This window comes from Nyctereutes procyonoides, unplaced genomic scaffold (assembly GCF_905146905.1).
Source record: "Nyctereutes procyonoides isolate TBG_1078 unplaced genomic scaffold, NYPRO_anot_genome, whole genome shotgun sequence".
Lineage (NCBI taxonomy): Eukaryota > Metazoa > Chordata > Mammalia > Carnivora > Canidae > Nyctereutes > Nyctereutes procyonoides.
The window spans coordinates 6,336,739-6,408,480 of record NW_026575117.1 but is presented as its reverse complement, the minus strand read 5'-3'; the positions used below and the strand labels follow the sequence as shown (position 1 = coordinate 6,408,480).

The window sequence follows — 71,742 nt, the reverse complement described above, 5'->3', positions numbered from 1 at the left end:
AAGTTCTTAGTGATCACCGATTACCTCCTGTAATACTCAGATTAAAACAGGCTATAGGTATGTTGCTGAAAAATTATGTAGACTGAAATAGAAAATGTTCAACAAAATAGTTTGCTGTTGACTTTGGATTGTTACATAGGAACTGCTTTTAAAAAGCTCTGTTTCTGTTGCTTGGATATTAAAAGGGGTTCTTAGCTCTGTCTTTAAATTTTTGTAGTATCTATGTTGTTAATGAAATGTATACATTGAACCACCTGAGATAGCGAGGATTTTGGCTTTATTTGGTCAAAACAGTCCAAATTCGGGATCCCTGGATGGCTCAGTGGTTTGGCGCGTGCATTCGGCCCAGGGCGTGATCCCGGAGACCCGGGATCGAGTCCCACGTCGGGCTCCCTGCATGGAGCCTGCTTCTCCCTCTGCCTGTGTCTCTGCCCCTCTGTGTCTCTCATGAATAAATAAATAAATAATATATTTTTAAAAAGTCCAAATTTGACAATTCTGTGTGATTCAGTCTCGTGTCTGAATAGGAAAAAATTTACTTAAAAATAATTTGAACTTTATCTTTTTTTGATATAAGTGATTACCTCCTAATATATTGATTTTTGTAAGTTAAGATTTTCTATGTTGGGTTTACTTACAGAAGGATCCATTTAAAACTTACCAGACTTTTCTGTTTTGCACACGTGTGGTATGATATCCTGAGTAGAAATTCAGGAATTTAAGGGCAACTAGAAACCTTTCAGCACATGTCTTTCGCAGCATTAACCACAATCCTCCCTGACAAGTTGGAGGTTACTGACTTTGAAACATAGCCAGTTGCTGAGAACCCCGCGTATATTCTTTCCATGACCCTTAACAACTGGCCTGTTTCCTATTAATGATTTTTTTTTGTTGTTTTGTTTGAGGCATGTGATGGTCCAGTTTCCTGGTTAATTTCCAGATCTTCTGCCATTTTCCTTGTACAACTCATTTTCTTTGTGGTGGGTCTTACCAAAAGATACCGAGTTATGGAAAAGGGGCTTCTGGAAATTATCATGTGTCAGCAACAGAATTGTTTAAACATCTGACTATCATTTACAACCAACATCTCTGGTCTCATCCATGGAAAATATCACACATAGCAGAGAAAATTGAGAAGAGCTGGCAGGAGATATCTGTTGAGCTTGCATTGTGCATGTTCAAATGGGCGCCTAGGAGACCTCAGACCAAGGTTATTTTTTTGCTTCAATTTAACTTGTTGGGTGTATTCCTTTCTGTGCAGAGTGGAGGATCAGAGTCTGGTTTTGAAGGTGAACTTGAGAAGTCAATTCGTCTGGCCTCCTCCTGTCTAGAAACTCAGCATCCCTATGGACATAGAGTCTGGATCCAAGGCCAGAGGAGCCTTGTCAAAATTCCTGGGCAGGCAGGGGGCATTCCTGTTGGCCTTCACCCTTGTTGATGCATTCTAGTCCAAAGTCACCGCTGTGCTGAAGCCCTGTGGTGGAGGTAACTCCTAGTGGTTTGGACCAGTGGTTTGTCACCCTGGGGAGACATTGGCTAAACCAGTCCTATAAATCCCTGCTTAGGAGCTTTGAATATATCTTATTTCTAGGACTTCATTGGCTTCTAGACTTCTCCAAGGCCATTTTTCCAGAGTTGTGTTTGATGAGATAAGAAAAACCTGCCAAGAAACCCCGGTTAGCCCGGAAGGAGCCATGGAAGCTGAATTGCTTTGATCTTAGGTAATGACGGTTTTGCTCAAGATATTTCCCTCTACTTTAAAGGTGTTGAACTCAATAAGGATGAGATGCAGAATGCCTGGGTAGCTCAGTAGTTGAGAGTCTGCCTTTGGCTCAGGGCGTGATCCCGGGGTCCTGGGATGGAGTCCACATCAAGCTCCCTGCAGGGAGCCCACTTCTCCCTCTGCCTATGTCTCTGGCTCTCTCTGTGTCTCTCATGAATAAATAAAATATTAAAAAAAATAAGGATGAGAAGCTTCCATTGCTTTAGGAACACAGCTCTGAGTGCAGCAATAATAGACTTTACTTTCCTTAATGTGAGAAATGTGAAGTTCTTTGTGGGGCCTGATGGGCCACATGCTTCTAGCATATAAATTACAGTATTATTAATGTAATCTGCAGGATGAAAACTTTGGGATAATTAGTGAACAAGTCAGTCATCCATAAGACACAATCAGAAAAAAAAAATCAGACTTCATTAGTTTCTTCACAATGTGAAACTCCTGGTTAATAATTATAGCTGTCTTAATTGAACATCAGGTGGCAATTTTCTATCTATCAGCCGAGGAAGAAACAGATTTTGGTTTCATGCCCTTATCTTGTACTAATTAATGTATGAAATGTCTTTTATTGGAGGGGGGGATGTCTTTATTTACAAAAGCGTGTTTGCCTGTCTTTAAATGGGTTCTAGCCAAGGGAAACATAGGGCTTTCCACATACGTAACTTAAAATTTTCTAGTAGTCTCATCAAAAAGTAAAATACAAAAAACCAGGTGAAATTAATTTTAGCAATAACTAACCTAATCTATCAAAAATATTTTCGTGTTACCATGCAATCAATATAAAGATCAGTGAGGTATTTTATGTTTTTATTTTTGTACGAAGTCTTAGAAATCCAGTATGTATTTTACATCTACAATACAAATCAATTTGGACCAGCCACATTTCAAATGCCCAGTTGCCACATGTACCTAGTGGCTATTGTACTGGACAGCACAGCTTTAAACTGTTATTGTAGGGGCACCGGGATGACTCAGTGGTTGAGCATCTACCTTTGGCTCAGGTCGTGATCCCAGAGTCCTGGGATTGAGTTCCACCTCAGGCTCCCCACAGGGAATCTGCTTTTCCCTCTATCTGTGTCTTTGCCTCTCCGTGTCTCTCATGAATAAATAAACAAAATCTTAAAAAAAAAAATCTTGTTATTGTACCCATAGTTAGGTGGAGAGGGGATTTCACAGGGAAGAGAGAAATGAGACAGGAAAGGGTGGGGGGAAGCCCCTCTAGATACAGAGAATCCAGGGCACCAGATTTCCCAGAGTGTGCGTTCCTCTGCTAGACATTTAACCTTTAAACTGAAAACATTGACTTTATTTAACACCCCAGCAGGAGACTGTGATTAAAACAAGAAAACACTCTTGTAGACTCAGTGTCTGCCCTAAACAATTTGGAAGTGAGAACAGGCGGTTTTGGTCTGATGCAATCAGAAGGGACTCTGGGAACCGAACAGATAGAACTGAGTTCAAGCCGGCCCTGCTCCGTCTGCCCTGTGAGCTTATGCAAATCCGTAGCTGCTTTGGCCCTTACCTGCTTTAATAACAGGCACAAAAATGCTCATACTGCAGAATTGGGGATTAAGTTAGGTTCCTCATGTGAATGTCCTTCACTCAGGGTGTGGTGTGTGGAAGCCTAGGTGTTGTGTGCTTCTTTCTCCATCTATTTTTCTCCTCAGGGCATTTGTCAGACCTTTCTCCCCTTTCACTCCCTCTTTTAAAGTCTGAACTGATTTCCTGTTCAACATTCCCAGAACCTCAATTTCTGCTGCAGCTCTGACTCCTAGGCCTGCTGTGATTGTGATCATGTTATAAATATCAGAAACTTGTTGAAGCACCAGTAATAATGGTAATAACAATGCAGCTACTGCCCATTCCACATGAAATGTCCCATTAAATCACTCCAAACCCCGCGAAAAGACCAGCAGTACTTTTATTTTTTGGCCGATGGGTGGCAGCATTGTCTAAGTCACTGATATTTGAGCGGCTGGTTCTTCAGGGGTTTCCTTTTCTGTGATTCATTCTCTCAACCTGGAAGAGAACTTTTCATCCAGAAGCCTAGGACTCTGGAGCACACTGTCAGCCTCCCCATGGACCATAACTCAGAGGAAGCCCAGCATACAGAGGGGCTGTCCATTCAGACATTGGGGGAGACTTTTGGGGAGGGTCCAGGGCAGGAACTCTGGAAGGTGAGTGATGGCAGGATTAAAATGCTTTCCAGCAGGTGATTCCAGGAGGTCAAGGCATGGGCAGGGTAGAGAGGCTGACCCCAGGAGGCTGCAGAAAAACAGCAAGAGCCTCTACAGACACTGCTGATGGGCATCCACTACTGATCTTATAGGTTCAATGTGATTACTGGGAAGTGACTTTCTTATTTTCATCCCCTTGTTAGTAGGACCTATTGTCTTTGACTTAGGAGAATGTGCCTTAAAAATACTGAGTTTTTTTTCTTTTAATATCTTGTCACCTGAAATTTATTATATATACCCCCCACCACACCCAGTACAATGGCAATTTGGAATTCTGAATGCTAATCTTTAGGCACCACATTACTCAACTATTTGAATTAAGGGGAGTCTAATCATATTTGCAGACTTGAACTTGTTTCAGGCTTTCCTTTAAACTTCCTAATTTTTGTCAGGTGTCTGATGTGGTATAGATCAAGAGATCGACAATATTTGGAAAATGTGGAAAATCACCAAGAAGAAAATAAAAACCATCCGCTAGCTTTGAAAGATATGCATCTTGGATAAGAGGACAGAAAACTATTGGTTGTTGTTACAGAGGCATGGACTCAACCAGAAAAACTTGTGAATTGAAGGCAAGCCACATGAACTTTATGATTAATCATGCGGACAAAGAGAGGGGGAACTGTGAAGCATCTTGGATTACCTTGTTTTGCCAGATGATTTTGTGATTCACTTATATATGAAATCATTTAAGGACCTTCTATGTGCTAAGGGCCTCCTACTGTGCTAGGTCAGGGAGGAGGAAGTTGAACAATGAGTAAGACACAGTTTTTGCCGGTAAGCTCCTTGCAATTTATTAGAGAAGGCAGACAAGCAAGTCAAAATCCCAATGTGGTCAGTACCACAATAGGGGTGCACGCTTCGTTATAGAAGCAGAGAGAAAGGCATCGTATTAGGAAGCCAGGGAAGGCTTCACAGGGAGGTGACACGAGCTAAGTCTTTTTTGTTTTGTTTTTAAAAACATTTTGTTTTTAAATGTTACAGAAAAGTTTAAAAATAGTACGAAAGATCCTGTGTACTTGTCACTTAGCTTCTCCTAATGTTAACATCCTTAGTTTTTTTTAAATGTATTTAAATTCAATTAATTACCATTAATTATTAGCTTCAGAGGTAGAGGTCAGGGATTCATCAGTTGCATATAACACCCAGCGCGCATCCCATCATGTGCCCTCCTTCATGCCCATTCCCCAGTGGCCCGATCCCGACACCCCACCTCCCCTCCAGCGACCCTCAGTTTGTTTCCTAGAGTTAAGAGTCTCTTATGATTTCAAGCTGAGTTTTTAAAGGCAAATAGGAATTACCCAGATTGGGACAGGAGTTTGGAAGGACGTTCCAGGCAGAGGAAGGAAATGTGTAAAGACGTGAATATTAGGTTACCTGATGTTTGTGACCAATGGCAAGTACCTTTGTAAGAAGCTGCAGCAGAACCTGTGAGTGTAACTGGGCAGAAGAGGGAGTGGTGGGAAGTGAGCGTTGACAGGGAAGTGGGGGTGAGATAAGTGGATGTTTTATGCCTTGTTGAATCACTTGGAATTTTATAGGATAAGCAATGACTGTGGGGGGTAGAGGAATGGGAGCAGTATGGGATGAGTCCTATTAGGCTCCTAATCTGAATGATTGGATGAATGTTTGGGTTCATCCCCCATAACAAAGGGTTTTGTGGGGGGTGAGAAAATGATGAATTCGCTTTGGGACTTTAGGGAATCCTGCCCAGGTAACAACTGACTATACGGACCTGGCCATCAGGAGAGAGACTAGATTTCCGGTAATAAATTTTGGTTAATAATAATTACCATTTACTGAGGACTTACCTAAATAATAAATGTGCCAGATTCCGTGTTAATCCTCTTCCCAACCCTCACATTTTACATGTGAGGAAGATCAAGATATGTGACTTGTCCAACATGACGTGTCCAGCAAGGGGGTAGAGCTGGGCTCTGAGCCCAGACTGATTTCAGAGCTTGTAGCCCCAACCACTGCCTTCCACAGGAGCCATCTGCGTGGAGGTGAAGTTAAGCAACAGACAGACCTTTCAGGGACAGGATGTAGAGTAAGAAAAGGACTAAGGCTGGAACTCTGTGGAAGATGGTTGTGGGACAAGTAGCCACAGAAGAGCTCGTGGAGCTTGGTTGGATTTGCCATAGAGGAAGGAAGAAAACAAGGAAGGACTATTACCCAGAAACCCAAGGGGAGAATTTCAAGGGGAGAGGCAAATATCATAGGACGAAGTAATAGGACAGCATGAGACCTTTAGTTTTTCCCCTTTGTGTCTTCTTGGCACCAGCCCCACTTGGCCAGGAGGCAGCCAGACATAAGCATTTAGGGCTTCCACAGGCTTTGTCACCCCTAAGCTCTGTTTCTGTTGATCGTACCACTGTCTTAGACACCCAGAATGCATGCTTCGGGATGATCTTCGATGTCCTTAACCATCAGTGACCAAACCCCATGGACCATAACTCAGCAATATTTATCTACCCCTTCCTCTTCATTCTGTCTCTGTAACCCTGGATCTTTTTTTTTTTTTTTTTAACCTATGCCGTCCTATTTCTGTCCTCACTTGTCCTCTTGCCTCTGGTTGCATTTCTTCTAATCCAACTTCTGAAGTCTCACCATGCCACTCCTGAGCTCAGAAACCTTCGGTGGCTTTTCATTATTTACAACATAAATTCCAAATTCTTATTGAAGGCCATCTATGAAATGGTGATAGCTTATTTTTCCAACTTTTCCCCCTCTGAGTTATATGCCTTGCAGCCTATTTTCCAGCCAGACTGAAAAATGTCTTGTTTTCTGGGTTTGCTTCCTCAGTTCCACTGGTTAGGCCAATCTTTCCAGCTGGATGACTTTTCTTTCATCTTTCAGGTTGAAATCTTACCCATCCTTCAAAGGTCACCCGAAATGCTCTTTTCTCTGTGAAGCTTTTCTTGACCCCTTACACCAGGAATAATTTCAGGTTTCTTTTGAACTCACATGAGTATGGCACTTTATATGTACTCCTCACAGAGCAGTTGATGTTTTCTACTTTATATTATGGTTTCTTGGTTTTGATTTTGTTTTTGTTCTTATGTATGTGTCTTGACTTTTTTAAAGATTTTATTTCTGGGAGAGCAAGAGAGTGCATGAGCAGGGGTGGGGAGGGGCAGAGGGAGAGAGATAAACAGCCTTCCCTCTGAGCAGGGAGCCCCCCAGAGGGCTCTATCCCAGGACCCCGGGATTATGACCTGAGCCAAAGGCAGACACTTAACCAACTAAGCCCCCCAGGGGCCCCTTGACTTAGTTTTTTTTTTTTTAAAGATTTTATTTATTTATTCATGAGAGACAGACAGAGAGAGAGAGAGAGACAGACAGAGAGAGAGGCAGAGACACAGGCAGAGGGAGAAGCAGGCTCCATGCAGGGAGCCCGACATGGGACTTGATTCCGGGTCTCCAGGATCATGCCCTGGGCCGAAGGCAGGTGCTAAACCACTGAGCCACCTGGGCTGCCCTTGACTTAGTTTTTGAACGCAAAGTCTATAAACTACTTTTCTTTCCTCATTTTGCTTGTCACGTGAGTGTTTTATATGTAGATGTTTGGTTTAGTTGAATTTTTACTGAATGGATGGATGGGATAGCTGACATTACTGTCAAGATAAAATATACAATCTCTGTATATTTTATTTCTTAATGTCAATGTCTGCAGTAAAAAGCTTAAGTAAATGTATGATTCTTGAGATATGCTCTAAAGAACTGAGTTTCCCGAACTAGGGGTGGTGGAAGGGGAGGAGGGCAGGAGGTGGGGGTGAATGGGTGACGGGCACTGAGGGGGACACTTGACGGGATGAGCACTGGGTGTTATTCTGTATGTTGGTAAATTGAACACCAATAAAAATTAATTTATTAAAGAAAAAAGAGTTTCCCAATTTGGGGAAAAAATCTACTGGACTTTTCTCTGGAGCATCATAACATGCTGTCAGCTTCTCCTTGAGATATTAAATGTGATCACTCTTTGAAAGTGGGTAGATATTAAGGGAAAAGGGAAGGGTACTTGTTTGGGGATGGTATCTTGAGTCTCTTGGAAATACCTTCATGTTTGGTGACTGTATAACATTTCCAAGTTTTCCCTTGACTCATAGATGGAACCAGATTAGAGAAGTAGAAGCCATAGCCATGACGCTGGACCCAGTTTGGTGGTGCCTGTCTGTCCTGCTTGTGAAATTCAATCTGGAGTGTGGAGTTTCCATGGCTGAGCCTATTATCTCGTGGACAGGTCTCTTTAGCTTTCTCTGCCTTTGAGGGTATTTTTTTTTTCTAGCCACACATAGATGAGCTTCATGTTAAACAAAATGCATTGGAACTCGAAGGATCCATGGAAAATGTCTTATGGTGTTATGTTTATTTGGGTGTCATTGTCAAGTATAAGTCTTATAATTTGAGCCCAGGATTATTTGGAGCTCTTAGTTTCTTACCAGCTTAGGAAGAACTGAATACCTCTTTGGGAATGAAATTCAGGTTTTAAAATTTCCTTTTTAGCTCCCGTTGTTGATAATAGTGTGGATAACCTAAGGAAAAACTCTCACATAAGGAAATCCTGGGGTTATCCAGAATTTGTGAACTCTCTACACAATCCACCTATGTATATCTTCACTAGAGAAGACTGAGGGAAATTACATTTATTGCTGGTTATCTGCCTGGTATGGAATCCGGCAAAGAGAGCAATTCAATAGTCCTATTAAAAATCTCTTCCCAGCTGCTTCTGCTCATCTTTCTCATCCATTATCTTCTCTCAGTCCAGCGATGAGCTAGCCAATAGGCAGTTGCGAACCAAGGTAAATGCCACATCTCCGTTAAAAGGCAATGCTCATCCAATCCAGGGGTCGGGGGGTGGGAAAAGATGCCCACTGCCAGCTGCCTTTCTTGAGCAGCTGCTACGGAGCTGTCTGGTTCTTCTTCCGCCTGGACCATAGGTACCAAATCCCAAATGGGAAGCTCAAAAATAAAGGAGATCCTAGGTGCTGCCCTCTGTCAGCTTGCGTGTCCCGTTGTGACCATACCCTTCCTTTCTTTAGGTCCCCTGTTACCTAATCTCTGACTTATTCACATTGTAGAATCTGAAGGGATTACTCTGGAATCTCTTTCACTGGAGGGCATTGGATCCACATATGCTCACAATTTTTTTCACCTATTTTAGAAGGAATAGATTTGATATTTTTGTTTAAGAACTCTAGTGACTTGTTCCTTTGGTCCTGGGATCTTATACTCTTGTCCCTTCTAATTTAGCCTTCTTTTTTTTTAATAAATTAATTTTTATTGGTGTTCAGTTTACCAACATACAGAATAACACCCAGTGCTCATCCCGTCAAGTGTCCCCCTCAGTGCCCGTCACCCATTCACCCCACAATGAGATACCACCTCACACCAGTGAGAATGGGGAAAATTAACAAGGCAGGAAACAACAAATGTTGGAGAGGATGCAGAGAAAGGGGAACCCTCTTACACTGTTGGTGGGAATGTGAACTGGTGCAGCCACTCTGGAAAACTGTGTGGAGGTTCCTCAAAGAATTAAAAATAGACCTGCCCTATGACCCAGCAATTGCACTGTTAGGGATTTACCCCAAAGATTCAGATGCAATGAAACGCCAGGACACCTGCACCCCGATGTTTCTAGCAGCCATGTCCACAATAGCCAAACTATGGAAGGAGCCTCGGTGCCCATCGAAAGATGAATGGATAAAGAAGATGTGGTCTATGTATACAATGGAATATTACTCAGCCATTAGAAACGACAAATACCCACCATTTGCTTCGACGTGGATGGAACTGGAGGGTATAATTTAGCCTTCTTATAGTCTGTGCCTGATGCCTTTGCCTGCTGTTCATTAGAAACCTGGGGATATGGGAATTTTTATTTCTACCATTCAAAATGAATGGGAATCTCTTTTTAAAGGGGGATCAGACCAGAAATACCTTTCATGCTATGGATCGCTAAGGTCTGGAAATTTTATGTGGAGCTTGAGTCTGAGAATTGGAAATTCAGATTTAGAATTAATGGTCTGAAGATTCTGGATTCCACTCTATGGAGTTCGCCAGAACAGATTGGTAGAGTCAGGTGACTCATTACACAGGCAAAGGTGACCAATCTTTAATATTCTAGCCGACATTGTCAAGAGTGGTCAACTTGGCAGATGGTGACTACATATATTGTGGTGAGCACTGAAGTAATGTATAGAATTGTCAAATCACTGTATTATACACCTGAGACTAATATAACATTGTATGCCAACTGATCTTCAATAATAAAAATCAAATAACCAAAAAAAATCTATGTCAAACAAAGTGAACAATTTAGAAAACAGACCATTTTGTATCTAAGTATCTTCTTAAACCTTCTATAACGATTGAGAATGATGCATATATAATATCCAAACCAATGTAAAGATTTAAAGCCAGCAGGGCTGAGAATCATTTTCTTGGAGTAGTTCATAGTTTGGTTGTCATTTCTTATGACGAAGCATATTTTCTCATGTAATCATCACCATGTCCTTATAATGAAGGCATTACTATTACCTTATTTTATAGATAGGCTAGAAAGTTTAGGTAAATTGTCTCACAGTCACACACAGTAACTAAGACAATCCAGGTCACCTGACTTTAGATATCAGCCTCCTTCCATACATTTCAGTCTATATTTTGGTGAGCAAAATGAGATAAAGACCAAAAAAAAAAAAAGTCAACATATTCACATTCAGAAGCTTTCCTTTCATCCCGCCTTCTAAAAAGAAGGCTTCTTGGATGGGTGGCTGCTTTTTGTTTTCATGATGTATAGAATCATATCCTGAGAAGGGAGAGGAACTGAGTGATGAACTCTCTGGGAAGGGCAGAGAAATCCTGGAGGGGAAGGAGGAAGAGAAGGAGGAAGGCGGATGACAGCCAATGCAGGCTGAGGTTTGAGAGAGCGTGTTTGGGCAGGTGGGGAGTGGGGGCCACGACCTGGGTAGCGTGTCTGTGTTCTAAGAGAGAGTAGACAGGGGATGGGGAATGGCAGGCTGGAGGAACTGTATTATTATTATGAATGGAATGCTCTCTGGGTGCCCTTTAAAGAAATTCCAGCAAAGATTTTAATTGCTTTTCAGATTTCTTCGAAGGCCAGCTTGTTATTTCTTTGGATTCAGGGCCTCTCTACAGCTTTATGTGTGTTATTTGAGCTAAAAGCCCAAGGTGTTAATCTGTGTGTTCACTCTCATGTGCAGGGGAAGAGGGGTCAACGAGGTGTTTAGTCCAACCTCAACCAGAACTCTTTGAGAAATGGCAGAGGGAAAATTTCCTCTCATCACCTCAACTTGGTTGGTGGAGGTCACAGATTGGCTTGAGGCAAAGACCCTCAGATTTGAATTCTGAGGATCTTTACTTGGGAAGTCCCTATTTTCTTCTTCTTCTTTGTCTTCTTCGTCTTCCTCTTCATCTTCTAAAGATTTTATTTGTTTAGATTTTAAAGATTTTATTTGTAAAGAGATTAGATTTATTTATTTGTTTAGGGGGAGGAGCAGAGAGAGAGAGAGAATCCCAATCAGACTCCATGCTGAGTGCAGAGCCTAACGTGGGGCTCGATCCCATGACCCTGAAATCATGACCTGAGATGGTATCAAGAGTCAGATGCTTAACCCACTGAGTCACCCAGATGCCCCATTTTCTTCTTAAACCCAGGTAGTTCTTCTCCTTGATGCTAATGTGATCCTTCCATGGTTACATAATGATCACAAATATCATTTTGTTCACAGGAGGAGAAATAGCAAAGCTCTAAAGGGAGATTTTTTTTTTTTTTTTTTTGCAATTTCCTCCCATTTCATAGCCTGTGGTGAGTAAGCGTGGTCTTATGACTCACTTCCACTGGTGTAATAGTCTGGGCGGCAGTGCTGGCCACGGGTCGGGAACTGGGTATGGAAAAGTGCTGCCTTAGCTGAAGTGCTGACCTCGTCCCAGGAGAGGGTCTAGTGCGTCTCAGCTTGGTCACAGCTGGGAATAGGAAAATCTGAGGCCAGAAGCAGACTCTGGCATATGACTTGTCTGGGGACTTGGGGCCTAATTTTGCTGAGAATTGGTATTTTATCTGCTGGTTTCAAGGCTGTTTGTTCCCGGGTAGGAAGTTGATCACTCGCTAAGACCCAGAATGGGCTGCCCACGTGCACACAGAGAGCAGGAGCCTTAGTGTGAATGGCAATAGGAGCAAATACTTTTCTTTCCTGTCCCTTGAGCTACTTCCTTCTGCACCATGAAGCAACCGTGCTTGCAGAATGACGTACGTTGCTCGTTCCAAAATACTGTCCAGCTCTTGATTAATACTGTAATTATAAATCTTTGTAATTTGAAAATACGTAAATCTCCTCCTCTTTGGTTGCTGGCAGCTTCCTTTCCCCTGAGATGACTCTTTTGAAAGGAATTGTTCTTGTTGGGATGAATAAACTTTGGTATGTGAGTTTTTAAAAAGCCAACCACGTTACTTTATGGACTCCCCTGTGCTATTTGTTTTTGTATCAGATGGACTGTTTGAGTTGCAGACGGCAATCAAAAAGATAAGTCAAACTAACTAAAGCAAAAATAAAAGTTTGACGCCTCCCGGAACTGAAAAGATCACAGATACATTAGTGAGGCTTGACTATATCTCAAAGGCCCGTGTCCAGCCACCTCTCCTCTCAGCTCTGCACTCCTCCTGGCTGGTCACAGTTTTGTGCCTGTTGGCAACACAGCTGCCAGCACAGAGCTGAGGGGACTAAGCCACTGGAGTGGCTTAAATAATTTGGAATTCATCCACTGGCACCTTGGTTTCCTCATCTGTAAAATGGAATAATATCTCATCCACAGGGTAGTATATGAATATTTAATGAGCTCGTTTTGGAGCATGGGGTTTGGAATCACATCTGGCTCTATCACTTATTAAGTTACTTGTGTACTTATAGTGCCTGGATCATAGTGTTGTTGGGATTTAAAGTGATAACGTGTCCATAAAACCTCTAATAGGTTGCTTGGCATATAGATCCACTCAGAAAATGGTAGCTATTATTCAAGTAGAATTTTGAAACTGACTACTAATTGTTTGAATGGAAGAGGTAAGCTCAGGCATAGGAGATGGGAGGGAAAGGTCATGGACAGTGATTTATAAGGGGGGCAATTTGGATTTGGACAGCAAGGTACGCTTGAGTAGTGCCCAGGTACAGGAATGTGGCTCTTCCTCCTTGTATCAGAACTATGATAAAAAAAAAAAAGGCAGACACCAAGAGGTGGTCTGGGGAAGGGCCTGTCAGCCATCCAGGCAGTCAGCACCTTCCATCTATGATTTTGGAAGTATTCTTTTTGTAGAATTACAAGTTACAGTGTTTATCCTTGATTGGTGTGTGTTGCATTGATTTGAATTGCCTTCAGAGTCAGAGACAGTCTTGTTAATATTTTTGATGGTGGAAAAATCTTCCTTTTCTCAGAGCAGACTCTATAACTCAGAGTCAGATCTAATGAATAAGGTAGGGGGATCAAGCAGAGTAATTGTGATTCAGACTTCTTTTAAACCCCAACAAACTAGTGTGATTAGTTGTTTCTCTGACTTGAACTGGCTTTTGAAAACAATGGTATGAGTGGTAAGTTGTAACACTTTAAAAATACGTTTCATATTTTGATATGGAATATATTAACTCAACAAATTAGGGAGTGCTTATACATAGTAGGTATGATATTAAGTGCTGGGGTTACAGAGATCAGTATTTCTCCTTGGGGAATCCATCATCAGGTGCAGAGAGACAACAGATCGTCATCACGATGGGGTGAGATCAGACCTATGGAGCTCATTCAGGTTCAGGGTCTGTGAGCAGTCATAGGTGGTCGGGACGGTTGAGGTGGGGCAGGGGTGCGGGGTCCGGGAGAATTTTAAAGTAGAGGCAATGCTTGAGCAGGATGTTGGAGGATGCATATGAGCCTACAAGAATAAAGAGGATGTAGAGGTGTGTGTGCGTGTATGTGTATGTGTGTGTGTGTGGGGGGGGTGTGTGTATTTCTGATAGAAATGCATCTGATAGAAATGCATGTGGGAAGGCTTGGAGGACATGGTGTCCGGAGAATGTTCTGAGGAACGAGTAAGATCAAACAGATGAAATGCTTAAGGGCATTGCATTTTTGATGTCTAACTAGGGTTAGAACTCAAAGAATCCTTCTAAGGTGTCCAGTCTTCAAAGTCAGCAAATGAAAGGCAGCTGTGAGGCACAAGTGAGTCCTGTCTGATGATCAGGGTCAACAGTCTCTTGAGGATTTTACAGATGAGACACCTGACGCTTAGTGGGTTTAAGTAATTTGCCTAAAATATCGTGGTTGGGAAGATGTGGAAGTGGGAGCTGAGTTGGGATCTGCCTCACTCCGGAGACTCTGCTTTCCTGTAAATGTAATTTCATCTTTACCTGAAGGCTCAAGACTTCACCTATGGCCCATCAATCTGAACATGAGATTGTTCTGATCAGTGTGTAGCTGGAGATGGAGCAGCAGGTGCAGGGGGCTCACGGTACGGGGTTCACACTTGGGTGACCATCATCCTGGGGGAATGAAATATGTGAAGTTGGGTTTCTCTCTCCCTCCCTTCTTTCTTTTCTTCCATTCTCTCCCTCTCCCTCCTTCCCTCTCCATCCCTCTCCCCTTTTCTTCCTTCCCCCCTCCCTCCCTCTCCCCCTCCCCTTTCCTCCCTCCTTTCCTTGATTGCTTCCTTCCTTTTTCCCCCTTTCTTTGGAGGCTTCTGTTAATTGGGATCCAACAATGTGAGATCACTCACTCTCCCTTTCTACGTGTGTATTCCCTCTCTCTCTAACCATCATTTGTTCCTTGCAGGCAGGGATCCTGCATCCGGTGTGCCTTTCACACACACCTACACGGTGCCCTCCCAGGGCTAAAACATACACGGGACCCCTCATAACAGTGCATCACTTGACAACGAGGCATTTTGAAACACGTAGTTCAGTCAAGGAACAGGCGCTCATCAGTTATTTGCCCTCACTTTTTGAGTGGCCCCTGATCACAGTCCCAGAGGGACTCTGATGAGAAGAGCACGACTCAGGCTTAGTGATTCCCCTCCAGTCCCAGCTCCCAGCATTTCCTGTGGCCTCTGGCAACACCTCACTTCTTGAGAATCTCCAGACCTGTGCTTCCCTAGTGATGTTCACCTCCTCCGGAACTTCTCTTGTCTTGCATTTTGAAAAAAAAAAAAAATCCCATTTGAGTTGGTTTTTGATTCAGCTCTCTGTTGCAGCTGGCTTAAAATCTGAGGTGCCCCCCTTTCTGCTCATGGCACACCAGAGTCACATGGATGGTCTGACCTCGTTCCATTTGGGCAGTTTTCTCCTCTGGGCCCTGGTGACAAGGGCCCAGCATTCCCAGCATAGCAGATTCTGTGCACGGTATCACACAAGTGATGGGTTCCTGTCTGTCTCTCTGCTTTGGCCTGGGTGCCCGGATCCTGGGGTCAGGTTCCAGGGGTTCAAACCTTGGTTGTGGACTGGGAGTGTGGGCACCTTTCAAAACCTCTTCAAGACCCCCATGTCCTCATCTGTAAAATGAGGTGGTTGTGAGGTTTAAGTCCAGTGATGCTTGGGAGCACCTGCTTTATGGTAAGCACTATTGCAATGATTGTTATTGATGATGATTTTTTTAAATTGTCCCTTCATTTCCCCAATTAAAATTCTATCAATCTTGCAAGGCGCAGCTGGAAGTCTATCTCATCCACAAAGCTTTTTTGTGCACTCAGGTCAGCAGGGAACTCTCGTCATCACTCATGTCTAAGATTAATGCTTGATTGCCCTAAATATTTAATATTGTGTTACTGTTGTGCTAGGGCCTGATTGGCTCCCTGGTATAGAGGGAAGTTCTTGAATACTGGTAATGCAGATTATCTTTTTCTTTTAGCCTCTCCACTACCAGTTGTTAGTAACATTAGCTTTTCTTCTGATGTCAGGATTAAGGATGTACAGATCAATACACTTAACATGAACTCATTTGGGATAAACAGATAAATTGGCAGCATCTATACAGCACATGACAACATCCTGGGATCCGTCATCACCTGCCTTTGTGCAGCTGCTTCTCTTGCTAGATAAAGAGAAGGCCCTTGTTCAGGGAGAAGTGCATGTTAAGGCTTGAGCATTAGTGGTGGAAAACCTTGTTTTGACACCATCTCCTTCTAAAACTGGTGGTTCTCAGCCCTGGATGCACAGTAGAATCACTGCAGAACTTAAAAAAAAGCTGATGCTCAGGCCACATTCTGGACCAGTTAAATCCAAATGTGTGTGTGTGTGCATGCATGGGGTGGGGGTGGCAGGAGTGGGTGGTGGTGGTGCCCAGGTATAATATTTTTAAAAAAACTTACCAGGTGACTTTATGATGCTGCCCCAGGTTGAGAAGGGTAGAATCGCTCTAGAATCCGGTCCCCCAGCTCCTCCACCTGGTGAACGGGCTTCAGTTTTAATTACGTGCATTCACCAGTTTTTCAGGGATATTGGCTACAATTAGCTTGTAGGAATTCGCCTTTAGGAGAGCGTGGATGTCTTAAGGGTCCAAACCATGCTACGAAAGAGAGTGTGTGAAAAAAAAAAAAAAAAAAAAGAAAGAGAGCGTGTGTACTCTGAGAATGCCTTGCAACCGGGCTGCTCGGGACATTCAGTGTGCCTAGGAATAGAATTTTCCTTGCCCTAGGTCACTGGTGCCACAGCAGAGAACTGACAGGGCTCCCCAAGGACCTAAAGTATTTATAACTCTTACAGTATTTCCGCAAGGTGAGCTTTGCTGCCAGAGGCCTGAATTGGGGCCATTAAGAGTCACTAAAGGTGGAGGAGTTGGACACAGCTGCTGCAGGCTCCTGGGGAAATAGCTCTTGGCGCTGAGAGAGAGGGGCTCAGGTGTCCTTGCCAGAGAACAGAAAGGGGGGAAGGCTGGGCTAGCAGACCACCCAGGCTTCCTCCTCCACCTTGTCTGAGATCTTTTGCACAGGAATTAAAGACCTCTTAAAAATAGATTTTTTTGGGAAGTATCATTTATTTACCATAAACTTCATCTATTTTCAGTGTACAATCCGATGAGTTTTAGTAAATTTCCAGGGCTGTGCAACCATTACCACAATCCCGTTTTAGAATATTTCCATCACCCCAAGAAGATCTTGTGTGCCTGTGTGCAGTCAGTTCCTGTTCCGGCTCAGATCCAGGCAACCGCAAAGCTGGATTCTAGTTTTGCCTTTTCTGGACATTTCATAGGAATGGAGTCATATAATGTGTGCTCGTTAGTGTCTGGCTTTTTTTCACTTAGCATAACATTTCTGAGGTTCGTCCAACTCGTAGCCGGTGTGGGTATTTTGTTCCTTTTTATCGCTAAATGGTGTTGCACTGTTTGCACATGCTACTTTTTATTTGTCCATATGTCAGTTGACTGACCTTTGGATTGCTTCTACTTTGGGGCTATTATAAATAATGGTGCTGTGAGCACTCATGTACAATCTTTTGTGTGGACATATGTTGTCATTGCTCTTGAGGAAATAGCTTGGAGTGGACTTCTTGGGTTGTATGGTAAATTTATGTTTAGCTTTTTAAGAAAAATGCCAAATCATTTTCCAAAAGGGCCGTACCATTGTACATTTCCATCAGAAATTTATGAAGGTTTTAGTTTATCCACCTTCTCACCATTTGTTATTACCTGTCTTTTTGACTCTAGGGGTGTGATGTGGCTTTAAGTTCACTGTTGATTTTTTTTTCTTTTTTGAATCATGCTTTGGTGTCTTATCTAAGAAATCTTTGCCTGTTTAAGGTCACAAAGATTTTCCTCTAGATTTTAGGATGTTTTAGATTTTCTCCTGATTCCTTTATATTTTGAGCTCTTACATCTAGGCTTTTATTAATTTTGAGTTAATTTTTAGGTGTGGTGTGAGTAGAGATACAAATTAATTTTTTTTTGCATGTGGATATCCAGTTGTTCCAGCATCATATTTTAAAAAGATTATCCTTTCAAAAAAAGATTATCCTTTCCGCTTTGAATTGCCTTGGTGCATTTGTTGAAAACCAATTGACCGATTAACCATAAATATAAGGGATTATTTCTGGACTCTCAATTTTATTGCATTGTTGTATATGTTTATCTTTATGGTCAGTTCCACACTGTCTTGATTACTTATGTAGCTTTATGATAAGTTTTGCAATTAGGAAGTTTAAGTCCTCCAACTGTGTTCCAAATTGTTTTGGCTGCTCTAGGTTCTTGGCATTTCTATGCAAATATTAGGATCAGCTTGTCAATGTCTGCAAAAAAGCCCACAGGGATTTTTTTTTTGTGTTGTTGATCTTATAGATCAATTTGCATGTCAAGGACCACCTCAGTAATAATGAGCTTTCCAATTAATGAATACAGAACATTTCTCCATTTATTTAGATCCCCTTTAATTTCTCTCAGCAATGATTTTGTAGTTTTGGTATACAAGCCTTTCAATCAATACTTTTTCTGAGAGTTTTGTGATCCTGTTAGGAAAATTTGTTTTTTTTTTTTTTTCCTTTCTTTCTTCTTTTTTTTTTGCAGAGGTCTCATTGAAAACCAGGGAGAGAGACACACAGCTTAGCAGTCAGGAGCAGGAGGTGGGACCAACTCTGATTTGCCTCAAGCCACTTCACCTTTCAGTTTGCTGATCTCTATTTTTAATTAATTAATTAATTAATTAGTTTTAAAAAATGTTTTTAGTTTGCTGATCTCTAAAATGAGCATAATGTAATTCATTTTGCTTCAAGATTGTAGAGTACAGGTAACGTGGGAAGGAGCTTAGAAAAATGTAGGGGGTATCCACTGTTTGGTGCCAGATGCTGTTGGTGCCTGTGATAATGATGATGGTGGTGGTGGTGGTGATGATGCAGTGTTGTGTGCGTCATTACAGGGGAGAAGAAGCACTGAGGGAAGGTGCTGCTCTTAGGGCTCTCTTCCTGGCCCCTGAGTCTCTTTGCAGCTTGAGGCAGAGGCCAGTGATCGCGAGTGAAGAAGTGAACATTCCATCTCATTTGATCTCTAGACAACTCATTGAATTAGCTTTTCTCATCCACATTTTGCACCAAGGAAACTGATGTTCAGAGGGATGAAGTCAAGGTTCCAATGTCACTGGGCTAGTAAGAGGCAGAGCAGGATTTAAAGCCAGACTCGTCTAACTCCAAATCTTCTGCTTTTCCGCTATGCATCACCACCTTTACTACCTCCACCAGCTCCCACGGGGGGATCGACAAGGCCATGATACATTCTGGGCAGAGCACAAAACTCCTCAAAGGACAAATGGACACTGATAAGTGATTAATAGATTTTGCTTATATTTTGTATCTAGTTTGTTAAAGGTTTCATTTTGTCTCAAGGTTCAGGAAGGCAGATGTGATTTCCGTCACCAAGGATTAGATGAGAAAACCAAGCTGAATTCATGAGGGTTGATCATAGTGAACTTAAAAAAAAAAGTCATTGGGATTACATGGCTAAAGAGATGGAGATGAAAGGCAACTTTTGTTCCCAATTTTTAGTGTGATCCAACTTGATCACTGAGTTGCACCTTACAGCTTCCATGTTCTGAGCTGCGGTAGCATGGCGGGGAGAGAGGTGGAGCTTGTGGCAGCGCGAGATTCCAGATGCAGGGCTGCAGAGGTCCTCCTGCTGCTTCCCCTGGGCTTACTCAATAGCAGCACAGTGACCCAACCCACCGATGTGAGTAGAGCTGAGCCTTCACTGATGGCTCAGACGCTTTTTCCTTGCTTTCCATGCTTCCTATGCAGGTGATCTGGGTCTGATTTCTCACAAACTCTTTCATGTGGCAATATGAGGAATGCACTGGCTTTTGGAATCAGATGAATTTTTGTTCCATCTCCATGATTTGCTAGTTTTGTGATCGTGGGGAATCTACTTAATTTATCCAAGCCTCAGTTTGTTCATGTAAAATCATGCGAATAATTGTCATGAGGATTAAAATGAGAAAATGTCCATACATTGGTTATTAGTGCCAGGTATGTAATGTGTTCTAGACAAAGAGAGTAGCTTTGCTTCTTTCTACTGGAGTTAGAAATAATTAGATTTAGTTTTAAAGAGTTCTCACTGTGGACAAGTGGGTTAGTTATCTTTTGCTGGGCTCAAAAATAGCCCCCTGACTATTCACACACATTTATTTCTGGCTCATGTTATCGGAGGGCTGAATTACCCGTGCCTTTGTTGGGCTTCATTGGGTTGGGTTCTGCTCTTTGTACTCCCTCATTTCAGGATCCCAATAGAAGAAACATGGTGTTCCCACAGTGGAGGACAGAAACTCAGGAGAGCTGGAGCCAGTTGGTAAGGCATAAAGTTTCTGCTTGGACATGGCATATATCACATCTGCCCACATCCATTGTCACAAGGCCAAGCCCAAAGTCAGGTGGTGGGGAAGTATAGTCTACCTAAAGGGAAGCGTGGTGTGGGTTTTATGAATGGATATACCATCCACCTTACCACGTAAGAATTTGGATGGAGGCGGTTCTTGGCGATCCAAGGAATAGTCATTATGTACATGGAGTATTTGAGCTTCTTCGTTTTTAATGGTTCCCTTGGCAGTGGCAATTTGTTTGCTTTTTCAGGTTTTCATTTTAAAAGCAGAGCTAATGAAAGACAGTTTGTCAGAGTCTGAGAAGAGATTTTCCTGTTTTTCTTCCTCCTTATTCTTCTCAGCCACTTGCTGATTCATCCTTTTTTTTTTTTTTTTGAACTCATTGAAATGTTGGCTTGTGGGGCGCCTGGGTGGCTCAGTCAGTTAAGCGTCTGCCTTCAGCTCAGGTCATGATCCTGGGGTCCTGGGATGGAGCCTCAGCAGGGCCTGCCCTCCCTCCCACTCATGTATTCTTTCTCTCTCTCTCTCAAATAAATAAAAGATCTTTTAAAAAAATAAATGCTGGCTTGCTTAGGCCTCTGTTTTCCTTGTATACTCTTTTCTCCAGGTGATCTTGTACATAACTGTGGCTCCAGCTGACTACCCCCTGAGGAATCCTACCTCAACATTCATGACTCAAGATGCCTTGGAGCTGCACACCCATATCACCAGTGGCCCACCTGGCATCTCTACTATGATGCCATATAAATCCCAATATAATAAAACCCCACTCTGGTCACTCTAAGCATACCCTCTAGGACCAGACCATCAAGCCAGTTGTGTCCATCAAGCCCTAGAAATCATCCTTGCTCCCTCCCTCCCTCCCTCTCTCCCTCTCTTTTCCAGTGCTTTGCAAGTTCCCTTGCCTTTACTTCCTAAGGGCCTCTCTGATCAGCCACTTCTCTCATCCCTGCTGCCACCACCACCAAACCCTGATCCTCCGTCCCCTGGTCTCTTGCAATATCCCCCAGCTGTCTCCCTATATCCTTGTGTTCCCCTTCTTCTTTTTTTTTTTAAAGATTTTATCTATTCATTCATTAAAGATACAGAGAGAGAGAGAGAGAGAGAGGGAGAGGGAGAGAGAGAGAGAGAGAGAGGCAGAGTCACAGGCAGAGGGAGAAGCAGGCTCCATGCAGGGAGCCTGATGTGGGACTGGATCTTGGGTCTCTAGGATCATGCCCCGGGCCAAAGGCAGGCGCCAAACCACTGAGCCACCCAGGGATCCCCCCTTGTGTTCCCCCTTCTAATTTGTTTTTTGCACAGTGGTAGCCAGAGTCTTTTTTTTTTTTTTTTTTTTAGGGAAACAGAGTGTGAGGGGGACGAGGAGAGGTGAGGGGCAGAGGAAGAGGGAGAGAGAGAATCTTAAGCAGGCTCCACACCCAATATGGAGCCCAATGAGCCCAGTGAGTCTCATCACCCTGAGATCGTGACCTGAGCCGAAATCACGAGCTGGATGCTTAACTGACTGAGCCACCCAGGTGCCCCTACTGGAGTCATTTTTTGAAAGATTCATACTTGATCATATTTCCCTTTGGCTTAAAGCCCTTCAGTGACTTTCTCAAATTTATGGGATAAATACAAAAACTCTGTAGCCCTCAGGGTCCTACATGATCTGGCTCCTTTCTGTCTCCAGCATTGCATTTTATTTTCAACACGCTTCTCCTGTCTATACTGTAGCTACAATGGTCACCTCTTGCAAATCCTTCCATGTGTCATGCCCCCACATCTCTTGGGGACTTTGCACATGCTTCCCTCTGTTTGAAACGTTCTTACTGACCTTCATCCTTGAAATCCCCAGCTCAGGTGTTTTTTCATTGCTGAAACACCCCCAAGCATCTCCAGGCTGAGAGATTTGTTTTCTCTTCTCTGAGCTACAGTTTATGTATCTTTATGTGCATAGAACATATCTTGTAATGTTATTATTTGCTTAGGTGACTCTCCACCTGGATTTCAAGGTCTCAGGGCAGAGATCTGTCTCAGTCTCCAAACAGTTTTTTTTTCTTTTGAGCTTAAATAAAACTGTGCAAAAGTCCTTCAGAAGATCTAGAGAAACTAAAACTGACTGCTCATCGGGCTCTTTTGCACTAAGACTCATAATTACAAACAACAAAATCTGGAGATGGAAGGGATAGCTCTTGTCCATGGCCTTTATTTTTATTAACAACAAAACTGAAGCTTAGAGGGATGAAATGACTCATGTAAGGTCAGGCAGCTGGTGGGTATCAGGTACCACTAGTGGTCCGAATCCCGTCTGAATGCTGGAAGGGCTCATTCTTCCCCGAAGTTACCATGTTTCAAAGGCCTGCTTTGTTCCAGGGATTGTATTAGGTTCTAATTTCTAAATTTCAGGACTACACATTGAGTTTCTTTTCTTTTCTTTTTTTTTTTAAAGATTTGATTTATTTATGAGAGACAGAGAGAGAGAGAGAGAGAGAGAGAGAGAGAGAAAGAAGCAGAGACACAGATAGAGGGAGAAGCAGGCTCCATGCAGGGAGCCTGACATGGGACTCGATCCTGGGACCTGGGATCAGGCCCTGGGATGAAGGTGGTGCTAAACCACTGAGCCACCCGGGCTGCCCTACACACTGAGTTTAATCCTGATTTTAACTGGAGGGGAAATGAGAGTGACAGAGATTACAGTGTGTTCAAGGTCCGAGCAGCATCTGTGTAGGTAACGTTAGATGACCATTATGGTGATTTCTTCTTACTTGTTTGTTGAGTCGAGGTGAGGTCCTGAGATGAGATCAGCCTGCGTGGGTGTTCACTGGGAAAGAAGCTTCCTAGTAGGAGACTTGCAAGGTGTCGGGGCTTCCCCATAAAGTTGTTACCATCTAAGCGTTAGCAAGGCTGCGGATCAGAGAGGTTTACGGAGCCCCCACCGTGTGGAGCCCCCACTGGGCCCAGTTCAGTGAGGTGAAGAAGAACTAGAAGCCAGAGACTACTTCTGACGAAGACCAGATCAAAGGATCAGGCCTGTTCTGATCCACTGCGCTGCCTGGGAGTGAGCCCACAGTCATGACCACAGGAACTGCAGCCTGGTCAAGTCCAAGTCCTATACCAGACTGCATCGTTCCTAAGTGTTAATCTCTTGGCCTAAACAATTGGTCTGCTTAAGAACCCAGTCAGCCTGCACCCTTTCCTAATCTGATCCTTGACAAACACCTGGCATTGCCTTCAGATCGCCCCACGGTCCCACTGGGTCCCCCCTCACCCCTCAGCTAGATCAGAACCACAATTGCCAGAGCAGGTTGCCAGTGCGCTGTCTCCACCGTCTGGCTGCTTGCAAAGAACAGATAATCCTTTTAAAGTCTTAATAGTAATAGATGATTTGTTTGGCCTTATTTTCTAACAGTAGCTTTTAGACAGCCTGTATGGAGTCCACAGGTTTTGAATTTGAACCTTAGAGACGAAGAGCAGTTAGCAACAGGAATAGCTGCTGTTTAGCTGACAGCAGAATCATGCAAAATCAAGTCTGGAAAGATTAATTTTCTTGGTTTCCCTACAAAGTTGTGCGCAGTGTTACCCACGCCGTAATCCTTAGCTCTTTTGCCACCTTGAAATCTCAGAGATGGCAGCTGTGTAGACGGGGCGGAGGGTCCTTCCCAGAGCCAGGGCTTTGTTTGGTTATTCAGGGGGGAGGAGGAGCCCCCAACAGATGTGCTGATGGGCAGAGGGGAGGGGGACCAGACACTGCTTTCCTGTCACCTCCCTGTGTTAATCTCAGGTACACAAGCCTCACTGATGCATACTCCTCAATAAATGGCACTTTCTTATCGTTTTCCCGATAAGAAAACAATAATACCTTTTAAAATTTAATACCTTTCACCCTCGTGCTCACTCACTTTTAAAATTTAAAATTTTAAATGCTCGTGCTCACTCACCGTTCAGTGCGGGTGACATTCGTCAACTGTGTTTAAAAGTGCATTTGACATGTGTGTAAGTGGCGTGGTGTTATAATCACTCAATTAGTCAACACATAAATTTATTACGTGCCTCTTTTATGGTCAGCTCTGTTCTAGGTCTTGGGAGGTATCAGTGAACAAAACAGGCAAAAATTCATGCCCACATTCTCCAGGGGAAGGTAGGAGTGGGCAGATGGTACTTACTACTTTTCACTTGTTATGTGTGATTATCATCTAAGGTAGAAATAGAGTGGAGTAAGGGGGGGCTGAGTGTGTGTGCGTTGGGGGTTGGGTAGGGGGATTTTGAGGGCTTGTGATTCCAGGCGGAGGGAGCAACAGCCAGTGCAAAGGTCCTGCTGCAGTGTCACTGCCCTGCATGTATTAGTAACAGTGGGGTAGGGGGGTGGGGGTAGTGGTGAGCCTGGGCCAGAGTGAGGAACTGGGGACAGGGGTAGAAGATGATGTCAGGGAGTAAATGGAGTGTGGGAGGAAAGAGGGAGATCATCTAGGGCCTTGTGGGACACCATAAGGACTTGTGTGCTCTCAGGGTTTTGAGAATTATAGAGGATTCTCCTCTCCTTTTCTTTGCTTTCACTCAGCATCATTTTTAAGATCCATCCGTGTTGCCATATGTACATCCAGTCACTTGCTTGTAACCATTCTGTAGCACTCTATAAATTTTACCTCACTCAACCAGCCTGCTGCGCTGGTTATCCTCATGTGGGTTCCATTATGGACCTGTGTGATCCTTTCTGTGGGAGACACACATGGGCCTGAGCCGACTTGCTAGGTCATAGGGAGGCACACACTTAATTTGACTTAAGTGGTTCCAGATTGCTGTCTAGGCTGGCTGTACCCATGTATGCTCCTTCAGCAGCACACCAGGGTCCCCACAGCCCCACATGCCTGCCAGACATGACATGATCCAGCTTTCCATTTTTTTTTTTTTTGCCAATCTAGTAATAAGGATAAAGTGACATCTATTGTTTTAATTTGCATTTCTTTGATTACTATTGAGCACCTCTTTATATGCTTGTTAGTTATTTGGGGTTTCTTCTTCTTCTGGCTTTATTATTTTTTTTTTTTTTTTGCTTTTTTTTTTTTTTTAAAGATTTTATTTATTCACTCATGAGAGACACAGACATAGGAGGAGGGAGAAGCAGACTCCCTCTGGGGAGCCTGATGTGGGACTTGATCCCAGGTCCCTGGCATCACCACCTGAGCCAAAGGCAGACGCTCAACTTCTGAGTCACTCAGATGTCACATGGGTTTCTTCTTTTATAAATTATCTGTTCATATTCTTGGCTAATTTTTCTACTGGGGTTCTTTTTTGTTTTTTGTTTTTGTTTTTAATGTGCAAGAGTTCTTAGATTCTGGATGTCATCCACAGATCCACAGTTGTTTTCCAGGGGTTGGATTTGAGGTGCCTTTGGTAATCTAGTCTAACCCCATGTTATGGCTGGGGAAACTGAGACCCAAGCAATGACATGACTTTTGAAAATCACACACACAGTGGTAAAGCCGAGACTAGAAGTCAGTACTTTTTACCCTATGTTGTGTGGAATGGAGGTCCCTTTAGGAGACAGCAATGATGGGAGGGGGTGGGCGGGAAGTGCTGGGTGTTGCTGGTTCCCCTCATCATCTGCACTTCTTTGCAAGCAGAGTCGCTTACCCTGACTGTTGGCGGGGCCAGCTCTGGATCCAAGGGACCCTTGCCGTCTACACGGCCCTGCTGACCATTTCTTTCTTTCCATTCATACCATTATGACTTTATCTTATGACATTTATCTCCCTGTGCTTGACGAATGTTTCTCAAATTTTACTGTGTGCAAGATTCACCAGGAGAACATACCATAATGCGGATTGATTCCCCCTCCTGAGGACAGGGAAGTGTTGGGTGATCCTTAGGACCTGATGCAGGTGGCCCAGGGACCTCATCTTGTGAATACCCTGTACCAAACAGTTCCCTTAGCCACCCGATTGGTCTCCTGTCTCCATCCCGGGGTCATGTGTTTGTCTCCTGAGCTGCCAAACAGAGCTATAGTCATTCCGGGACACATATCTCTCTGTCACACCTCCAGGCCTTCACCCTTCCCACCCATCTGAAGCATTCCTTCCTTTGGGAAATCCTGAGACTTTTCAAGAACGAGGCCAAACACAGTCTTCCTTAGAAAGCCCTCTCTGATTTTTCTGGGAATCAAGTTCAGGGGCACAGTATGAATGAGGACATATGGCAGGGATCGGGAACAGCACCCTCCCCCGCATGATGCCCTTCAAAATCCTGGTGGACACCCCTCTGTACAAAGGGGTCAAAGATACCTCTTGAAGGTAGCAACACCCTGCACCAGCCAGTCTTTTCTTTTTAAAGAAACAGTCATTTTTGTCAAATATATATACACATAGTTTATTTAAAGAGTTTTAGTTCTACAAAATTTGTTATGGAAAATGGCAGGCTTCCATCCATCTTCCCTGTGTTTTTTTCCTCCCTAGAGGCAGACACTTGAAACTCTTTTGGCTGATTTTTTTTTTTTTTGATATCACTAAAGAATATGGTTCTGTTGATCCTATTTGATTTTTTTTTGGTTTCAGACTGTCTATTGACTTCCCATTGCAGAGAATAAGGATTTAACCTCCCGTCCTTCCCCTGTGCCTTCCACATATGCCCGACCCCCACGTTCTATTGTTCGCCCACTTTTTACAAAATGCAGTATGCACGTGGCTTGCCCTGCCTTGGTGCTGGGGGGGCTACGGGCCACCAGGTCAGAAATTTGGGCTCCTTCCTTGATTCCTTTCCTCTTTCTCTGTCTACTCTGTCTCTGACAAAACTCTTTTTTTTTTTTTTTTGACAAAACTCTTAAACTCATTCACTTCCTTCTGTTCCCATTGCCACAGTCCCTGCTCTGTCACCCTCATGTCTCTCTCAGAATACTGCAATTATGCTGGTCTCCTGGCTTCCTGTCATCCCTCCCTCTGCTTTCTTCTTTACCTTACAGCCAGACTGAGCCTCCTAAAGCACAGATTAGACCATGTGATTCTCGTGCTTGAAACTTTGAGTGCACTTCAGGGTCCATGGGGGAAATTTCAAATTCCTGAGCATGGGGAGGGCGGTGGGGTGGACCGAGAACTTAGTTGACCATAGCGCAGTGTCTTCCTGGCACACAGACTACAACTGCTTGCCATTCAGGTTGGGGCCACATTGAATTGTGAGGGCAAGGGACCATGTCATGTCCAGGTCCGGGAAGTTAAGAGCTCCATGCCCAGGATACCTCTTGTCTCTTCTGCAGGGGGCTTCTCAGGCCCATGTTCTAGAAGCTGCCATCCCAGGATGGAGGAGAGCTGCCCTATCCATCAGACTTCGCCTGAGTGAGAAATAAGTCTCTGTTGTGCTAAGCCAATGGAGCTTTGGGGCTGTCTGTCACTGTCGCATATGATAGTGCATAGTTCCGTCATGACCTGGAGTAGCACAAGGTACGTATGAGGCCCTTCGGTGTCTGGCCTGCCTTTTCCCTCTGATGTGATTTCTCTTCTCCTTTCCTCGGACTCTGTATTCCAGTGACGACATGCCAGGCTCTTACCTGCTCCAGGCTTTGCACATGCAGTTCTTGTTGCTTAGAATATCTCCCTGTTACACAGCCCCTCTTTGCCACCCATTGCCTGGCTGATCCCGACTCAACCTTCAAGCCTTAGTTTACATGTCTCTTCCTCTGAGGAGCTTGTAAGATTCCCCACTGCCTCCTGGGTGAGGTGCGCCTCTGCTATGTCCCTCAGCACCCCAAGCCTATCCTTCACTTTCCACCCCATCCCAAAGTTGCCAGTTGACTTTTGTCTCTGCCAAACCTGAGCATCCTTGTACACACCCTGCCCATTCTCTGTGGTGTCCTTAGGGCTGGTCAGGGTAGGTGCTGTTTTTTGTTTTGTTTTGTTTTGGTGGGAAGTTCCAGCGGATCTTAGAGGAAAAGTCATTGTGCAAAACTGCAATTCAGATTTCTTTTGCCAAGACTTTCTTGGTAACTTAAATTCCCGAGAGACTGTATTGGGTGGTCATTGGGGGAAATAGTCTATAGTCAAACACAGCGGGTCTGACTCTGGTCTTACTGGCTGTATAATGTTGAGCAAGTTACTTAACCTCTGAAGCCTCAATTTCATTATCTAAGGGGAAGAATAATAATAATAGTACCCACCTCACAGGGTCATTGTGGCAATGAAATGTGTGTGTGTGTGTGTGTGTGTGTGTGTGTGTGTGTATATGCACTTAGGACAATGCTTGCCCAATAAATGTCAAAAATATTAAGAATATCCTAAATAAGGGGCACCTGGCTGGCTCAGTCAGAAGATCATGCAACTCTTGATCTCAGGGTTACAAGTTCAAGCCCCACATGGGGTGTAGAGATTACTTAAATAAGTAGATAAACTTAAAAAAAAAAAGACAAAAAAAAACCCCTGCTCTCAGAAGATGGAAAAAACCTATAAATTGTGGAAAACCAATAAAACTTCAGAAATTACCAGTTGCAAAAACCAGAAGCCCTCTTAAAAAAAAAAAAAAAGAATATCCTAAATGCAAATGTGGGATTACATCCTGCAACAGAAAACGGGGGAAAACTAGTGACACCCACATGAAGTCTGAACTTAAGTAATAATATTTCAGTTTTGGAATTGCTCCCATTTGGGAGCTGAACCACTGTAATGGGATATAACTTTAGGGGAAACTGGGTGGAAGCTCTCTGTGCCATCTTTGTGACTTTTCTGCCGGGATGGAGCAGTATTATGATACTCATTTTATTCCTGCAATATCCCTGTATGAAGTAGGCACTGCGATGATGGCCATTTACAGCTGAAGAAACTGAGGCACAGGGAGGTGAAATAGCTTGCCCATGGTCACCCCTCACAGTCCATGTAATGGATGAGGAATGATTGGTGGGCTGGGGTTTCAGTAGAAGATGATAATGAACAGTCCCTGAGCCCCTACTTTGTGTGAGGCACCCCTGTATGCACCGTATCAACAGAGAGTCCCAGGCGGTCTCTGTCGTCACGCTCATTACAAGCAGGAAGCCCAGGTTCATGCAGGGATAAGGATAGAATCGGGAATAGGAACCTAGACCCAGATTCAGGAGTTCAGACTCCTAACCACTACACTGAACAGATCCAGGAGTCCCGTGGGGTTCCTGTGGGGTTTCGGGACAGCTGGCTTCATGGGCAGGGCCTTTGGTGGGAGACTTGAATGCATCTTTGGGCTTCTGCTCCCTTTCCCTTCCTCTGACCAGTCGGGGTGGGGCTGGGGATCACACTGGTATACATCTCAGGAAAGACAGCAGCTCGTAGTGCACGGGGCGCAGGCTTTGGGGTCAGGCAGCCTGGGGTTCAGCAGTCGTTCGGCTTCTTTTCAACTGTTTGATCCTGAGCTGGTTACTTGGCCTCTCTGAGCTTCAGGGAAACGAGGGTAACAAGGACCATGTGACCCCCCCACGTTGTCGTGGGGGATGACCCAGTTCGTTTTGTCTGTGGCTTGCATGATGAGCCCTGGGCTGTGTCAGGAAACATTTCCTGGGGAGGCTTCATGGGAAGTAGAGCATGTGGACTTTGGGGTGGCGGGCTGTGCTACTGACCAGCTGGGTGACCTCAGTCCCTTGTTTCTCCCGGGCTTCTATGTCCCACTGTAAACTAATGTCGGTATTAGAGAACTGTAGTGACGATCTTGAGATGGGGCGTGAGGCTGGCCGGGGGACGTGTTTGGTCAAGTTCCCTTGATGGCAGTTCTTGTCATTGTGTCTTGTGTTTTTCTCCATTTCATTCATTCATATTAATCTCCACTCATCCCAAGTTGTTTGCTCTTTGAGGACGAGTCCTCTCAATCTTATGCTTCTTGCATCCCTCTGCCAGCACTTCAGTTAGAGGCATAGTAGGTGCTCATTAAACGTGAGTTGGCCTGCTTTTGGGGTGGGCTTCCTGAGCATTTAGATGCATGCACCAGCTTTCTAGGCTTTTCCAAGCCATCCCGCTGAGCTCAGGGAAGTGTCCCTGCTGGTCGAGCAGGAAAGGACCAATTTGTGAAATGGCCACCACATATTTTATTTGTCTTACTAATAGGCTTTGCTGTCTAAGACAGCTGGGGTGGGGGGGAGCGGAAGGAGGAGGGCGGGAGGGAAGGCAGGGAGGGAGCCTGGGGAAGGCCTGTCAATAGCAGTCTCTGGCAGCTAAATCAGCTGAGGGAACCCGTCCTGGCCCGAGTCCGCCCTGTTTTGGAAGATGCGCCCGCTGTCATCCCCCCTCTGGCCGTGCTCGTCCTCGGCCTCGTCCTCGCTCGCCTTGCGCCGGGCGTTCTGGTAAAGCACGGCACACATGCCCGTGAGCCAGGCCGCCACGGTGCCCGCGGAGAAGATGCAGAAGCCGATGAGCAGCAGGAAGATGTAGTCCTGGCGGTCCAGGTGCGTGATGCACATGTACCGGAGCGGGTTCCCCACCTGCGTGATGGGCCACCCCGCCAGCTCGGCGGGCTCCACGCACGTGGCGTTTTGCTCATCTACGAGGAAAAACACAGCAGGCAGAGTGCTGAAAGAGAGCCCCCTCCAGGGTCCTCGGCCCGAAGGGGACTCGGAGAGGCCATTTGGACCCTGGCTACTCGGGGCGCGGTCTGTGGACCCTGCAAGCACCTGGCCCTCGTTGGAAATGCGCAGCATCTCGGGGCGCCTGGGTGGCTCAGTGGGTGAAGCATGTGCCTTCGGCTCAGGTCCTTGGGGTCCTGGGATCCAGCACCACCTGGGGCTGAGCCCTGCTCATTGGGGGGCTGCTATTCCCTCTCCCTCTGCCCCTTCCCTCCCCACCCCCACTTGTGCTCTCCCTCTCTCTTGCTCTGCTCTCCTGAATAAATGAAAACTTTAAAAGATTCAATTTGTAAAAATAAATAAATGAATGCAGGATCTCAAGCCCCCCCGCCCCCCCCAAGCTCCTGAATCTGTGTGTCAACGAGGTGATATGTGGGCACAGGAAGGTGGAGAAGTACTGCACCTGCACCCGCACTGCTTCTCGCCCCCTTGCCCCCCTTCTGACGTAGCTGCATTCAGGTTGCCTCCTGAAAATGGACTTCTCTTGTTTTCTTTTCTTTTCTTTTTTTTAAGATTTATTTATCTGAGTGAGAGGATGGAGAGGGGCAGGGGGGGGGGGAGAGGGAGAGAGAGAGAATCTCCCGCCAACTCCCTGCTGAGCATGGAGCCCGAGCAGAGCTCAGTCTCTTGACCCCATGAGATCATGACGTGAGCGGAGATCAAGAGTTGGGGGCTTACGGACTGAGCCCCCCCGCCCCCCCTCCCCCAGCAGCCCTGTGCTTGGCTCCTTATGGATCCCCAAGGAACAAGAAACCATAGCAGGGGCAGGGGGTTTGGAAACAAGCAAGCGCTCCATGGAGTGTTGACACTCCACAGACCCCCACCCACACCTGGCACCTCCCCCTCCGCTCTCCCTTCTTGGCTCCCACCTCTCCCCTGCACCTTGTCCCTTCCCCTTCACCCGGGCCTCAGTCCAGCCAGGGACCACGAGGGCATCACACCCGGCCCAGCTCTGGGCAGGGACAAGATTCCCTGGAAGTGCCTCCTGTGTGGTCTCCGCTCAAGAAGTCGGGGTGTGGGGAGCTCAGGGGAAGGGATAAGCAGTAGGGGAGGCCGTTCTGCTTCCCAGCGTGGGGAGGTTGGCATCACCGGCTCATCACACGATCTACGTTGAGTCTTCAGTCCTTTTTAGCAGCTGACTCAGCCGCCTGGCTTCTTTGAGCCCCTCCCTCTGTCAAATGCTATGGACTTGAGTGTGTAACAGAAAGCAAAGTGGGCTCCGGAGCCAGACACACCAGGGCTCAAATACAGACTGTCACTAATTGTGTGAATCTCGGCAGGATATCTATTTCCCTCTCTGAATCCCATTTTCTCATCTTACACATGCAAAGAATGTTACCTGCTTGCAGGGTGGTTGAGAGGACTTCATGGGCACAGGCGAGGAGGCAAAGCCACTGTGCCCGCTGCTCCGTGTTGCACACACAACTCAAAACTCTGCCCTCAGCCCTGCGTGTTCCTAGCTCCATATACTCCGCAGCGCTGATGCAGAAATGCCTCTGTGTGTGTGTGTGTGGTGCCAGGGGAAATACATCCAACAGGCATTACATAAATGAGCTCCAATGCAGGGTGGAGACCAGGGCTTGAGATAATCGTGCTTAAAAATTGTGACGGCAGCTAATATTTTCCCAGCCCCGACTACATGCTAAGCTGTATACGAAACGTCTTGTTTCATTCTTCTCACGACTTGGGCGTGCACGATACTGCTGTCCTTGTTTTGCACAGAAGGAAACTGAGCCTCCCAGAGTTTCTAGACGACCTGAAGGAGCTAGGCGGGAGACGAGGTACAGGAAACACAGACGAGCGGAGGCAGGAGACACAAAGAAGCTAGCGTGGACAGCTTCCCCTAAACTTTCGGGGAGATGCTCCAGGCTACGCAAAGGCATTCCTCTCCTCGGTGACCAAGGAGGTTGGGGAAGTCAGGTTTGGACTGGAGCTGGCAGCAGGGGAATTAGCGAAAGGCGTGCAGAAATGAGCGGGGTCGGGGAGGGTGGGGAGGCAGTTGGGCCTCGGTGGCTGGAAGGAGCTGACCAGGCCGAGTGCCGTCCAGGGCCCCTGCAAGCCGGAGAATGTTCCCCGCGCCTCACTTCTGTGCCGGGGCACCTGCAGTGAAGCCGTGGCTCTCAGGAAGACGGCCGAAGGCCACAATGCCTGGGAGACCTGGCTGGTGGCAGAGGATGTAGACACAGGACGGGAAGGCCGTGCACGGTGGTCTCCTCCACTGTGCGCACAGATTACAGAGGGGAGGAGAGGAAGCGGTCCTCTTGGGGGCCCCTGCCCCAGGGGGGAGCTCTCAGGACAGGAAAAGGGGTGGGGGCTCCATTACACTCTGTCAGGGGAGGGGGCAGGCACACGATTGCACCTGCAGTCCTCTCTCTCCACTCAGCCTGGCTAGAGGGCGTCGGGGCTTGGGTCAGCTCCCCAGACTCCAGAGACAGGACATGGGACTATACACAGGTGTGTTGGGGACAGGCAAGTGTGGAATTCTGTGGGCCTAGGGCTTATCTCGTTCTATTTTAAGAAGATTCAGCTTTCAACCCAGGGCTTGAGCGTCAGACTAAACATGAAACACGGCGTCCCGTTTGGGAGCATTACCTTGAAAGGGGCAATTAGCAGTGATTTTAAGGCTTTGTTAGGTTGCTCTTAAGTGTGGGCATGTGGGTGGCTCTGCGGGGAGGGAGGCCTGGGTTTTCCTACCGCTGTCTTCTTTCCCCAGTCACTGCCAAGGTGGGGGACCGCTTGTCTCCTGGCAGGTCCCCCTAACCCCACTCCCCCCGTTTCCCAGCTCCAGACTATTTCACACACACAAGCCAGATTTCCCAAAGCCCAGCTCTCCGCGAGGCCAACTCTGGCTGGAAACCCTCCTCCGCCTCCCCTGTAGGCCTGCGAGTGACATGCGGACGCCCTGGCCTGGCATTCAGAGCTCCCAGCGTCTGCCCCTTTCCACGTCGCCACCACCCTCCCCGCTTCTTAGCGCGTCTGTGACTCACCCTTGGCTGCGCTCAAATTAAACTATTAATTCCTTGATTGCGTCTTGCCTGTCTTGCCCGTTGCTACACTGCTCTTTCTGTGTCGAAAGCCTCTTCCTTCAGTGTTTGCCCGGATCAAGAGCTTCCTGTCCTTCAAAGTCTGGTGTGACTGTGGTGCTCCCAGGAGCACTCCCGCTGGCCTCTCATCCTCAGAGCTCAGACCACCTGTGATCGCCCCTCCCGAGCCCGCCCTGGCACCCTTCCTGTGTCTCTGGCAATCTCCCTTCTCCCTCGCTCGGGGGCTGCTTGCCAGAGGAAGAGCGTATCTTTTCTCCTCAAGCAGACAGACAAAACTCTTGAAGACGTAAATCCGTGTCTGATCATTCTTGTTCCTGTTAATAAGACGTATCCTTCATTGAAGGAATACTTAATTTGAGGGGGATTTTCTGGTAATATTTTTATTGTTGAATTCTATCGTTCTACAATGGCCAGAGACATTCTCTCCATGATTTCAGTCCTTCGAAATGTTTTGAGGGGGCGCCTGGGTGGCTCAGTCGGTTAAGCACCTGCCTTTGGCCCAGGTCATGGTCTTAGGGTCCTGGGATCGAGCCCTGCATCAGGCTCCCTGCCCCATGGGGAGTCTGCTTCTCCCTCTCCCTCTGCCCCTTCCCCCTGCTTGTGTGCTCTCTCTCTCAAATAAATAAAATATTTAAAAAAATTATTGAGAATTTGCTTTATGGTTGAGCATAAAGTCATTTTTAGTAAATTTTGCATGTGCCTCCCCCCACCCCGGCCCGCCGGAAAGTGTGTATTCTGTTTTTGCTGACTCTGTCATTCTGTGGATGCCAATTAGGTTGTGATTTTATACAGGTCTTCTGTATCTTTATTGACTTTTTTTTTAAAGATTTTATTTATTTATTTCAGAGGGAGAGAGACAGAGAGAGCAGGGGGAGGGAGAAGCAGACTCCTCACTGAGCAGGGAGCCCGACATGGGGCTTGATCCCAGGACCCTGAGATCATGACCTGAGCTGAAGGGAGACGCCCAACCAACTGAGCCACCCAGACGCCCCTTGACTTTTTTTATTAATATCTTTACTGGCTTTTCTTTTTAATCTATAAAAACTATTATTTCTTGGTTACTACTAGTCTATTAATTGTCTATTAGCTACTGGGAGAAGGATGTGTAAGTCACCCGTTTTGATTGTGCATTTACCTACTTCATATATTTCTGTCATGTTTTGCTTTACATATATCGAAGATATGTTATTAGACGTGTAGAAAGTTCCTCCTGTTACCTGTTCCTGGTAGATTTGCCCTCTTTTCACTGAGCAGCATCTCATTATTTCCAGTAATGCTTCCTGCCTTAGAGTCTACTGCCTTTGACATTAGTAAGGCTCCATCAAATATCTTTTGGTTAGTATTTGCATTGTTTATCTTTTGCCATCCTTTTACTTTTAATCTTTCTATGTTCCCATATTTAACAGATGTTTTCTATAAGCAGCATGTAGCTGGGTTTTGTTTTCCATCCAATCTAGCAAAGTTTGTATTGTAATTATTCCATTAACATTTAATGTTAGGGATGCCTGGGTGGCTCAGCGGTTGAGTGTCTGCCTTCAGCTCGGGGCATGACCCCGGGGTCCTGGGATCTAGTCCTGCGTCGGGCTCCCTGCATGGAGCCTGCTTCTCCTTCTGCCTGTGTCTCTGCCTTTCTCTGTGTGTCTCTCATAAATGAATAAATAAAATCTTTAAAAAAATTTAACATTAGACTGATATGTTTTCAACCTGTCCCATTTATTTTATGTCTCTTTCCTCTACTTTGTTGCCTTTTATTTTATGATTTCATTTCCTTTTCATTAGTTTATTAATCAAACATTCTTTTCCTATTCTGTCCTGATGACATTAGAGACTATAGACCCATCTACTGATCTCGGAGTGCGTGCTGGACATCAGAGAAGGAGCTTTTCAAAATTAAACTCTACTCTTGATCACCCCACCGGGCAGTTTTAGTTATTACTCCCATGCTACCAAATGAATAAGTGGTTTATCAGTACTCCCTCTCTGGTTTTCTTGATTTCCTTTCCTCCGACAAAAGGCTACCAATTTCTGTTGTACTGCTGTGCACTGCACAACTCCAGGGCCTTCATTCATATTAGGAACAGATGACTGGCCCCCTTGTCTCTCAGCCCCATTCCCTGGGCCCAGGGCACTTGTCCCAGTTCAAACTCCCAGGTACAATTACAGGTGTCATTAATGTTTAAATTCTTCCTGCAAATAGTTCCTAAGGAAACATAGACTCCCCACCTTGTTTATTTCCACACATAGCATGCTACTCACAGGCAGGAAACCTGTTTGCCAGACTCACGTGTCTGGAGGAGCAAGGGTTTCTGCGGCTCAGAATCACATGTTTTGCAGGAGCCCAAGGAGTCTCCCATTCAGAAAACTGGTTTGAACCCAGTAATTATGAAACAAACCACCTGTGGTCTCCTGCAGGTTCCCAAGGAGTCGAGTGCAGGCTCTGAGCCCCCCATGCTGAGTGGATGGTTGAGCCTCCCTGTGGTGACAACGTACAGTGAAGGATGGAGTTTGGAGGCTCCCTTCACCACTAAGCTGTCCCTGCCCTTGAGAGCACAGCACTGGTTTCTAGCAGCTTACCCACCTTGTCCTAAGACTTCCCCCTTGAACCCCAAGAAAGACCTGTTTCCCCCATTTCTCCTTACTAGGCTCTAGCTTGCCTGGATGTCACTAGATATAGACTACTTTGTCTCATTTTTTTTTTCTCCAGCTCAGCTTTGTGCCGTGGCAGTATCGTAGCCAATGAGGTTTATCCGAGGCATGATTATTGCTAATTGAAAACTTTTTTCTCCAGCTCATTGTGTATTTGTCAAGGAAGTGGATTGACCTCCTACTCCTTTGTCTGCTTCTTCCCACTAGATTAAGAGCTCTGTGGAGACACGGGGTTTTGTCTGTGTGGTTCACTGTTGTATCCTCAACACTTAGACTAGCACTTCACCCATACTAGAGCTCAAAGCATGTTTGTTGAATGAGTAAAATGTTGTTGTTAATACCCCTTGGGGTCAATGTCATTGATATGATGCTTGGCTAGAGGCTAGTGAACCTGGAGAGATAGAAGGCCAAAGGCAGGTCAGCTAATCCCTTGTCTCCTTGGACTCGTTTATGCCAGATAAGTACTAACCCCTCATCCCTCATGAGAGTTTGGGGAGGATTCAGTGAACCACGGGGCGTGAAGTCCTGGAGGAGTCAGGAAGAGGTGGTCCCCAGGACCAAATGGAGGAAAGTCAGCCTTGAACTGGAAGGAGAGACTCCTCTATCCTCTGAGGCTGCAGAGAGAGAAGGGAGGGTGAATGCGGATGGGGACAAGTGAGGATGCAGGTGTTGCAGGCATGGCATCAAAGGTCCCCAGTACTAGTCCCCAATTCATACTAGAGAACAGTTGAGAGCAGAGGCCCTCTTTGTTTGGCTTCATATGCCTAGTGCCTGGCACACAGTAGGTGCTCAATAAATGTCTGTTGAATGCATACAGGGGAGAATGGGTAGGTTCATTGATCTGATCTCACACAAGCAGTTCTTAAACCCTTGTGTCTTTGGCCTCGTGGTTTAGGACCAGTTCCCGACTGGAATTTGAAGGGACCACTGTTATGTTCGTCTACACTCTGGGTGGCCCGGTGGAAATGACTCTCTGGGGGGGAAACTAGATTGGACCACACAGCTGCCCAACACCACCAAAGTCAACCAACCAGCAAGGCCTCCTTCTCAGACCCTCATGCGGGGTCCTCTGAGCATTGGCTTCTACCTTTCCTACCTAGAGCTCATCACCTGTCTGTCTCCTCTGGATGGCATGAGCCCAGGTTCCACAAACTCTGTGGGCCAGATCCAGCCTGCAGTCTGTTTTTCCAAATACGTTTTTATTGGAACACAGCCATGCCCATTTACTTACATATTTCATTTTTTAGGTATTTATTTGGGAGAGAGGCACACATGAGAGAGAGAGAGAGAGAGAGAGAGAGAGAGCGAGCAGAAGTAGGGACAGAAGGGTGGAGGAAGCAGCAGACTCCCAGCTGAGCAGGGAGCGTGATGTGACCCCAGGACCTTGAGATCATGCCCTGAGCTGAAGGCAGATGCTTCGCTGACTGAGCCACCCAGGCGCCCCTATTTATGTATTTTCTATGACTCCTTTCAGGTTACAGATGGCAAAATCGAGGAGTTGCAACAGAGATCCACAAAGCCTAAAATATTTGCTATCTGGCTTTTTATAGAAAGCAGTGCTGACTCCTGGTCTAAACCAGCCCTGGCATCATGAAAACTTAAAGATTTGGATGATTTGGGCTTAGGCACTACAATTCTTCTCTAATACATTTTCCCCCCTTGGTCAAAGAGTCTATATTTTGGTAAAGGTTAAAACTGATTCATAGCCTCTTGGAACATTACAGGAAAGCCCTTCAAACCCAGCAACTTCAACTCGATTGTTCCTGTGCTTTAGAGGTGCTCGAGGCTACAGGACTGGCCTTTTGGACAAATGGTTGTATATGGGCATGATGTGCAGGTACAAAGACCCCTTTCCCTCATAATACCTTCTTACGCACTTGTCTTATGTACCCAGAATGCTGCCAGCAGGAGATAGACCTTCCACCCTGCCAACCAAATAAGGCTTAAAGAGTATGGTCTTGTGAAAAAGAAGCCAACAACGGAAGCCCCTTCCCCGGGGGGAACCCATGCTGTCATCTTCCTTGAGGAAGGTTTTGATGGGGCAGGGAGCCAGCTCCATGGCTGGGCTGGGGGATGGAGCCAGGTGGTTCTTGGAAGCTAAAAGCAAATGCTAGTTTCTGCTCGGTTGGGTCTAAAGCTGGGCCTGCTTAGTAACTATCCATCTGGGGTCGCCTGGGGGACTCTGTTGGCTAAGTAGTCACGGTCAAGTCATGGTTCCTGGGGTCCTGGGATCGAGCCTAGCTTTGGGGCTCCTTGCTCAGTGGGGAGTCTGCTTCTCTTCCTCTCTCTGCCTCTCTTCTGGCTTGTGCTCTCTCTAACTAACTCTTTCCTTTTTTTTTTTTTGAAGATTTTATTTATTTATTCATGAGAGACACACAGAGAGAGGCAGAGACACAGGCAGAGGGAGAATCAGGCTTCCTATGAGAAGCCCAGTGCGGAACTGGATCCCAGGACCCCAGGATCATGCCCTGAGCTGAAGGCAGACACTCAATCACTGAGCCACCCAGGGGCCCTAACTCACTCTTAGATACATAGATGATAGATGATAGATAGATAGATAGATAGATAGATAGATAGATAGATAACTACCCATCTACTTGGAAAATCCCAGGTACGGAAGGTAGTGGAACAGTGGTCCTCATGGATAACAGGCAACTTAGAAAAGCTCAGTAGCAGCAGGGCACCACCGATCACCGGTCACCCACATAGACTTTGGGAGCTCTCTTTGCTTCCTCTTTCACATCACAAGCCGTGTCTCAAACCACGAGCCATTCCTGTTAGTCTTACCTTCCAAACACATCCTAATTCTTATATTTTCCCATCATCTGGACCGTTACCCTGGTCCAGGCCACTATCCTCCCTCACCTGAACTGTGACAGCCCTCCTCATCCGTGTCCCTGCTCTGCCCTCAGTCTCTCTCCACCCAGCATTGGGAGCCCTCTGCAGGTCCTAGGTCATGCCCCTTCCCTGCTCAAAACCCTTTTGTGATTTCCTGTCACACTCAGGAACAAAATTGAAAGCCTCTCATTGGCCTAGAGGTCCTAATGACCTGGCCTCTTGCTAATTTTCTGTCTCCTTCCTTCATCTGTCTCCCCTCTGCTCACCCTCTAAGATAGCATGCTCATTCGACCCCGGGGCCTTTGCATTTGCTCTTCCCTCTGTCTAGAAAGTCCCCTTCCCCCACATCTTATTTCCACAGCTTGTCATCTTACCTTACTCAGTTCTCTGCTCAAATGTCACCTCCTCAGCACCACCCAACAGAAACAATCTGCCTTGTCCTCCATCCCAGACACACTCTCTCCCTTCTCTTCCCGTACTTTCCTCTTATTGTCCCTTGACATCAAGTCCTATGCTTAATTGCTTACTTATTCCCTTCCTGCTAGAGTGGAAGCTCCGTGACGGCATGTTTGCTTCTGTTCTCAGCTGTATGCTCGGGCCTTGGCACCTGGTAGATGCTCAGTAACTGTTAGTGGAACAGGAGAACTCAGATGCCAGGCCCAGCTCCTCCCCACCCCGTGCGGATGTCAGATCAGTCAACAAGGCCTGTGCCTCACCTCAGCCACATGCTGTGGCCCAAGAATCGTAGCTGTTGGAAGAAGATATTGAAAATTGCGAGGGTTTGTTAACATGACTCATCCTAGTCCTCACTACATTTTAATCGGATGTATCAGACATAATTAGCTGTTCTTTTATTTGGGTTGAGGGGAAGGACAAATCTATCACTGTTCTGATAAGAAAAAAAAAATCACCGTGTATGGGCTAAGCATTGCATTTCATTTTTAAAAATATAATGCTGTCATTTTGAAGGTTTTAAAACACCCACTCCCACCCCAAAAGATCTAGCTCCCCCTCACCCCCGCCTAAGTTGGACTCCCTGCGGACAGTGCACCCAAGCACACAGAGGGCAGCACCACAGCAGGACTTACCCTGTCTCTCTCGGTCAACCCACATGGCTGTCCCCCTTCTCTGCACCCCGTGTGGCCTTCGCAGTCACCACCAGGAATTGTCACGGCAACGACAGTAGCTAACATTAGCTGAACATTACTACGTGCATTTCTAAAACTTTCATCTGGGTTGTTTCATTTAATCAGCACAACAACCCAAGAAATAGGCACGAACCTATCGCCGTTTTATAGACGAGGAGCGTGGTTCTTGTGCAGATTGCAGCCCAGCTGGTAAGTGATGGAGGCAGGATGGAAAACCAGGTAGTTTGAATCCAGAGCCCATCTTGGTTTTGCCTGTTCAACGGGGAGTATGATCCTCTTGAGAACAAAAGAATATTTTAGGATCACCTACTTGGGCTGGTGCTACCAAAGCATCATAGAGAACAGCTTGTGAAACTTGTGTACTCTTCTAGATATAAAGTCATCCTTTGTCTTTTATCTCACTGAAAGTAGAATAGGGACTCTCGGGCAGGCCCCTCGATTCCTTTGCCCCATGTCCTCACAGTTACGCCATGTGCGCTTGCCCTCGCTTCCTTCTCCACAGCCCCAGAGGAGGGACCTTTTCCTGTTTGAGGCTGACCCTCCATTTCATTCTGGAGTCCACTCACTCCTGCCTCCCCAGAGGCTTGACCCCGTCAGTTACTCTCCCTGTCCTGTGTCTTTGCCCTGCATCGACTCTTCTCAGCAGCAGATAAACACCTCCATGGACCTCTTTGCTCCTAACAAAATAAGTACCCGCTTTGTACAGTTCCCCTCCATCTATCGCCCTAGCTCCTCGGTCCACAGCCAAGCTCCCTAGAAGAGTTTACATTTTTTTCAAGTAATCTCTATGCCCAATGTGGGGCTTGAACCCACGACCCTGAGATCATGAGTTGCATGTTCCACCAACTGAGCCAGCCAGGTGCCCCAAGTTTACATTTTTTTCTGCACCTCTTTTCTTCCTTGCTATTCATTCTGTAGTTCACTGCGCTCTGGTGTCCACTCCCTCCATGCCATGGGAATCATCTGAGACATCAGGGACCTCTTGGTAGCTAAATCTGATGGACACTTTTCAATCCTTACTTGACCTGCTTCCACTCTTTGAAACTCTTTTCTTGGCTTCCGTGAGTCCACCTTTCTCTGATTTCGTTTCTCTTGCCTGGCTGCTTCTGCCCAGGGCACCTTGTGTGTGGCTCTTCTTGGCCCTTCCGTATGTTGGCATTCCCCAAAGCTTCTGTCCTTGCCCTGTTACCCACCCCCCTGCCCCTGTTCTAAACTCCTTTGCTGGCTTATCTCATCCTTCGTTTGGTTTCAATGATCACCAGTGAGCTGATGATTCGGAAATATGTATTCTATTCTTCTGGATTTCAGGACAGAACGTTCAAAGGCCTCCTGGTTCACGGGGCCCCTCCCACTCAACACACTCAAGATGGGACATGTTCTCCCCTAAGCTCCTCACTACCCTTCCTCCAAGAGTGTCCATCTCAGGGAAGCCTCCAAAGCCATTGAAGCCAATTCTTTTCTGTTATTTTCCACATCTCATTTGCTCATTGATTTTTCTCAATAAATATTTATTGAGCCTTTTTCCTGTGTCAGGCCCTGAACTAGTTTCTGAAGCTTCAGACATGTTCTTTGCTCTCATAGACCTTACTATCAGGGAAGATAAATGTTAAATATACATATCTATTAATTACTTAGAACTTGCCAGAAGTCATGAAAGGAGGACTGGGAACTTGGGAGAGTCTGGTTCAGTCCCAGGTCCTATTCCTTCTACCTTTGAAATGGTTCCTTCTGACCTGTCTAGACTTCTTCATCTGCTGCCGTAGACCATCTTCCTCCCTTACCTGGATGCCCACAGGAGCCTCCTAGCCCTGCATCCAGGCTCACCTGCCTCCCAGAACTTTTCAGGATGTACTGCATGTTCCCCAGAAAATCCTTCAAAAGCCCTTCATGGCTGGATCCCTGTTTCTCTTTCTAGCCACATCCACACTCTGCTGGATTATCTCCAGGCTGGAGAGCTCTTCACTTCTAGAGATAAGGAAACTGAAGTTGGCTGCTTTGGCCAGCCTTGCACAGCTGCCTTCCAGAAGCCTGAGTGGTGCTGGGTGACCAGAGAGGCCATGCACAGAGGTCTGGCATTTTTGAACTTGAAGGGACTTTGGGTCACCTACTTTCAGGGATTTCAAGTGGGTTGAGCTCAAGAGTGTGTGAGAATTACTCAGGATCCTTCCTAAGCTGCACGTGCTTGCCACCCCATCCCTCCTTGGCTTTTCTGGGTAGTTTAGGAATCACTGACCCACTTGCACCCCTCTTAGCCCCCTTATTGCCCTCATTAGGCTGCTCCTCTGGCTCTCAGCAGGGTGTTTGTGAGAAGGTGGGAGAGACAAGCTGGCAGAGCAGCTGACGGCCTTGGAAATGTCTGCTGCCCAGCTGTTCCCTTTCTGGGTGTCTGGTCCCTGCAGCAATTTCTCTGATGGAGAAGATGGGTTAGCATTAATAGTGGAAGAGTGTGAGGACCTGAATTCATTCCGGAAATCTAAGTCTTGGCACAGTTGTAGATGACTTTGTACTTGGTGGGTTGAAATGGGGCCATTATCCTATTACAGCAGCCTTGAATACAGGATGAAGTAGCGCTGGAATGAAACGAAGATGTTCTCTGCTCAAAATGCCCTCAAGATGACGTGGACCTGAAACAGCATATGACCCAACCCATCTGCTCCCCGCAGATGTCCCCGAGTGGCTTTGTCCGCTGCCTCTGTAGCACTCCTGCCCAGACTCCTCTTTGATTCGTGGGCACCCCCCATCGGGTCACCCAGGACTGTTTAAGGACTAGAATTTAAGAGCTGACAGAGGGACACTCTGTCCCCAAACTACTCCCGCTTCTACCCCTCGTAGTCTGTCACTTTCTGAACTCTGTTTCTGCAAATGCTCCTTGAGGGAGACATGTCAAAACATTATTAGCCACTAACATCTCAGTGCAAATCAATTTATTCACCAGTGGGAGCAGCCACTATAGATCTAGAACAGAAGCCATTGTCATAGGGTTTCTCAAAATATGGTCTAATGATTTGCACAGTCCAAAACCAGAATCTCTGGATATGGGGCCTGAGGCTCCTGTGCTCATTGGAATTTGAAAACCACTGGTTAGGAGGCCAGGCCTGGGGGGACAGTCTAGGACATTGAGTCTCCTGGGGATGGACGCACTGTTCTAGTCAAGTAGACAGGAGGTAGGACAGTGCAGGGGTTCCAGGCTGCCTACTTCCTAATTATGTGCGTGTCCTAATTATGTGACTGTGGACTGCTTCTCCAGGAGTGCCTCCGCCTCAGCATCGATCCATTGCACTGCCCATTTGGGACCCCGTCTGCTGATCCCTGCTCTTCTCCCACAGTTAGGTGCACCTTGTCTTTCTATTTATGTCCATAGACTACCAGCTAGACGGGCTTTAGAGAGTATCTAATCCTATTACCTTTTTATTTCAAAGACAAGTGAGTCTCAGAGGGAAAGTGACTTGCCCCACATCACACAGTGCATTGCGAGGACCAGGACAGGACCTCTTGGCTGCCTGTTTTTCTTTCTTTTCTTTTCTTTTCTTTTCTTTTCTTTTCTTTTCTTTTCTTTTCTTTTCTTTTCTTTTCTTTTCTTTCTTTTCTTTCTTTTCTTTTCTTTTCTTTTCTTTTCTTTTCTTTCTTTCTTTCTTTCTTTCTTTCTTTCTTTCTTTCTTCTCTCTCTTTCTTTCCTTTCTCTTTCTTTCAATATTCCATTCATCTGCTTGATAGAGCAAGTGAGAGAGAGAGAGCACGAGTGGGAGGAGGGACAGAGGGAGAGGGAGAAGCAGACTCCCTGCTGAGCAGGGAACCCCCCCACCCGCCGATGTGGGGCTTGATCCCAGGACTGCAGGATCATGACCTGAGCCAAAGGCAGATACTTAACTGACTGAGCCACCCATGCACTCCAGGACTTACTGGCTTTCAGTTGCATTTTCTCTCTCTTGTATCCCAAGATTGTCTTATGAAAGATGGGAATTATGATGTCTTTTCTCTGTGATGAAAGCACTCCAGCATTATGCCCACAATGTTGGGCATATAATGATCATACAACAAATATTTCAGAGTCAAATGGATGGGGATGTATCTAGAGTAAGGAGAGTCATGGCATGAAGGGAAAACACTGAATCTGGATGTCAGGAGATCTCCGTGTTGGGCTTGGCTCTATAGCCACTTACTTGTGAGGAGGCGAGATTTTTTTTTAGGAGGCGAGATTTTAAAGTTCCATCTCAAGCATCTTATATTAAAAGGCTACCCAAGGAATACCTGGATGGCTCAGCGGTTGAGCACCTGCCCCTGGCTCAAGGTGTGATCCTCAGTCTCAGGATTGAGTCCCACATTGGGCTCCCTGCATGGAGCCTGCTTCTCCCTCTGCCTGTGTCTCTGCCTTTCTCTCTCTGTGTCTTTCATGAATAAATAAATAAAATCTTAAAAAAAAGGCTACCCTAATACCCTAATATGGTGGCCAATGGCCATTCATGGGGCTACTCACATAATTTAAAACAACATAAAAATTAAAAATTCAGTTCGCAGTTGCTCTAGCCTAATTTCAAGAACTCCATACCCACGTGTGGCTAGTGGCTACCATATTGAACAGCACAGATATAGGCCATTTCTACTGCAGCAGAGACTTTTGTTGGACAGCACTAGACTAGACTGTGGGAGGAGAGAGGATGGAGTCCAGGATCCTTATGTCCAGGAGCTTAGAATTGCGCATTTTTGAGAGCATCTTTGGAGGCGCTCAACCCTGTCCTACTAGGCAGTTCTATCCTGGGAAGAGTTCAATTGCCACTCTCACCTTCAAAGAGCATTAATGCCTGGGAAATTACAGTCCCAGCCAGGAATTAGTCCTCCTATCTGCTGACCAAGCCATAAAGAAAATGGAATCTGTGGGTCTGTTTTTAACTCTGCATTGATTAGAGCATCCTGGTGACCAGCACTTTATTTCTCACCCCTGTTTCTGCTGTGATTTTCATGTTTGCAAAGTGAGTATGTGAACTTTTTGAAGATGGAACAGTTTTCAGTGCATCTGGTGAGTATACCATCAGAGGGTTTTTTTTTATGAAGACCTTTGATAATAGCACCAAATTTCTTGCCAGTGTGGGAAAATTTTGATATTCCTATTCAGTGTAGCTTTATGATGAAAAAAGGTGAATAAAACAGTTTAGCCTTCCCCACAGGCCCTTTATGGGTGTGAACTGAGTCAACATGTGACATGGGGGAGGCACATGTTACTGCCTTCATATCTTTTGTTTTAAGATCTCCCCATTTCTTTCCTGGACCTTGGCTTCCTTCAAGGTTCCCCTCTGTTGCAGAATTAATTTTAGCTAACTGTATTTCTCAAGAATTCACTTCTGCCTCTGATATGAGAGCTGAGAAAGGCTTGGGGACACTGGTATTATTCAGCCCCAGGGTTCATATATTTTGTAGGGTCCTCTTCCAAATTTGAGCACTTTTTGGGATTCAAAGGGACAAACCTCTAATGGCTAATTTTAGCTCAGTGGTAGACAGTGGATAGGGGCAAAGTCCTCTTCAAATAACAAAATCACACCATGTAGGTGACTTCTTATACCACAGTTGGACCTCCTTGCCCTCATCCCTTGAAAGCTGTCTGCATGTCTACGCCTGTTGCTGGAAGTGGGGTTTGTCTTTAGGTAGAACTTCAGTTCCAGATTCAGGTGATTCAGAATCACTTTGCTACTACTACTAGCAAAGCCCTGAGTCTTATGATCCAGGCTGAGACCAAGCCTTGATTTGGCTTTCTAGTTTTGTTCCCCAGTCTGAACTCTTGTGTTCATAACTTGCCTAATACCCAGCTCCCTCTAAGACTCCCTCTGTCCCATTTTCCCAGGATTTAGAGCCCTGGGACCTGATGATCACCTTTCAACATCCTATCTATATCCCTCCCTCCCCCTGCCTCCCCCCACAATGCATCCCTATAGTCATGTTTACCAGACAGGGCACACTGTCCTCTTGTTCCTTGTGTGCTGAAACTTCCTGAAGTCTGCTGCTTTTCCCAGGGATCATGCTATTCCCTTAAGTACCGTGTATCTTTCCCACATCTGCCAACCATTTGTTTATTGAATGCTTTTTGGTGTGCAAGACTCAATACTAATGGCAGTTTGTAAGCGTTCTCATCTCAGCAGCCTAGACAGGTTGGCTCTATTATTATACCTGTCTGAAAGATGAGGAAGCTGAGGTTCAGAGAGGCTAAGTAACTTCTCAGATATCCTATAAATAGCAGGCAGCAGGGCTAGGGTTATAATTCAGGTCTGTTTCACTCCAACCTGAGCTCTTTAACACTGGGCTCCCCTCCCTGCAGGGTGGTTGCCATTCCCCACCTGCAACTGAAGCTCTCCCAAGTGCCTCCTCTACCCAAAAGGCATATGGAGACCTCTTTTGTCCTGCTCTGTCCAGTGGGGTTAGTTCTGCTGTACCTGACTGGACCATGGGACATATATGGTGCAAATGATCATAGTCATGTGAGTCTCCACACACAGTTCAAGGTTCCCTCCATGAGCACTTGTTTGGCACATAATAGAACTCAATAAATATTTAAATGGATTAACAGATGAACTAAGTGGTAGCATGGAAATTCCTTACTTCACTGCCTTGCTATTCAAGGGATCTATATCCTGCCCCTCTATTATCATGCTCACCTTAATACTGGACCACAGGGAAAATCTCCCAATGCTAATGTTCAGTATCTTCCTGGATCTAAAGGGAAAGCCATCTTTAATTTGGATTCTTCTTTATAAATAACCATGTACTCAGCTCATTTCAGAGAGACTCTTCTTATATCTTGCAGTGTGGTACATGGGGAGATATGTACTCTCCATTCTAGAACATGCCAAAGATCACCTTTCTATAGCAGGTGTGGTCTAATAGGTGAGCCTTTGCTTTAGTGTTTGTAGCAAAGATATTTCCACTTATCAGGGGCATGAATCATGTGAGAGTCACACAAAATAAATCTTCCATTATGTTGAGGGCTAAAGGGCAAGAGAAGCACCTAATGAATTCTACTGTGTATGCGTTCAATTTTATGTGTATATGTGTGCCCCTTCATGTACGGGTATGTATCTACACGTTGAATGTGTGTATGTGCATTATGTATGTGTAATATGTGGGTGATTGTGTGTGAGTAGTGTGTATATGTGTACACATGTACAGTATGTGTGTGGGGGCACATCTTTGTGCTTGTATGTATGTGGGAATATGTATGTGTGTTTGCCCTTGTGATTATGCATATGTTTGTGATGTTGTATGTGTATGTATGTGTGGGAACGGACAACCAGACTGACTGAGATGCAAAGGTTGGGCTCCTTCTCTGGGAGTTTGGGTGGGTCGGGGTGAACTTGGACTTATAGGAGGAGTGCAGGCCTGTGATGAGTTTACATTGGCTAGAGCTCATTAGCCAACGGAAATGATCTTGGGTGAGCTCCATGTGTAGTCAGATAGGAAATAAAGCTGTAATTTAGATGCTGTGGCCATATGCTTCTAACATGACTTATATTTATAACTAAGCTGACTTATAGGATCACAGTTATCATGTAATTTGGGGATTTAAGATCTAGTAGTCTCATGAAAAAAGACTTGAATCAGAATCAGAAGATTAAAAATTTTTTTTTTTTTTGCTATTTACTAGCCATGTGATTTTGGGTCAGTCTATTTTCTCATCCACGTGATAGGGTTAAAAATACAATCCTAGCCTCTTCCACAGGCCAGGGAACAAAATTTAAGGGTTGGTATGACACTCAAAGTAAAGAAAATGAGACAGTATGTGTGAGAAAACTCTAGCAGCTGCAAAGCTCTCTACAAAGATAAATTGTTCTATGACTAGCCTTGGGCTCATTAGTGTTTTTAAGAGACAACAATTGTTAGCCAGGGCAATGAGACCATAGTTCTGCATGAAGTGGCCTGGGCGGGTTCCGCTAGGCCACCAAACAACAGAAAGAGATGAGCAGACCAGTTGTTGTGGGTGCGTGTTGAGGGAGGGGGTTCACACTGGCCAGCGACTAAAAGCTTTGTCTATCTCAAAAGACAGACTCTTCATTCATGAGGAACTCATGGGCTTGACAAGATAGATACCCGCTTCTGATGTTTTTTAAAACGCACAGTGAAACAGATCCGGTTTATAATCCTATTCAATCCCAGAATGAAATGAGTCAAGGAGTCCAAAGCAGTCAGCCTGAGCATTCTGAGAAGACACGACTCTGTAAGCAGAATTTTGATTGAGGGAGGTTTAATGGCCGGTAAAGTGGTAGGCTTAGGGACTAGGGGAGAAGCCAAGCTATGTCGCCCTTTTCAGCTAGGGTAGGAGGTCCTTCTGGCTACTTGGTGGGCTCTGCTTGAGGAAAATATATACTTATGGTGGGCAGGGACAAGAGAGGATGAAGCTCTCCATGGGCTAGTTACATGAACATTGACAGGAGAATCACATTGAATGCCTGAGAATGATTAATAGCGACCCTCTTTTAGAGAGCTTTCTTGAAAGCACCATTGCACCAGTCATTGAGAAAAGTAGAAGACATTTCCATCATTTACCATCTCTCTGGAGAGGTAAAGACATTTTACCATCTCTCTGGAGAGTAGAGACATTTACCATCTCTCTGGAGAGGTAAGGCAACCTAGCCAAGATAACTGTTCCTCTGTTCTTTCATGATCAGTATTCTTAAGAAGATACGTCTGATGAAGTTCTTTCCTTTTGATTTATTCTAGCTCAGCTTGAGGGCCAGGTGCCCAGGGCGCCAAATGTGAGAAAGCCACCCGCTCTTACTGTCTCCCTGAATCTTGCATCCCAGGAGGCTCGCTTGCCTTACCATAGTCCAGGCCCTGCCTGGAAGACATGTTAAGACACGTCCATTGGAAGGAGGGCCAGAAGGGCACATTTTCACTTGCTGCCACCATTCAATGCCCTCTCCCCCAGATCCCCTTAAAGCTTATCATTTTTGGCTAGGAATCTTTCTGGGCCTTTGCCAACCTGGGCAAGATATCATGGTGGAAGTTTCAGAAGGTGCCGGTGCATGAAAATATCTTCAAGAACAGACACTCAGGGAAGGGAGAGAAGACATGGTTTGGACAGGCTTTGAGCCCAAAGTCCAATTTTGCCAGATTACATCAGTGGCTCTGGGCTTTCTATGAGGAATGATTCACATTTCCTTGAGGTCCTGAGTGAAGGAGATACTAATAAAGTGGGATAATGGGAGGATAAAGGATGGGACAGTAAAGTCACTGAAAAGAAGAGGGGTTTGAGACACTGGAGTGCCCCAGGGACCACGGCAGAGGGGTGGGGACAGTGGAGAGCCTGGCAGCACTGGCTTGGAAATCTACCGGGTAAGACTTGAGTATCTGCCAGTGAGATTGAAACCTCCTGCTGGACATAGTGGGTGCTGGTGAGCTGTTCACAGATGCATGCTCACCCTTACTGGGGGGCACTCTCACTGTCTAGGGAGCTCCTGTGGCCCTCCCCCTATCTCTATGGAACTTTTTCTTCTGTACATCATACTGTTGGATCCTCTATGGCCTACTCATGACTGAATTTACTTTTGGATCCTGGAAAAATTCAGTCACTGAATCCAACAGATTGAAATAGTCCACCCATGGACTACGGTGACCCTGAATTTCTTACTTTGCAGTTACAGACTCATTGCCTCCTGAGTCAACCCAAGGATGGATCCTGCAGAGCAATAAGAACGCTTTCAATCAGCTTACCCCAGAGTTTTTTCCCATCCTGACCATCTTTTGACTTTACCTTTTCTGGAATTAATTCCTCCTCCTCCGTCACATCCTTGTCCCCACACCCAGTCAAACCCTCACCTGGATGGTTCAGATGGGACACTATTAAGTAGATGGTGAAGTCCAGGAAGGAGCAGTTGCACTTCCACGGGTTTTCACTCAGATACAGGGTCTGTAGAGTTAGGAGGTTTTGGAAGGCAGCATTGTCCAAGGTCTGCAAGCCGGTGTTTCTGAGGTCCAGGTATCTCAGAGAGCTGGTGTTGGCAAAGGTGTACTTGTTCAGGGAGAACAGGTGAGGGTTGTTGGAGATGTTCAGCTGCACCAGGTTGCTGAGCATGGAGAAACTGTATGGGGAGATCAAGGTTAGGTTGTTGGAGCTGAGATCGAGGTAGATGAGTCTGAAGACCCCGATGAAGGTATAATCCATCACCTCGCGAATCAGGTTATTCCGACAGTCCAAGTAAACAAGGTCACTGAGGAGTCCTAGATTCATCGCTGGCAAAAAGGTGATGCGGTTATCATTCAGGTACAGCCTCCGGGTGTTCAGGGGTACATCAGGGGGGTATTCGGCTAACTGGATCCCTGTGCAGATCACTTCCTGGGCTTGACACTGACAATTATTTGGACACTTTGACCCCGATACCAGTCCCATTCCAAAGGAAAAGAGTAACCACCCGGGCCCAGGGCCTGAAGCAAGGGACATAGTAAGAAGCCGCAACTACCCTCCTTCCACCTTCCTGCGGGCGCTGTCCCTCTGTTCAGAAGGCTGCCGAGGGGCGGGGTGGGGGGGAGGGGCGCTGGAAAGAACTGTAACACCCTAGCTTTGTGCAAAGCAATTTTCCATTACAGGAGAACTGAACAGAAGTTGAAACGCGAGGCCCAATGCCCCGCCGCCCGGCTTGGTGGCTCTGCCGACTGCTCACTCCCAGACTGCTGCTGGAAGCTTGCCCGCTTGGCTGCTCTGAAAGGTCTCACCCTTTCCCTGCGTTTGCGAGTGAAGGGGAGCCAGGGGAGAGCCACATGACAATGAGGTTGCCAGTTGACACCTTTGTGATGTCAGCAGCCTCAGGAGACTGCCTGGCTGAGAGAGGGAGAGTCCTGCCTCTCTCTCCTTCTGGGTTGGTGTGGTGTGGGGGTGTGTGTTTCTCCGTAAGTGGGGTGTCCCTGGGGGAATCAGGGCCTACAGTGTGGGGGTGGGGGGCTGTGCACCGGTTCCCGGTGTGTGTGTGTGTGTGTGTGTATACCAGCTCCCCGAGGAGGTGTAGTGGAGAATTAGATGAGCTTGGATCCCCTAATCCACAGTCTATAGGGGGACCTTGGAAGTCTCTAGCCCAACTCCCCTTCTTTACTGATGAGCCAAGTGCCTTGCCTAAGTTCAGTTCTCAGAGTGGGTCTTTTCCCCGGGAAGTGAATTCGAGTGGGTGCCAGTTTTTGGTGGCGTTGGGAGAGGATGGGAGAGGGGGACCTCTTTTGAAAGTAGGAAAGGGAATTCCTCTAATAAGGTAGTGCTCTTCAGATTGCGTTCCTAGTGTGCGTACAGCCCTGTCTGAATTTGGAATATATATGCGTGCTAGTGTTTTTAAAAAAACCTTTAGAGCAGGTGTAAGGTACTCCCCTTAACACAAAACCTGAATGTATTAACTATCTGAATGCAATGATATGAACTGTTTCTTACCATTACTATTCTCCTTGACTTTTAAAATAGTGGGTGCCTCTCTAGAGCTTCTAGTGGGAGTTTATATTCATTAACTGTTTGAGGGATGATGAGAGGCGGGGAGTTTTTTGGAGGGAAGGAGAGAGAGCCTGGAAGCTTGGGAGTTAGGATGTATCATCTACTCCATGGAGGAAGGCACCCTGGGCAGAAATGAAGAAAAACACCTCAGGAATTAGGATTTACACTTGGGGGAAAATAGGATTTCATATATAACCTAGCTGTGAATGTTAATAAAAGAACGCAACCTATATTTAGCTCAGCACGGTGCCTGGCACCTGGTATGTAATAAATATTTATTGAATGAGTGATGCGTGAATGTCTCTGATGGTTTGTTCCCTTTCTTGCTTCTTTGCCAAGAGAGAAATTAATAAACTCAAGTGGATTTGTGGCTGGTTAGCTAATGCTTGATTATGTTTACTTACTCAGCATTCCTAGGGTGACTGGCCGTGAATTAAGATGATGACTTAGGGGTGTTTACCAAATTGAAAGTGACCTTAGTTAAGTAGAAATTTCAAACACTTAAAATAATGACCCAAAGGATAGTTGTACTAATTGAAATAGGACTTTATTGATAGGGGAGCCACCCTTTCCTTATAATTTAAAAAAAAAAAAAAAAGGTCCTTGCTAGATCTTACATGATTGCCTGGAGAAGGGTTTGGCCCATGAAGGCTATGGGGAAGAATTAATTTCCAGAGTGATGCGGGACCCCTCCTCTCCACCTCCCCCATCCCCCCATCTGGTCCCCAGCAAGTAGAAGTGGAGGGTGTGGCCTGGAGGGGAGAGGGCAGGGGATGTGGTGGGGACATTCCCAGTGGGCTGGGCTTGCTCTCTGTTTCCTTCTGGTGAGATCTGATCGCTCACTGGTTTGCCAAAGCTTATGGGGTGATTTTTTCCTGACTTTCCACCTTTTCTTTTATAGTTCTCTCTCGCTCTTTCTGACTCTTCCAGGGGAGCCCATGTTTCCCTGTTTACCCATTTAGTTTCTAGCTTCCTGGCGGGGAGGAATTTTCCCAAGACTGCAGCCTCTGGATCAAGCTTAGCTGCTTGGCCTTAGGATGGCAAGTGCTCTCACTTAGAAAAGCCTCAGACACATGAAAAATGCCAAAGTTATTGGTGACGCTAGTCAGCTCTGTCTCTTTCTTGGAGCATTGGCATTCTTAGCAAAGCATCTGAATGGTTAACGTCGAGGAACAGTCCTTTGGCCTGAGGTAGCTGTGTGTTTTGTGGTCCTGAGGCCTGCAGACCCCACAGGCTGGCTTTAGCTTTGTCAGGGTAGACCAGATCTCTAAAATGCATTCCTCATTTTGAGACCTGAGTATGTTATTTGCTGAATAGAAAATGACGGGACTAGACAAAGGAGAAGAGAGAACGTAGCCTTTCCCGACTACTTGATCTCAGAGCCTTTATTTTTATTTTTTTAAAGATTTTATTTATTTATTCATGAGAGACACACAGAGAGAGGCAGAGACACAGGCAGAGGGAGAAGTAGGCTTGCAGGGAGCCCGACGTGGGACTCGATCCTGGATCTCCAGGATCAGGCCCTGGGCCGAAGGCGGCTCTAAACCACTGAGCCACCCGGGCTGCCCATGATCTCAGAGCCTTTAAAGGAATTTATCTTCAAGGAACATCTACAGGACTCTTATTTCAGGGATCCTGCTTTGGGCAGTTCTGGAGGAGGCTGTTTGCCCTTGGCGGAGTTGCTTAACATCTCTGGATTTTAGTTTTCTCATCTATATATTAAGGGAGGTGAACTAGAGAATTTCCAGCTCTCCTCCAGGCTTCCAAACTCCTACAGAGATGGGAAGGTTCCAGGGACCACTGCGAGCCACTAGGGGCGGGTGGAAAGGAGCGCCTTCCTATTCCGTCTGACTACACTGTGTGGCCCCACTTGGTCAGGTGGCTGCAGAAACAGAATTGCTCTCCCCGGTGAGCCACTGGTGCAGCTTCAGCAGCAGCTGAACAGCTTAGTGTTTACAGCTGCTTCATAGGCCCACCTCTGCCCCCGAGGTGGCCGGAGTGACTGTCCTCCCATAGCACAGGTGCGGATCAAGCGTGCACGCTGCAGACCCTGGTGCCAGTACCAAGCCACTGGCTGGGGCTGGTCCTGGGCCCGTCCTGGGCCGGCTTCTATTTTTAGCTGTATCTGACGGAGTCACTGCCTTCCCCGCTTAACGATCCCTTGTCAGTGCCAGCATGCCTCCCCACGGCCTCTCGTGATCCGAAAGTCCCCGATGTTATAAGAGGAAAGGGCAGGGTGAGGTGGGGCGAAGTGGATGCGACCGAGGCACTCGGTTTCTGTCCCTCCCAGGGCCTGGATATCCTTTCTAGAAAACAAGGCAGGATGCTCCCTGAGGGCCACCCCACGGCCCACCCCAGATCTGTCAAGACCCATCTGTGCAGGGGGAGGATAGAGGCTAAAGCCTTAAGACCCAATCCTAGGGACAGAGATTCAAGCAACTACACAGTGCCTGGCACAGTGTGAGCAGTCCATACACGTAGCATAGATATTCCTCCCAGATGCATGCACACAGGCCGGGGGGAATAGAGTTCTGCTTGGGAGAGACCTAGAAGGAAATCCCTGTGCCATTATATTAAGTTAAAACTGCTCATGTGTTCAGCTCAGGACCCTAAGTGAGGTTAGCAACCTGGGAGCATGTGACTCAGAACCTCGATCTGCTTCCCGGGCCAGGAATTTAGTGGGTGCTGGTCTAAGGAATGTAAGAATTTCAAGGACTTTGATGTAGGAGCTGCTTTTGACACCCAGTTCACTCCAGACACTGTTTGTGTTGCTTTCAGCAGGGCGGTCTCAGTGGGTATGGGGTTTGGGGCAAGTCCCATGGGAAGCCGATATAAAGGAACAGGAAGGGTGGCCTGGAAGGGAAAAGAAGTCCTAAAATATGTCAGGAAGCCTGGGGCCTAAGGGCCAAATATATCTGTCTATTATCTATCATGTATTTATCATCATCATCATCATCTGTCATCTATCATCTATTTACCATCTATCATCTATTTATCTATCATCGATCTATTATCTATCATCTATTATCTATCATCTATTATCTGTCATCTATCATCTATTATCTATCATCTATTATTTATCATCTATCATCTATCTATCATCTATCCATGAGCCTCGAGCTGTTTGGTACCAGCTAGAATGAACAATTTTTGCCTTTTCCCTTCAGGCCACCCGAGTCCTGCTCAGGAGATGGACCCTTACACAGTGCAGGCCGGAGGAAATCACTCCAGTCCCCCTCTTTCTCAGGGATGCCCATGTTTTCAGGCTGCTTCCACATTATACATTTCGGTAGCATTCATTACCCCAAGGAATCCAAGGGAAGCCTTGAAATTGCATACCATTTTGGGGGGATTGGATCACATTCTCAGCTTCTAACAAACTTCTATATACTGTTGCCCATGGCTAGGCTCATGTGCAGTGGTCATTATGCCCGAAACTTGCATTGTGACTGCCCAAGACCATTGATTTGGGAGGAGAACACTGGGCTCTCTTTCAGCACGGAGGGACAGTGGTGGTGTCGTGTGAGCTTCAGAAGAAGACTTCTCACTGAGTGACTTTGGGCAAGCACTTACACTTCAGGGGGCATGTTTCCTTTTTGATAAAATAGTGATGCCAAGTAATTGCTTCTTCAGGGTTGTTATAAAGATTGAATGTGATTTAATACAGCACAATATCTACCATTTATATTCACCCTGCCAGACATGTGATCCTCCCAGCAACGCAGTGAGTCCTGTGGCATGACCCCATCTTATAAGTGAAGAAAAAGACGCTCTAAGAGGTGCCATTTATCCAAGGTTGTTACGGAGCTGATGGGTGGGTGATGAAGGCAGGATTTGGCAAAAGTTTCACTCCTGAGGGCACGTTCTTAGTTACTGAGCTGTACCACCACATATGCAAATGCTCCAAAATGCTCCTTATTGTTTTTTTACAGGTTCCAAGGAGTAAATTGTCCCCTCCTAGGTGCTAAAGGGTACATGAACTTCAGGCCAGGTCAAACCACTGATGTTATTATGTGATCTATTTACACTTGGGGTTCCTCATCTTTTAAAAGACAATGGTAGGTAACTTTATTTTATTTTAAATATTTTATTTATTTATTCATGAGAGACACACAGAGAGAGGCAGAGACACAGGCAGAGGGAGAAGCAGGCTCCCTGTGGGGAGCCCGATGCGGGACTCCATCCCAGGACCCGGGAATCACGCCCTGAGCCAAAGGCAGACGCTCAACCACTGAGCCACTCAGGCATCCCACTTTTTATTTTTTATTTTATTTATTTATGATAGGCACACAGTGAGAGAGAGAGAGAGGCAGAGACACAGGCAGAGGGAGAAGCAGGCTCCATGCACCGGGAGCCCGACGTGGGATTCGATCCCGGGTCTCCAGGATCGCACCCTGGGCCAAAGGCAGGCGCTAAACCGCTGCGCCACCCAGGGATCCCGGCATCCCACTTTTTAACTGTAATGTCTTATGTCAACCTTTGAGATTGTTTTGTATAATTTTCCTTTTGCAGGCAAGGAAGCTAAAAGGAAAAACAACTTTCCTAACCTCACTGAACGAGTGAGTGGCACAGCCAAGCAACAGTTGACTCGTCGATGCCTGAGGTGACTCCGGTTCCCTGGGTAGCCACTATGTAAGGAGGAGTTCCTTCCAAGACAATCTGGAACATGCTCTATCCATTGAGCAGGCCGCTGGGCATTTCATACTTGCCAAAGCCCCAGATGGTGCCGAACCACTCTAGTGGAAATGTCTCTGTAATCCAGCATGGTGACCCTGCCCCCCGGCCTGCCCTTCAGAGCAACCTTGGACACTGAAATTCTAAAGCAGTGGTGGCCTTTTGTGGTGTCTCAAGAGCAATCCGTACCTCACAGAGGCTCTGGGAGGTTAGGGGGAGGACAGAAGGGAGTTGAGTCCTGTCTCTCCTTCAGCATTCCTAGTGGACAGATTTTCAAGACAAGATGTCATGTGGGAGGTAGGAACTTGGAGCACAAGTGCCTAGGGCAACGTCAGAGTTCCCGCACTGGATGCCATGGAGAGGGGCCCTCTTGGCATCTGGTGTGGAGATCGGAAAGGAGACCATTAATCCTGAGAAAGGTGGGTGAGAAGATTTCTGAGTCTCACACAGTGTTCCTAGTGTCTTTGAAAGGCTCTTAGTGTTTTGGAAGGGCTGGCTGTCAGAGGTACACGGAGGATATGAGTGTGTCATGGTGATATTCCCAGGACAAATGGGGGGAGGCCCGGGGAGCTCCCGGGAAGAAAGCTTACTCTACTATGGGTTTTGCCCACAAACCTGTTCCCATGGCAGGGTCTTCCTAGAGCCCCACTTCCTGGACAGATTGAAGAAGTTACCTCTCCGGGTTTTCCATGGTCCCATTGATACCAAGTTGGGGGAAAGCAGATAGCTGAGGGACCGGTTGACTTTATGATAAATGCTTTTGCCCCCATCACCAGGCTGACTCTCAGTCTGAGCCCTGCTCAACGAGACCCTGAGTGTCCGAGGGGCAGGGGCAGGATCACTAACCTGTCATGGGGTGTAAATAGCCCCTGTTTCATGGAGCATGCTATCTACCTTCCTGGAGAACTTGCTTCAGGCAAACGGCTTTCCACTCCCCAAGCCAGAGAGGATGAAAGGTCAGAAAAATGCCTCTGAGAAAATCCTGGTGTGTGCGTCCTGCTGCGTCATCTGGCCACTCGCCTTCGCCCCTTCTCTCTCAGCCTACAGCTGCCACTCTTCTGTGCAAAAACGGGCCACGCTGGGTTCTCTCCGAGAGAGATTCTTTTGCTGTTGCCCTAGTAACAGAATTATTAAACCAAGTTCCAGCCTCGGGAGTATTTGTGCCTGGTGAGGTAATGTCTGTCGCATGCAGCCTTTCCATTCCCACCCCACCCCCTCGCTTCAGGCCCTCTGTATCTCACACCTAGACTGATGGACTCAGCTCCTCCCTGGCCTCGATGCCTCCTGCCCACCCTGCCCGCTGGGGCAGCTCCCAGCTGAGCAACACCCTTTCTCAGGCCCAGAGACTGTGTTGGTGAAGTGCCCCATCGGCCTGGCATTCAGAGCACCCCCCCACCCCCGCCCCAACATCGTGGCCTCTACCACCTTCCTGAAGCCTACAGTGCTCCCTGCACTTCAGCAGAGCCCCTGTGCCTGCAGGCCAGCGACAGGGAGTAGATTCTAGAGAAACAAGATCAGAGAATCCACAGGACTTAGGTAGTGCCTGGTTGGCTGAGAGGCAATAAATACAGCGGAAGGTTTCAGCATCTAGGCTTTGGAATGAGACTGTATAGAATTTGAGCTCTCTCACTAAATAGCTGTATGACCTTGGGCAAAATTTTTTTTTTAAGATTTATTTATTTATTTGAGAGAGAGACAGTGCATGAGCAGGGGGAGGAGCAGAGGGAGCTGGAGAGGGAGAAGAAGCCCACTCCCTAGCAGAGCCGGGAGCCAGGCAGGGCTGGATCTCAAGGCCCTGAGATAGTGACCCGAGCCAGAGTCGGAGGCTTAACCCACTGTACCCCGCGGGGTGCCCCTGGTGCAGGTGTCTTCACCCAAATCTCAATTTCTTCAAATGCAAAATAATGACAATAATGGTAGCTTCCTCCTAAGGGTTTCTCTGCCCAATTAAAGGTCTTCTAGGTGCTTAGCTTCGTATCTGCGCACATGGAATCGGGCCGGCAGCGTTAGCTGTGCTGGTGAAGGTGGCTGGGAGAGGCGGAAGGGTGGCCCCGTGAGAAATGGAGCCAAGAGTGGCACTTGATTTGGGCAAGTGGGTGGAAATTGCACAGATAAAGAATCCAGGTGCAGAAGAATCTGCTTGTGACAACGGATGATGTTTTCATTTTGGAGCTTATGGAGTTTGAGTGTCACAGCTCACTTGTACTGATTGTCACGGAGTGCCAGGACCTATACTGGCACATTCCATACATTCTCTCTTACATAATTCCCACAGCAGCCCCCTGAGACGAGGATTATTAACACATGGCAAGGCTGAGCGGCTTGCCCAGTTGTTAAGCAGCAGCAGAGCTGAGATTTGAACCCCGGTCTTGGGGTCTCAAGAGGCTGCACACTTTCTTACCACTGTGTGCACTGCTTCTTAAATATCTTGATTGTAGTTAGGAAGTCAATCTGTGTGTGTGTGTGTGTGTGTGTGTGTGTGTGTGTGCGTGACACACATATGCGCTTTCAGTGCTAAGACGGTCTTTGGGGGAACATGATGGTTTGCACTGCTTCCTGCCAAGGCAGTGGGCAGCCCCCTCATCTGGGCTCCCTGTGTGTAAACTTGGCCCCGAGACTTGGGGACATCTTTTATGACACGTGCTCTCCTGAGCTCGTGCTCAGGGTCGGTGGCTCCGTGCTCACCTCTGTCCTGCTCGGATGGTCTCATTCCCAATCTCCTCCCACGTGTATCATTGGTCTTGAAAGCGCATTAGCATCCCTGAACCTCAGTTTCCCCGTCGGAACAACTCAAGCAGTTATAGAATCGCAGGAAGCATTGAAAGAGATAGATGTTTCTTGAGGAGAGGTGCAGTCTCTGATTTCTCAACATTCCCAGAGCCTGGGCCAGATCTCTGAATGAAAACATGACCCACCGGCTGCAAAGGCTAATCTATATATGGTGCTGGGTCCACCCCTTTGGTTGGATCCTACTGAGATTGCTTCCTTTTCCACTTGTCCTGCTGTCCGGGTTGGTTTCCCCGGGTTTTGTGCTTTGGGGATGACTCTGTTTAAACTTTTGGTGTCGTCTAAACCCTAATGGCAGAATTGGGTTACAGCACCGGTGCTGGGTGTTGGGTGTCTGCCCATATATGTGGTGGGGGATGGGGAGGTGGTGGGAGGTGGCAGGTGCAGAGGGACAAGGGGGTAGACTGGATCGTATTTCCTCCACAGACTTTCCTTGTAAGAGGGAAAGGTGCTCTGAGAACAGGAGGGGCATGAATTTACATGTAGTAAGTGGAACCCATGTTATGGTTGAACCTTAAAGGTCAATGTGATGGTATCAGGAGGTGAGGACATTGGGAGGTGATTAGGTCATGAGAGTGAAGCCTCATGAATGGGATTAATGCCTCATCACGGAGGCCCCAGAGAGCTCCCCCTCCCCTCTGCCCTGTGAGGATACGAGAAGTTTGAGACCCAAGAAAAGAGACCCTCACTCTTCAGGATCCAGTTCAAATTCCTCACCCAACCATGCCAGCGCCTTAAATGGGGATTCCAGCTCCCAGAACCGTGAGAAGTAAATGTCTGTTGTTTATGACACCCGGGCTGCAGCATTTTGTTACGGCAGCCTGAATAGACAGCAGGGTACAATAAGTTGGCTTTTAACAGGAATTTTCTGTTCTTTTAATAATAACGCATCAATATGGAGATTTCTAAAATATTTTTCCCCTTATCATTCCAGGTATTGACACTTTCAGTAACCTGCATCTGGGTTTGGCTGCTATTTAATTAAGACTTAAACCTATAAAAATGCACATTTAATACTCAGAGTAAACCCTTGACTTGTTCCCTTTGAAGGTAAACAGGTGAGGTATCTTCTTGAACTCTGAATTCTGAGATAATTAAGATTAGTTGCCATAGAGAGAGAGAGAGAGACAGAAAGGCATTAAAATGTATCATATTTTCCATGTTTAGGAAATTCATTTAGTTAAATATTCAAGGCCACAAAATCTACCCAGACCCAGATACCTATTAATCTGCTGCCCACATAGCCTCCAGAGTGATCTTTCTTTGTCAGGAAAGCCTCCTAATTGCTCTGCTCCCCTGCTCAGAAACTTTAAATGGCTCACTGTTGTCCTGTGTACAGATGGTGTCCCAGGCCCTCAGGACCTGACCCAACCTCCCTTCCCCAGCTCATTTGCTACCTCCTAGCCACATAGGTGCTCGCTAGCACCTGCTGGCACTTGCAGTGTGCCAGGCCTCTCTACATTATTTACCCTTTGGATTCTCTTTCTCGTCCTCTCGCGGCTTTGCGAGCTCCTGCTCACTCCTCAGGACCCAGTTTAAATTGCACACCCAGTGTGAAGACTAGGCCTCTTCAGATTCTTCCAGACAGAATTATCCTAGGCTTTCTTGGGCTTTGTACTTTTATGACAATTCTCCTTATAATGTACAATTATACATTTTTCTCACTAGACTGAGAGTGTCTTGGGACCCCGGGACCAACTCATTATATGAATATGTATAATTCCTTATATGAATATAGACCTATTCACATGGTATCTAGCTCATAGTAGGCCTTAATCACTCTTGTTAGAGGAAATTAAGTGAATGGCATTACACTGCCAGTTAATAGTATGTGTTATAAAGTGTGATGTCATAAAGGTTTTTTTCAGGGAATGAATGATCTGACCTACTGTTTTCTGTGGTGTGCCATATAAAAGCTCCGCAGTGCTTTGTTGAAGGGGGGTTGTCTTTGCATGCCTGACTGCAGTCGCGTGAAGCTAATCTAGAGCTTACTGCCACCCCTTTGGTTAAGTAGTAGAAAGGTCAGACTAAGAGGCCACAGAAGAATCACTCCTTTCATGATGCCAATTAGTATCCTATGGACATCTAGACACTCAATGATGGGAGGCATTATAATTTGGTGGTTAAAGTGTGAGCTCCAGGGGCACCTGGGTGGCTCATTCAGTTAAACATCTGCCTTCGGCTCAGGTCATGATCCCAGGGCCCTGGGATCAAGCCTCTTGTCGGGCTCCCAGCTTGACAGGAAGCCTTCTTCTTCCTCTCCCTCTGCCCACTGCTCCCCCTGCTTGTGCTCTCTCTCTCCCTCTCTGTCAAATACATAAAAATCTTTAATAAAAAAAGATAAAATAGGGGTCCTTGGGTGGCTCAGTGGTTTAGCACCTGCCTTTGGCCCAGGGAGTGATCCTGGAGACCTGGGATCGAGTCCTGCATTGGAGTCCCTGCATGGAGCTTGCTTCTCCCTCTGCCTGTGCCTCTGCCTCTTTCTCTCTCTGTGTCTCTTATGAATAAATAAATAAAATCTAAAAAAAAAAAAGATAAAATATGGAGTGAGGTGTACACGACTCTCAGCTGTTTGGCAACTTCTTGACTTTGTCTTCATTTTTGTTAGGTGTAAAATGTAGGTAATCACATTATATTCCTGAACTGGGTTTGAACATAAAGGAAATATTCAGGCCACACACACGGGCACCCAGCATCCAGGAAAGTATTTAACAAAAGGTAGCAACTATTATTTTCCTGCGATTTTGTAATGGTTCTGAGCTACTAATAGGATGTATAACAGGAATACAAAATGGTACACTCATGAAAGTTTCCCCGAAGAAATAGCAACTGCGGTAATAATTACTGATTTGTTGGCAAGTTAGAATATGGTTTACCATATTAGTAAACCATATTAGTAGAATATGGTTTATTATTAGTAGAATATGGTTTGAGTACTGTCAGGGGTTAGAGCCAGTCTCAGAAGATTTCTAAAAGAACTACATAACTAAGGTCCTCAGAGGGAAGCTGCTCAGATCCCTGTGGTTCTAAGGACAGCAAGACCAGCGGATGAGGTTCCCGGACTGAACAGTCCAAGGATGTGTTTGATGAGGCTGGGACACAGCTGCGTGGATACAGACCTCCAGCATGGCCACACAAAGTGTGTGCCGTGCAGGCAATCTCTCTGCCCCTAATGCTGGATTGCATGAGACCATCGCCTCCTGTCCTGCCTGGGAAAGCCCCGAAGATGATGAACTTTCTCGAGGCTTTCCATGAAGGCTACATTGGCGGCTGCCTCTTGATTCTGTCCCGGTCACACCTGTCCCAAAGCTTCTCATGCATTTTGACTATAAGAGTGTGAGCACGTCACCTCTGATGAATACATTTATTAAAAATTGACTCGTGCGTCCTTGGTATTTTCTTGAACATTCCTCCCTTTGATAATGCATTACTGAAGCAAAGAGTTGCTTATTTAATGTGCTCTGCTTTTACCATGCTTTGCTTTCTTTTTCTTTTTTAGAGGAAAGAGGTTCCTGCAGTCAAAGTACACCTGGTTGTGAAGCGTGGAAAGGAAAGGATGTGTGTGGGAGTCTGTGAAAGAGGCTGAGGTCTGGGATTGCTAGGGTGTTTTCTGGAGCTTCCAAGAGTGCCCATGGGCTGGCCCTGAGCCCTCGTAAAATCCACGAGAGACCAGAGCCCCTTCTGAACCTCCGGAAGCTTCTCTGGTTGTGAACTCATTCTCTTCCTCCTTCCTTTTGCTTCAACTCCTCTGAAAACCACATGTGGAGCTGAGGGACAGGCTAACTCAGGGGTGTTGGGATGGAGATCTAGCTGGAAAGAGTCTGGAACCAGAGATTTGGGCTTGAAGTTTAGTCCTGGTGCTTTCTTAAACTCATTGTGCAACCTTGGACAAGCACTTTATTCTCTAGGCTTCTGTTTTACCGTCTGTGAACCAAGGCAGCTGTGTCTTTGGATCTTGGGTTCTGTGAAACTAGGCCAGGGACAAGCAGTGGGACAGGAAACAGCCCCTTCATCTCCTCCCAAAGGACGCATTTCAGCTGTCCTTTACGAACACCTTGTGCAAGCCAATGATGCATGATTATGAGACTGGTGCAATCTGGAACTGGCAGCCTGGCGGTCTGGGACAGCCAGGAGTCACCAGGAGCAAAGGCGAGATTTAACCTGGAGACAGCAGGGCTCCGAACTTCCCTGGGAGGGGAGTGGAGAGGTGCCCTTCCACGGGGAGCCACCAGCCTGGGAGCACACTGGAATAGTATATTTGTACGAACTCAAACTTTGGTCTTTGGTCTTGGTGATAAGGAACCCCTCCCCACCCCACAAAACAAAACAAAACCAAAACAATACTTAGAGGATGTGGTGACCTTTATTTAGAGAAATCAAGTGAACTGGACAAATATGAGGACCCTGGTGGAGCAAGAGGGGAAGTTGAGGAATTTTATCACTAAGCAAAACAGGTCCAAATTAGAACAACACAAGTGACAGGACAAAGGATTTGTTTTTTAATTGAAATTAGTTCATGCCCCTGGAGAATAACTCAAACAGTTCAAAAAATGATCACCAAAGAGTACATTTCTCTCCTACTCTCACTCTTTGGTCTCCATTCATAGGGGCAACCCACCTTTCACAATTTGTGTGTCCTTCCAAAAGTATTCTGGGTGTCATCTGCATGTTGGTTTTATATGTAACAATATACTTGACGATTGTCTTATAACAGCATGTAGATTCATCAGTTATTTCAACTTAAATATTTGAGTGCCAACCAAGGGCCAGTTCCTACTGTTCAGGCTCTGAGAGTACAGCAGTAGAAAAGCAAGATCTCGCTCCCCAGGGACATGACCAGAAAATAAACAAGTAAATGAAAATTATGTAATATAATGTTAGGTAGTGATAACTGTTGTGAAGAAAAATTTTAAAAGTATGGATGCTTTGATTTAATACTTTTATTTATTTAATACCTTTATTTATATTTTTAATTCCAGTATGTTTCCTTATTTTTTAACGGTTTTAGATGTAATGCTTATTTATTTTTTTATTACGTTTTTAATTTTAATTCCAGTATAGTTAACATATAGTGTCATATTAGTTTCAGGTGTCCAATATAGTGACTCAACGCTTCCATGCATTACTCAGTGCTCATCATGATAAGAGTAATCTTTAATCCCCGTCACCTATTTCTCCTCATCCACCTTCCTCCTGGTAACTAGCAGATTCTCTATAATTAAGAGTCTGGGGATCCCTGGGTGGCGCAGTGGTTTAGCGCCTGCCTTTGGCCCAGGGCGCGATCCTGGAGACCCGGGATCGAATCCCATATCGGGCTCCCGGTGCATGGAGCCTGCTTCTCCTTCTGCCTGTGCCTCTGCCTCTCTCTCTCTCTGTGACTATCATAAATAAAAAAAAAAAAAAAAAAAGAGTCTGTTTCTCCATTTTCTTGGTTTGTCTCTTTCCCCCCCGCCTTTGTTCACTTGTTTTGTTTCTTAAATTCTGTATATGAGTAGTCTTTCTCTTATTTCACTTAGCATTATACTCCCTTCATTCATGTGTTGCAAATGGTAAGGTTTCATTCTTTTTTTAATGACCAAATAATATTCACACACACACACACACACACACACACACACACACACACATACACACACACACAGCACGTCTTATCCATTCATCAATCAATGGGCACTTGAGCTACTTCCATAATTTGGCTATTGTAGATGGTGCTGCTATAAACATAAGAGTGCATGTATCCTTTTGAATCAGTGTTTTTGTATTCTTTGGTAAATACCTACTAGTGCCATCACTGGATTGTAGGGTATTTCTATTTTTAATTTTTTGAGGAAAATCCATATAGTTTTTCATAATGGCTGCACCAGTTTTCCTTCCCACCAACACTGCATGAGTGTTCATTCTTCTCCACATCATCACCAACATTTGTTGTTTCTTGTGTTTTTTATTTTAGCCATTCTGACTGGTGTAAGGTGGCATCTTATAGCTTTGATTTGCATTTTCCTGATGATGAGTGATGTTGAGCATCTTTTCAGTCATGGTCTGTTGGCCATCTGTTTGTTTTCTTTGGGAAAATATCTGTTCGTGTCTTCTGTCCATTTTTTAATTGGATTATTTGTTTTTTGGTTTAATTTGTGTAAATTCTTCCTATATTTGGCTACTAATCCTTTATCAGATATGTCATTTGCAAATATCTCCTCCCATTCTATAGGTTGTCTTTGCTGTGCAGAAGCTTTTTATTTTGATATAGTCTCAATAGTTTGTTTTTATTTCCCTTGCCTCAGGAGACAGATCTAGAAAAAAATTGCTATGGCTGAAGTCAGAGAGATTATTACCTGTGTTCTCTTCTCGGATTTTCATGGTTTCAGGACTTAGATTTAGGTCTTTAATCCATTTTGAATTTCTTTTTGTGTGTGGTGTAAGAAAGTGGTTCAGCTTCCTTCTTTTGCATGTAACTGACCAGTTTCCCCAACACCATTTATTGAAGAGACCATCCTTTTCCCTTTGCATATTTTTGCCTCTTTTGTTGAAGATTAATTGACCGTGTACTCATGGATTTATTTCTGGGTTCTCTATTTTGTTTCATTGATCTATGTGTCAATGTCAGTTTTGAACCAGAATCATACTGGTTTGATTACTACAGCTTTGTAGTATAACTTGAAATCTGGGATGGTGATGCTTTCAGTTTTGTTTTTCAAGATTGCTTTAACTATTTGGGGTCTTTTGTGGTTTTATACAAATTTTAGGATCATTTGTTCTAGTTTTGTGAAAAATGCTGTTGGTATTTTGATAGAGATTGCAGTGAATCTATAGATTGCTTTAGATAGTAGGGACATTTTAATAATATTTGTTCTTCCAATCCATGAGCATGGGTATCTTTCCATTTCTTTGTGTCATCTCCAGTTTCTTTCATCAGTGTTTTATAGTTTTCAGAGTATAGGTCTTTTACCTCCTTGTTTAAGGTTATTCCTAAGTATTTTATTATTTTTGGTGAAATTATAAACGGGATTGCTTTCTTAACTTCTATTTCTATTGCTTCATTATTAGTGTGTAGAAATTCAGAGGATTTCTGTACATTGATTTTGGATCCTGATGGGGATTCTTTTAGGTAAGTTGACCAGGGAAGGCCAGCCTGGGATGACATAAAGGAGAAGAGTGACCTCATGCAAGGGTGGGAGCACGGACAAAGATCACAGGGTGGGAGGTGTATCTGGCCTGTTAGAGGAAAAGGAAGGTGTGGCTGGGGAAAAATGAAGTGTAGTTGAAGAGGAAGTCACAGAAGCAGGCAGGGGACACAGCCCATAGACCCTAAGACTGTGGTAAGGAATTTGGCTTTTATTCTTAGTGACGCATGAAGCTATTGGTGGTTTGGGCAGGAGGGTCATAGCTAATGAATTTTTTAATAAAGATACTCCTGACTTCTGTGAGGTGAACACTGTCAAGGGGCAGGAGTGGAATTGAGGGTGACCAAGTGGATGTGGTATTACTCAGGAGGCAGGTGACAGTGGCTTGATCTAACAGATTTATACTCTGGGAATAGAACCTACTGAATGTGGGGTTGTGAGAGAAAGGAAACAAAATAATTCTGAGATTCTTGATCTGAATGGGTGAATGTTTTGCATTTACTCAAATGAGGAGCCATAGAGATGGAGGGGCTAATGTGGTGATTGCCATTTTCTGGCTCAGATGTGTTAAGCTCAGGATGCCTGTTTTATGCCCCAATGCCAACATTTAGAAGGCAATAGGATATATGAATCTGGAAGGCATGGCTTATATTAGCACTGGAGATAAGGAATTTGGGTGTCATCAGGTGATATTTTAACCCCTGGGCCCTGAGGAGCATCAGAGATTGAATGCAGACAGAGAATGTAGGGAGAAGGTCAGGACCAATTCCAGGGCTCCTCTAACATTTAGAGGTTGGAAAGAGGAGGAAGGGCCAGCAAAAGAGACTGAGGGGGGACAGCCAGGGAGGAAGGAGAAAAACATAAGAATGTGTGATCCTGGAAGCTGAGCAAACATCGAAAGTGTTGGCTAAATTTCCCAATTTTTTTTCGTGTCGGTACTGCATTCCATTGCACAGCTGGGCCTTAGCTTATTTAACTAGTTCTTTCTCCAGTGGCATTTAATGGTTACCAGTCTTCTGTGAGTAAACAATGCCATAGTAAATGAGCTGGACTTCATCAGTAGTTCTGGGGAAGGCAATATTAGGGAACTGGTTAACGTTCTCTGGCCTTGAGGCAGAATGACTAGCACTGGCTTGTAGAGAGCACCATTTTCACACGTGTAAATGAATATTAGGGAGTCAGAGTTTAAGAGTAAGAAAGCCCTTTTGAAACCACTAGTCCTAGCCACTGCTTCTATGGGAAGAAAAACCAAACTTGTCCAAAGTCATCTGGCTCTTTGACACGGCTGATATTAGGACACAAACTCTTGACTCTCTCAGTCCACATTTGGCAGAATTGCCTGTTGCATGTGAAGGCATTTCAACTCCCTCAAATTGATCAACTCCCTCAATTCCCTCAAATTGGCTGGGCTGCAGGATGTCAATATAGCTTGATTGAAGGCAGTGAGGTGTAGATGAGTTAGCAAAGATTTGGGGCCAAACCAACCTGGACTGAATCCTGTTTCCAGCTCTTATGAGATGTGTATCAGGGTCCTTGACTCTGAACATTGGTCTTTGTCGAGTGGCGATATCACCTATCACAGCTGATGTAGTGGTGTAGGCCCCCTGCCCCACCCTGTGTGGTGCAGACTGGAAGTGAGAACTCCCTTTCCCGCAACCTGCTTCTTCTTCCTTCCAGTGCCCTTGTTATGAGAAGCAACTTGGAAAGTTACTCCTAAGCCTTGAAGGAAGCAAAGAGCTCAGAAAGCAAACCAAAAGCAGTATTCTGTGGGGATGTGTGTGGTTTAAAGTTCTGTTCTGAAAGTAACGTCCTACCTCAAATGTCTGTAAGTAAATCATGAATATATTAGACCCATCACTCTGGGAAGATATGTGGTTATAAGACAATTAAGGAAAACAGAAATCCTTTGATCATCTTATTTTTGAAAGGTTTATTTATTTATTTATTTATTTGAGAGAGATAGAGATAGAGATGATAGAGATAGAGATAGAGATAGAGATAGAGATAGAGATAGAGATAGATAGAGATAGAGATAGATAGAGATGATAGAGAATGGGCAGGGGAGAAAATCTCAAGCAGACTCCCTGCCAAGTAGGGCTTGATCCCACAACCCATGAGATCATGACCTGAGCCCAAACCGAGTTGGACACTTAACCAACACTTAACTGCCCAGACACCTCACTCTTCATTTTAAAATAAAACCCCTGTTTATTCTGAGTATGAAAACTTTTTTTTCCTGATTATGATGCTTTTGGTAAAAACATGGAAAATACAGAAAAGTATGAAGAAGAAAGTAAAAGGAATGCATAATTCCATCACCACTATTCACTTTTGGATGAGCTTTCATTCTTTTTTCTATGCAGGTTTGGCCACGGGCTGCTCGAATGTCCCTTCACTAGAGAGCTGGTGAGGTCCTTTGGAACTGGCCTCGGCATTTGAGCCAAAGTCCCAGTTTTCTAGAGCTGGCTCCAGCTGGTGCCTAAGCAAGGCTGTGCCACAACTGCCTGGCTATTTTTCAGGCATTTTCTCCTCAGATGGCTGTTAGCTTTTTATTTGCTTTGGGACATATGAAAGTTCTACGTTTTTATGTAGACTGATGGAATAATTTTTTCCTTTTTTGACTTCTCCCAGTGCTTTTATGCCTGAAAAAATCTTTCGTTGTCCGGAGACCAGGCAAATCTTTAACTACATTTTCTCCTTTTATTAATAGTTTTATTTTTTAAGTCTTTAATCTGTCCAAAATTTATTTTGTGTTACAGTGCCAGGTGAAGGATCTAGATAGATCTCTTCTTAAATAGTTTTCCTAGCACCATGTATTGCTTGACCAAAGGCAAGCTTTGGTCACCTGCTTTAATGTCCATTTCGTTACTCAGAGAGGATGAAGGAAATCCTACTTCACAGGGTTAGGTTGAAGAAAAAAGAGGTGATGAATATGAAAGCATTTTATAAATGCTCTAGAAATGTTAGTCTTTGCTGTTGTTCTTAAGTGAGAAAATCAGGTGTGAATCCTTGTTTGGTGTAGTCTTGTCCCAATCCACTTATGAGGACAACCCCAACAGGGCTGGCCCCTCAGATCCCCACAAACCCAAGGCTATCAGACACACAGAGAGGTTTTAGGATGCCACAGAGGAGTTCAAATATAAGCTGTTCATAGCAAGTATAGTTCAAGGGTGCATATGTTTATGGGTGAGGAGTGAAGGAGAATTTAGAATCTCTATTGGGGTGGGGGTGGTGATCCATCAGGGAAAGTGGCCAAAGCCTTTCATGAGTAGACAGTATCTGATGAGGGGAAACAATTATTTGTCTCTGACGTCTTAAAGGACAACAGAAAGGGTGGGATTTGAGGAATGATGAGAGACACATGGCCTGGCATGGTAAGAGGGAGAGTTTACCAGGCATGCTGTTGTTTTGGAGCTGGCTCAGGGGCTGGTCGAAGTCAGGCTCAGAAGGGTGAGTTGGACTGTGCTGTCGTGGCATGGCCATGATTTCAACTCTTTAGACAAGAAGAGAGATGTCTTATTTCTCTTTAGAGGGAGATACAAAAGACGGTTTGCTGGCAGATAGAGCCAACTCATAACCACCAAGGAGAGAACAGCTGAAGATCTAACATTACAAGGAAGGCTCTCAAAATTTAACCATTTCGCCTCCAATTATTTACCGACTTGTTTTTCTTCTTTCCTCTCTTTAAATCTACAAGCATGTTTAAAATGTGTTTAACAAGGGAGGGCTACAGGAGGTCTGGAGCCTGATGGAACCCGTAGAAGTATACTTTGCCTAAGAAATGGTAGAAGAGAGAAGTATGGAAGATGGAAATTAAGATGAAATACATTCTTTAGGAATTCTGTCTCCTTCATTTTTGATTTAGGGAGTTCAGTACAGAGGGCAGGGCACAGTGAGGGTGCAAAATGTACCAGTTGTTTGAGTTAGGGAGGGCACAGACTAGAGAAATACCCTTTGGTTAACCAAGAGTTAACATGGTGCTCTTGAAGAGTAATCGGTGGTGGCTGAGTTATGGTAACGCTGCACATTCCTTGCTAAGTGCACATTTCCTGTGCAGGACATGGATTTGATGGGGCCTTTTCGAAGTAGGTGACTTAGGTGGTTCTTTTTATTGGGGGGCAAATCAAGATAATTTGGTCTGGCTGTGGAACCTAACTTCCCATCATTCCTCATCATGGGGCCTTCTTCCTAACCAGCACATCTACGCATTCCCCAAATCTAAGTAGACTCCTCAGATTCTACCTCCATACCTTTGTGTATGCTGCTCCTTGCAAAGGCTTCACACTCTCCTCTCCCCTCTCCTGAGATCCTACTCTCCTTCAAGACCCAAATAGAGCTTCTTTTCTAAAGCTGCCTTGAAACCCTTCCAACTTTCTTCCTTCCTCTGCACTCTCCCCCTTCCCCCTGTCTGGATTCCTCCTCTCACTGTTACTGTGTTTGTAATTTATTCACACTCATATACTCTGATGTAAAGTTAGTGTTTTATATGAATATATTCAAATGCCCATTTAGATAGAGGTGCCTGGGTGGCTCAGTTGGTTAAGTGTCTTTTTTTTTTAAGATTTGTTTATTTATTTGAGAGAGAGAGAGTGCAAGCACAAGCGAGAGCAGGTGGGGGGAGGGCAGACAAGAGAGGAAGAGAGAGAACTCTTAAGCAGACTCCCTGATGAGTGCAGAGCCTGACACAGGGATCTAACCCAGGACCCTGAGATCATGATCTGAGAGCTGAAATCAAGAGTCAGACACCTAACCAAAGGAGCCACCCAGGTGCCTCAAGTGTTCAACTCTTGATTTCGGCTCAGGTCATGATCTCAGGTTGTGAGATCGAATCCCATGTCAGGCTCTGCACTGGGCATGGAGCCTGCTTAAGATTCTCTCTCTCCCTTTTCCTCCCTGCTCCAAAATCTCCAACTAGATGTTTCTTATTGTCTGAGACCTAGTTATATATTTCCTTACTACCTCCCTCACCTCCCCACCACCATAGTGCTTTGATCAATCTGGCCCCAGACCAGGTACCCAACAGTTATTTGATGATTTCAGAAGATTCCATGATGCTCATCTCTAGGTAAATTCTCTTTGTGATGCTAACATGGCAGGAACAAAGGCAATCCTTGATTCAGCCTCAGCACATTG

At 45.7% G+C, this 71,742-nt stretch overlaps 1 protein-coding gene and 1 pseudogene across 1 annotated transcript; one reads left to right on the top strand and one right to left on the bottom strand.

Moving 5' to 3' along the window:
- Nucleotides 1-30,494: 30,494 nt before the first annotated feature.
- Nucleotides 30,495-50,998, bottom strand: LRRC52 (leucine rich repeat containing 52). Its single transcript, XM_055333908.1, has 2 exons — nucleotides 50,377-50,998; nucleotides 30,495-30,820 (listed from the first exon to the last, which is right to left on the bottom strand). The coding sequence occupies exons 1-2, from the start codon at nucleotides 50,996-50,998 to the stop codon at nucleotides 30,495-30,497; spliced, it is 948 nt and encodes a 315-aa protein (XP_055189883.1).
- Nucleotides 36,654-36,737, top strand: LOC129515450 (U4 spliceosomal RNA; annotated as a pseudogene).
- Nucleotides 50,999-71,742: the final 20,744 nt, after the last annotated feature.

Excerpts from the sequence above, each read along its gene's own strand:
- LRRC52 (XM_055333908.1), bottom strand. The coding sequence starts at position 50,998 with ATGTCCCTTGCTTCAGGCCCTGGGCCCGGGTGGTTACTCTTTTCCTTT. Across the intron at positions 30,821-50,376 it reads GTCCCATCTGAACCATCCAG|ATGAGCAAAACGCCACGTGC; the intron begins GTGAGGGTTTGA and ends TTTTCCTCGTAG.